Genomic DNA, 72,089 nt, shown 5'->3' on the forward strand with positions numbered 1-72,089 from the left:
TGTCAGCAAAATAATATTCAATAGATTTTGGTCATTTATGTTGGCATTTTGTTTTGCTATCTTTCCCTTTGGAATAAAGAAAGGGAATGAAGCTTAATTGGAGCTGGAGGAATAGGGCTTTGAGATAAAGACTTGTATGATGGCTAATATTTAAAGGACTGTAAGAATTACAATTAAGTTTTACTTCCCCTTCGCCTTAGTTGAAAGAGAGTGGGGAGAGAAACAGAGATAATGTGGAGAGGAAGAAAGGTAAGGGAAGAGGAAAAGACATAAAGGAAAGAGTAGTGGCCTTTATCCCTTCTCTGCTGCTGGGGGATATGGGTGAGCAGGGAATTGATTCTGGCTGGGAGAGGAAAGGGGAGAAGCCTTGGCATAGCTTCTGTGAACAGTGAATGAGACAGAATGAAGACAGGAGATGACATATTGCCCAATTGCCTAGAAGAGTCAAACATAAAGTGACCTTCGCTGAAATTTGGTTTTATGTGTCCTATAAAACTTTAGCAATTCTAATGTAAAGCAATATTTGACTAATCAATTTAAATAGGAATGACTTTTTTCTCCTTGTGATTCTTCAAGGAAAGATCACTTAATGATAATCATGCTATATAGAGTTAATAAATAGGAAACCAGCCTATTTTAATTGTTAAAAGTGATTCTCTTAAATATTTACTTCAGTAAGCACTTACTATGTGCCAGGTACTATGCTAAGTGCTAAGAAAAAGAAAACCCCTGCCTTCAAGAAGCTTATACTTCAATAGGAGAAGACAATTCACTAAACAATAGCTGAAAAGGACATGAGGGTTGGAAGAACACCCAGATTAGGGACATATTTCACAGAGTTGCAACCACCCTGAGATGCAAATAGAAAATGGAGAGCTCCCTGGAAAATTCTGAAAGTTCAGAGTCCTATACAAGGGAAGGTCTGGGGAGGAATTTATGGTTTCCCCATCCTGCCCTCTAATCAAAGAATACAGACAAGTAAGGGAGTTTAAAAGATGTTGAGTACCAAAAATTGAGTCAATCTTCATGATCATATTTCAAGTGAGCATTCCTCACAGAGGAAGGATATTTATTACATGAAGTACAAACCAAGTAGAGCTACTTTGAAAGTGGGGAAAAATGTTTTGTTTTTAAATGCAATGTTCATCAGTCTTTGTCTGAAAAGAAATTATTTAATTAGCATAGATAATAGGAGTAGTAACTTTAGAAAATTGTATATTCTAATATGAAATGAGAAAACCTGTGATTTTTTTTTGTATAAAATGAGCATTTCTTCTCACAACCATAAGCCTTGAAGAAATAACAGTTCATAATATTTTTGAGTTATATATATATATAAATATTTTATCACTCTTCCACATGGCAATCCTTCAAATATTTAAAGGTAACTCTTATATTATATGTAAATTATTCTTATTTACGCCAAAGTACTTAGACTATTTTTAGCATTAATCTGCTTGATGTGAAAGGAAATACCATAAATTAACTTCATCCATGCATGCTATAGTAAAAAGCTCTCCCTTAGCAAGAATGATCATTTCATCCCCACATATCAAAATCATAGAATTTCAGAGTCATCAGAACCTCAGTGGCTATGTATTGCAACCTAAAATAATAGTTGTGAAATAGCCCCCGAAATGGCCCTTAAAATAGTCAATCAAAGAACACCAGTTAGAAAGAACCCATTCCATCTTTAGGAAAACATTCCACATTCTAGTAATTCTCATTATTAGGAATTTGGATATTATTAACAATCAAATATCAAGAATAATCTTTAAGGAATTGATTCTCCTAAATCCAAAGAAAACTTCAAAAGCTCCATACAAAATAAATGATATAATGAATATATCATGATATGTGACACGTATGAGCCCATATGTTGAATTGGATACATATTACGTCTAAATTAGCCTCTTTGAAACTCACCTGGTGTCCCTAATCCTTCCAGTTCCTAAAGATGCAAAAGAGCTAGATGCTGTTATTTTCTTCTTATTAATCTACTACATTAACTCTATTAGCAATTTTTGTTGCCATTGCTATTACAAAAGTTGCTCTCCTTGTCAGAAAGGACAGAAGTAAAGTAAGAAGGGAGCAGATATGCATAATAGTATCTCTCTCATCAGTTAAGATTTCCCTCATCAACAGCAGATACACAGATGAGTAGATAGGAAATAACAAATTGATTAATAGGAAAGGTCTTGTGTGAGAGTGGGGTGTTCATCGAAACCATGAAAGATTTGAGCTAAGCACTACCAAAACAAAATTTTAAAATACAGGTTATTTTGCATGTTCTATTTGATTAATAGCAAAGAATAAATCCCATGTTTACTTAGTTTACATGTGTGAAGGAAGATTCACTGGTGTACCATTGATAGATTATGAAGGGTACCACCATCTTCAAAACCACTTAGGTTTAATTTAATTGCCATCAATAACCTTTCCCACCCCTCCTCACTCATCCAATCAGCAGCTGAGTCTTTCTGGTTTTACTTTGGTTCTACTTTCACAACAGATTTCATATTTGTCCTCTGCTTTCTACTCACAAAGATACCACACAGGTTCAAGTTCTTATTATCTTAGTTAGACCTAGACAACTGCCAAAACCTTAATAGTGCCCCTGAATCCAGTCTCTCCTTTTTTCAATCAACCTGCCGAATAGCTAGCAAACTCAAGTTCTTATCAAGTAAAGCTATTACTCAAGAAGCCTCAATGACTCCTTATTAACACTAAGATAAAGTACAACCTCCATTTTTGGCTTTTTGTGATAATTTTTATTTTATATAATGTTTTATTAATGTATTTGTTTTTATTTTTCAACAATCACTTTCACAAGATTTTGAGTTCCAAATTTTCTCTCCATTACTCTCCTCCCCTACCCCAAGATGGCATGCATTCTGACTATCCCTTCCCTTAATCTGCTCTCCCTTCTGTCACTACTTGCCTTCTCTTATCCTCTTCCCCCTACATTTTCCTGTAGGGCAAAAAAGATTTCTATGTACCATTGCCTGTATATCTTATTTTCCAGTCATATGTAAAAACATTTTTTAACATTAGTTTTTAAATTTTTGAGTTCCAAATTCTTTTCCTTCCTCACTCTCTACATACCCTCAGTGAGAAGGCAAGCAATTCTATATAGGTTATACATGTGCAGTCAAGCAAAACGCTTCCCTAATAGTCATGTCATGAAAGAGTCCTCTACAAGGGAAGGTCTGGGGAGGACCTCCATCCTCTCCCATATCCAATTTATTCTATTCTCTCCTTTGATCCTGCCCCTCCTCAAAAGTGTTTGCTTCTGATTACCCCCTCCCCCAATCTGCCTCCTTTCTATCATTCCCCCTCTCTTGTCCCCTTCCCCTCCTACATTCCTATAGGGTAAGATAGATTTCCATACCCAGTTGAGTATGTATGTTATTCCATTCTTAAGCCAAATCCAATAATAGTAAGGTTTACTCATTCCCTCTCACATCCTTCTTCTTTCTCCCACTGTAAAAGTTTTTTTTTTTACCTCTTTTATGTAAGATAATTTATCCTTTTCTACATCTCCCTTTCTTCTTTTCCCAGTACATTCCTCTTTCACCTCTTAAACTTATTTTTAGATATCATCCTATTTTCAACTCCTCTCCCTCTCTATAGATGGATAGATATACATATATAGATATCTGTATATCTGCATTCCTCTCTCTCTCTCTCTCTCGCTCTCTCTCTCTTTCTCTCTCTCTCTCTCTGTATATATATATATGTATAAGTACATTTCCATATCCATGTACATGTATATTCTCTCTCTATATATGTACATTTCAGTTTCTATTTTGCCATTTAATTATAGAATATCAGGGTAGTCTTTCTTGATAATTTCTATAAAGATAATAGAAATGTCTAGGCTCTTTTTTTGATCATGGTTTTCAGGTAGTTCAGTAATTTTTAAATTATCTCTCCTTGATCTGTTTTCTAGGTCAGCTGTTTTACCAATGAGTTATTTCATATTGTCTTCTTTTTTTATTCTTTTGGTTTTGTTTTATAATTTCTTGATTTCTCATAAATTCATTAGCTTGCATTTACTCCATTCCAGGTTTTAAGGAATTATTTTCTTCTGTGAGCTTTTGGATCTCCTTTTCATTTGGTCAGTTTTGCTTTTTAAAATATTCTTCTCCTCATTGCCTTTTGTCATTTAGGTTAGTCTTTTTTTAAGGTGTTATTTTCTTCACTATTTTTGGGAGGGTCTCATTTAGCAATGTGCTGACTTTGTTTTTTTTCATGATTTTCTTGCATCACTCTCATTTCTCTTCCCTATTTTTCCTCTATTTCTCTTGTTTGATTTTCACAATTCTTTTTGAGCTCTTCCATTGCCTGAAATCAGTTGATATTTTTCTTGGCAACTTTGGACCTAAGAGCTTTGATTTTGTTGCCTTCTTATGGTTGGATGTTTTGGTATTTTTTATCACCAAAGTAAGATTCTATGGTCTGCAGTTTTGGGGCTTTGTTTTCCACTGTTTGCTCATTTCCCCAGTCAATTATTTGACTTTTAACTCTTTGTTAAAGTAAGACTCTGCTTCCCATGTGGAGGGTGTACTGTCCCAAGTTTCAGGGGTTTTGTGCAGTTGTCTTCTAAGATACTTCCAGGGACCTGAAAAATTTCGGTTTTTGCAGTGTGAGGTGTTTATTCTTCTCCTGGCCTGTGATCTGCGAGTGGCCACAGTATCTTTTCTGCCTTGGAATAGTGAGGATTCCCTCTCTATTGCACTTGCAAGCTCCACCACACCAGTGCTATCTTCACCCCAAGACTGCCACTCAGTACTGTGACCCAGATGTAAGTACATACAAAACAAGAGAATTCTGCCTCAGCACTAGCAAAGAGTGCTGCAACTTCCCTCTGATCAGTCATTTGATCCCACCACCATCTACGGATCAAAAGCTAAGGGAGCAGCCACCACTGTGATGGTAGCTGCTTCTACCACTGCAGTAGCCACTGCCCTAGTACTGCAGATAGACCACACTCCTCTCTTACCTAGGTCTGACAGACCTTTCCTACTGACCTTCTAAGTTACCTTTGGCATTTGTGGGTTGAGAAGTCTGGAAACCACCATAGCTGCCAGTGATTCAGTCCCCTGATGCCGACTCTAGATTTGCTGGCATCAGTCTGTGCTGGCTCATTTTGCACTGGACTCTGTGCTCCTCTCCTAATCTGATGCAATAGACCTTTCCTGTCAATATTCCAGGTTGTCTTCGATGGGAAATTTGTTTCACTTTCTCATCTTGTGGGTTCTTCTGCCCTAGAATTTATTTAGAGTCATTTTTACAGGTATTTGAAGGGCTTTCTGGAGAGCTCAAGCAAGTCCTTGCTTTTACTCTGCCATCTTGGCTTCATTCCCATAAGTTCTTCTGTAAGTAATTTCTATTGTTTCATAATCTGACTCCAATCTATCTTTCCTGTTTGATTGGTTCCACATTTTCTCCTCACTCATTCCGGGACACAATCAAATTGGCCTATTTAATGTTGCCCTTACATGTCATTCCATCTGCCACTTCCATGACTTTGGGACAGGCTATCTCCTTCCCTCTGCCTCTTAGATTGCATAGATCATTTTAAAGCAAGCTCAGATGCTTCCCCCTATACAAAGACTTCCCTCATTTTCCCAGCTGCTAGGCTCCACTTCTATCTCTGTGACAAAATTGCTTTATATTTATTTCACATCTATTGTGTATTTTCTTATTCGTGTGCTTTTTGCCAACTCTGAGCTAGCAAATCCATTTAAGTTTTTGAGAATTGGAGTACATGTTGTTGGTTCACCAGTAGAGTAAAAATTCTTCTAGAGAAATATGTGAACTTGAGATCCCCGAGAACCTTTTTGGAGTTTTCAGTGTCAAAACAAATTTTATATGAATGTTGAAGTTTAAATTTCTAATACAATAAATATTAGTAGGGATAATATGCAAAAATAAAATCTCCATGTTAAGGAGTCATTTTTAATATTGTAAAGATGTGCTGAGAGGAGGAAATGTCTGAGAATCTCTGCCTAAGTAGATTATTTGGTTTCTAAATTTGTATCCTTCAAGCATCTAGTACCTATTAAACAGTTTAAAAGCACTCATTAAATTGAATGTGACAAAAGAAAAAATAGTCATGGTCAGCAGCAGTATCTTGTGGTGATGTTTTTATACTTGAATTCATTTTTCAAGATTTTACAAAAAATTGATGTTCCTTAAATTGTGTTGTCCTATGGTTAATTTCTGATTACTACATTAGAAAGGTCAGTGCTAACAACAGTTTTCCATTATTCCTTGGAACTAGAAATAAATTCCTTTTCTTTCTTGTTACATTTTTACATTGAAATCTACAGGGAATATATATTTCTTTTGAAGGACTAATCAATATTGGTCTTGAACTGCTATCAGACATAAATTATTTAAAGTCATCCTTGACAGAAAAGAAAAAAGAAGGAATAACTATAATAAAGACAAAAGAAGCTTCCCCAAATACTCAGTGGTTTAAGTATCACAAATTCTCTGCATTCCCCATTCTTGACTATTCTATTTTCAAGTCACACCTTGGCGGTCTTAGTGAAGTCTGAGTGGTGGTTTGGAAGAACGTGGAAGAATTGAGCCCTTTCTTTGTCCATTTGCTTTTAATAGCAGGACTAATTTTCTCAGGTGGGCATTGAGTAGGGTTGATTATCAGGTATTGTGCCAAGGAAATGCTTCTTAAATACTAATAGCAAAGGACAGAGGGAAAGCAACAGCGGCACAGTGTGCCTTCAAACCTTTATATTTACTAAATGGTAATACATTCCAATAAGGCATAGCATGAATGGTATTTTTTGGTATTACTCCTGTTTATTTGTGTTTTTTTTAACAACTCAATGGGCTTAGGCCAGAAGAGTTCATAAGAAAATGAAACCTGTGACCATGAAGATGATAGCTATTCTCATTAAAGCATTGCATTTGAAATACGTATATTCTGTTTTCAGATTAGAACTCATCCAGAAAAAGAAATTAGAGTCAGAAAATCACTAGATAGAAAACTGACCAATGGATTGTTTCAGAGAAACATTCAGATAGAGATGTCTTTCTTTTCAATTAAATTTTAGTCAGGGATTCATAAAAACTTCACCTCCACAAGAAGTGGAAAACTAAAAGACAAATTTTTATACTATGCAGGCACCTTAGAAGCTAAAACACCTGGAGTCTACTGACTCAATCAGACCTCAAGGACATCCTTTTTTAAGAAAAATAACTTGCCCAGCTCACATGACAGGAAATATTAGGAGATATTTTTCCTCTCATGGTGTAGTTGAGCTGAGCTCAAAGAAAACTAGGGATTGTAAAAGACTTACAAAAGATTTGCTAGTCTAAATTTGAAGAAGGAATTTTCTTACTGGGAGTTCCCTACATGAACAAAATTATGGTTTTACATCCTGATTCTAACACTAACTTGCTAGTTGTATAACCTTGAACAAGTCTATTCATCTCCTCACTTTCTGCATCTATAAAATTAGAGACCTGGAATCAATGCCATTCAAGTTTCTTCATAGCTCTAAGTCTATTACCCTACATGCTGTCTACAGAATCAAACATGAGATATGCTGCATTGAAGTTCTTGAGCTTTGTCCAGTTGTAGACCCCTTTGGCAGTCTTATGACATCTATGGGACTCTTCTCAGAATGTTTTTAAGCACAGGACTAGAAAGAAAACAAATTATATTGAAATAAAATTATTTTCCTCCTCCTCCACCTTCCAAGCTGATAGACCTTTTGAAATCTATCTACGGACCCTGAACTTATACAGAAATTTCTTGTCAAGACATAACAGAGAGAACATAGCCTTGTGAGAATCTTTCCAGTTCAGATTTTTTTTCCATATGTCAGCATCTTACACATGTAAAATACTTAATAGTCTGACTCCAATTTTCCACTCCGGATTGCTTATTGCTCCCATTCAGGTACTGTTTCATCTCAATTTACCTATTTCTTATTCCCCATACATGATATTCTGTCTGCTTCCGCTAAACCTCTCCTCCCTCCTCTCTGCCTCTTGGGCAGCCTCAGCTCCATGCAAGGTTCAAAATAAGTGGTACCTCCTAGTCCTTCTAGTTGTCAGCACTCAACTCTACCACAAATTTACTTTACACATATTTTTCTTTACTCAATATATTCAGTCCCTTTGACTGAATCCAAACTTCACAGAACAAATCCTAGGACTGCACTTGAGGACCTAGAGGGTTATATGTGGCCTCGAGACCACAGGTTTCCCAGCCCTGCACTAAACCATGGACAAGTAAGTGCCCTCTGAACTCCAAATTCTGTAGAGATAAGAAGTTTCTAACACATACGGTTATTGGGAGACTCCAGTGAAATAGTGGATGGAAAGTATTTGCAAATTTTTGAATGCTCTTTAAATGTGTTATTATTGATAAGTGTTTGCTTTGCTCATCATACCTACACGGATGAAATTCAGTAATTCCTGAAACACTGAAATCTGTTTCTAAGTAATGTATGTAGACAATAGAATCTGACCTACTTCTACCCCATGATGGGAGGCTGGCACATACTTTCTTTCTAATTCTTCCCTAACCCTTTTCCTTTACTTTCTCTTCTTCATGCTGCCTCTTGGTAGTGTTAGTATGTCTAAAGTCTAAAGCCTATCTAAAATTTCCTGCATTTCCCCCAATGCCTCATGTTCTGACTCTTCAAAGAACTTTCTAGAATATCTTCCATTTAAACTCCATTCCATGAATCTGAGTTCTTTTGGATATTATTAACTAGCTAGATGTCACTGAATCTCACTGTCCTTGTCTACTGATGGGGTGGATATCTGAATCTATCTCACTTTGAGAATGTGATTTTTAAGATTCTTTTTAGAACTATCAGACAAAAGCAAATATTGCAAAGATGCCTGTAACTGATGAAGTCGATCACTTGGGTATTCCACATGTCACTTCCCTGCCCTGGACCTTAGTTAACTGAATAATTTGAACTAGAAGTTCTTCAGATTCCCTTCTGGCATTGACATACAAATTATTTGTAAAGATATGGAAGAAATTTCTTTGAGTACTGAGTGCTTCAGGTGAACCATTACTACTGAAAAGTCTCCTACCTAAATTAATTAGAAAAGAAGATCAATGGAACTGTCATTGTTTTATAATATAGGGATAGCTTTGCCCCATCTCCTTCTCCCATTCCGTGGGACTCTGACAAAAGCAGTCTGAGGATATAGTATGGATACAATGGAAATAAAAAGTAACAGTATCAAATTCAGCTTTACATTGATGCATAATTCAGTATGGTGGATAGAATGGTAAACTTGGAGTTAAGAGCACTTGAGTTCAGATCCTGCCTCTGATACCTAATTGCCAACTCTAAAATAAAAGTTTGGACTACCTAAGTTCTGGGATCCCATCTAACTCCAAATCTATGATTTTATGAATGTATAGGTTCATTTCTTTTAAATGTATCAACAATCCTATAAGGTAATAACATTTCTGCTGACCTCCAGTCCCACACATCCATTTACCTTTTTGATATCTCAAACTTAAACTCAGCATGTCCAAAACTGAATTCATTACCCTTCCCCTTAAACCAACCCCTCTCCAATCTTCCCCTTTAGTGTTGATGGCATGACTATTTTCCCAGACCCCCAGGCTATCAAACCAGGTGTCAAGAGACTCCTCACTATCTTTCACTATGGCATAACCAATATGTAGCCAAATTTTGCTGATATCTCCTTTACAACATCTTTTGAATATAAACCCTAGAGAAAAGATTTCAGATACTGTTATCACTTTAGTGCAGGCCTCCATCACCACACTTCTGGACTAATGTAATAGCCTGCCAATGGATCTGCCTACCGTTCTACACTACAATCCATCTTCCATTCCATCACCAAATTGATTTTCTTAAAGTACTCATACTCAAAAATTCCACTGGCTCCTTATCACCTACAGGATCAAAAATCTTGTTTGGCGTGCAAACCCAAACCTTCATAACCTACACAACCATTTCCTACCCCCATCCCTACCCCCTTTTACCAGTATTACTCCTTGCCATATATTCTTTGATCCAGAGACTCTTGGCCTCCTCTCTGCTCCAAAAATGTCATTCCATTTCCGGTTATCTCCTATGCCTGGAATTTTCTTTCTCTTCATCTCTGCCTATTGGCTTCCATGACAAAAGTCTTTACTCTTAGCTAAAATTGACTTTCTATAGGCAGCTTTTTTCATCTCTTCTAAATTCCATTACCTTTTCACTGTTAAGTAATTGCTTTACATTTTGTATATAGCTTCTTTGTTCATATTTATTTGCTTGTTCTCTTCCCTATCAGATTATAAATTCTTGAGAACAGGAACTGTCTTTTGCCTCTTTTAATATATTCAATGCTTAGCACAATGTCTAGTACAGGTGTGATGGTAATTTAAAATGGGAAGAACTTTCATATTCATTAACAGGCCCATGTGACTTGCATGGGTCATGTGGAAGCCTGAGTCTGGGGCACCTGGAGCTTGTGGTGGGAGGAGTTTGCTGACTGGGTGGAATAAGAAGAGGTGGAGTTACAGCAGAGCTGAGAGGAAATTAGTGAGAGAGCAATCAGAGTTAAGAAGGACGCAGACTAGCAAGCAGCTAGCTAGTGTGAGTGAAAGAACTTGTCTGTGATTTTTTTTAAGAGAACCTGCTTGTGATTTGTTTAATATAGCTGATTTGTGGGAAGCTTAGCAGGGGGAAGGCTTGGGGATGGTGTTGTTCTTTGCACTGCTATTGTGTATAGATTTTTGTTACAATGATGGATTTGGCTTTCTGGTGTCTGAATAAATGTTTTGGTTCTGTCTTCCATGTGGAGAGTTTCTTGTATTTTGCAAATCAGAATTGCTTCAGGATATCCATCACTGCTGTAGGTGCTGTGAATATCTCATTGCTGCTACAACAGGGCAAGTATTTAACAAATATTTTGACTCACTGTCTAGCTAGTATTACTATTCTCATTTGATAAATGAGAATGCTGAGGTTCAGAAAGTTTTGAATTGTCCAAACTCATTTAACTAATATCTTTCTAAAACAGAATTGAAATCAAGGTCTTTCTCTCTTCAAATTCAGCCCTATAACCATTATATATGCTGCCTTTCACAAATAACCACACATAGTGAGTTAATAAACACTTTAAGGCTATGGTTCTCCAAGTATGGTCCAATGACCCCTGTGAGTCTTTGATGCTCTTTCTAAGACTCCTCAAAGTCAAAATATTTTTCCTAACAATATTAAGAAGTTTTAAATTCTAATACACTAAATATTAATAGATATATGAATGAATGCTTTTGGGGAGAGGGAGAATTCTCAATAATTTGTAAGTGTGTAAAACTGTCCTGAGATAAAAAAAAAGTTTGAGAAGAGTTACTCTAAGAAAAGCTATGAAAATCAGAGGTAAGAAAGAAGAATGAAAATAACTCATATTTCTATACTACTTCCCAATTTACCAAATGCTTCGCTCATAATATGGTGACATAATTTGTTAGGCCAAAAACTTTTACTGTGATTTAATTGATATTCAGAATTCCCAAAGAAGTAAACTCTTTCTAACAGTAAAAGTAGTGCATGTTTTCTGCAATGTATAGTCTCAGAGAGTTGACCAAAATATTGAGGGGTGGGTTAAGCAAACTTCCCAGGGTCACAAAACTGCTATGTGCAAGAGTTAACACCAGAAACTATGTCTTATGGCCTCTAAGACAAGATCTCTCTCTTCATACCACACAATGCCTGAAAAGTCATTTTTCAGTTGGGTCCAATTATTCATAACTACATTTGAGGCTTTCTTGGGAAAGACACTGGAATGGTTGCCATTTCCTTCTCCAACTCTTTTTACAGATAAGGAAATTGAGGTAAATAAAGTTAAGTAACTTGCTTAGGGACATATAGTTAGTAAGTGTCTGAGGCAAGATTTGAACTTAGGAGGAAGATTTTTCCTGACTCTAGGGTCTTAATGCTATCTATGGCACCACAGGGCTGTCCTTCAAATAGTTTCTACAAATATGCTTATCTCCATTTAGCAAGTGATAAAACTAAGTTTGAATGACAATTTTGCTTTTGTTTTCAGATCTCCTGAGTCCAATGTCCTGCAAATGAAGGACAAAAGAGATTTCTGCTGAATTGAATTCGGTTAAATCTAGTCCAAAACCCTAATTTTACAGATGAACAAACTAAATTGAAGTTTTGTAAAGTGAATTGTTTAGGGTCACGGATCTAATCATTTGTTCAATAAGTATTTATTAAGTCACTACTATATACCAGGCACTGTGCTAAGTTATGAAGATAAAAAAAGGGTCAAAACACAGTGAAGGCAAGGACTTGACATGCTCACACTATCACTTTGGGAAAATTCCTTTAGTAGCAAGCAGAATCCGAGATGGTTTGGAATGGGGAGAGATTTGAGACAGGGAAATCCACCAGCTTTTGTCAAAATCAAGATGTAAAGTCATGCATGCCTTCACTAGAATAGTGACCATATCAGAGCAGAGAACAGGGCATATTAGAAAGATGTTGCAAAGGGAAAATTGGAAGACCTTGGAAATAGATGGAATACTTTAAGTCAAATGGAAAACTCCTTAAGAAAGTAAGGGGCATGACCCATGGCAGCCTACAGAAAATGCTACTAGAATTTTATTGGGTGGCATATATGAATATTCATGAAATTCAAAAGAAGAGAAACTACTGATCAATGGAGGAAGGGGAGAACCTGGTAGTAGCAATGGGGAGCAAGTTGTATTCCAACTCCCCTGCATCAACCAGTGAATTGAGGAAACTAATGAACATATAAGCAGTACTGGAAGAGGGTGGAATGGAGCAGGGAGGCTGTGTCATCAGAGGGAAGCCAGTTTTCAATAAGGGCTGATAGATAGAAAGAATTGGAGAGAAATAGATTTATGATGAAGGAAAGTATATAGTTTCCAGGTCTTTATGATCTCAATCCAATATTATTTCATTTATCACACCATATCTACTCTAGGTTCATTGCTAGGAATTGTGGAGATTTTAAATTCAAGGCTATGGGATGGATTAGATGATTATAGTAAATGAGAATTGCTAAAGGTTTCTGAAAAATGGAACAGCATCACATAGCATATTATGAACTTTTATAGGGGCACACAAAGTTTTTATTTTACTGTAATTTGCATCATCATCCCTCTTTTGACACTTAGGAGTTTGGTGATCTTCGTCATGCTTCTTTCTGAACCTTTCTGAAACTTAGTGAACTGTGTAAGATGTTTTGTGGAAAGAGTGCTGACTTGGAAGTAAGAGGAGCTGGATTCAAAACAACTTCCTGGTCAAAACATTTCATTTCCTGAGTCTCAGTTTCCTTATCTATAAAATGAAAGAATTGGTTTAGCTAAATCATCTTGATTCTAAATCTTCAGTCTTATGACCATAACATTTAAAAGTTCTATGATCTGCTAGAGAAAATTCCTATAACTAGGGAAATACAGATGTTTGACTTTGCTAAAACTTGCCTAAGTCAGGGGTGGGGAACTTGTGGTCTCAAGGCCACATGTCCCTTTCTAGGTCCTTGGGTGTGCCTTTCTGACTGGGTCCAAGGTTTGCAGAATAAATTGTTTTGAGTCCAAGCTTTACAGAACAAATCCTCTTATTTAGGGTATTTATTCTATGAATTTTGCATTCAGTCAAAGGGCTACATTTGGGGACCTAGAGGGTTATGTATGGCCTTGAGGCCACAGGTTCCCCACTCTTGACTAAAGGACTTCACAAATGACAGTTTTGCCTCCTGCTATAATAAAAGGTCCTTAGTTGTAGTTGAAATAAGAAAATCTAATGTGTTTTATAACATGATTTTAGTCCTTATTTTTTCCTCTGTCCCTAAAAACATATCATGCATTAATAAAAGTATTTTCCCTATTGAGTTGAATACTCAGTGCTCATATTATTTATACGTTATACTTTTAAGCTTGAATTCTGCTGACATTGTACTAAAAAAATTGAATTCCAAGCTTCTCTTCTAAAAAAGAAAGTAAATGGTCCCCAACATGCACATTTTGAAAAGTGTAACAGAAGTTACACTTTATATTAAGTAAGTGATTTCAGTATACCTACCATAGAAATAGAGTTTTAAACCTATAATTTGGTAGCCTGTTAAAGTTAGAAAAAAAAGTCTATGTCAACTTAATGAGCTCTTATTCTGCTAAAACACAGGACAAAAGAAGTTTCAGATTACAAGTTTCTACCTTTTGGTTTCAGATTTTTTGTTTTTAACCATCCAGAGAAGTCCTTTTAGACAAATAGATAGATAAAGTACATTAAATACTTCAACATGCAAGATACTGTGTTAAGTACTAGAGATACAAACATAAGCAATCAATAGAGTTCCTGACTTCAAGGAGCTTATGTTCTAAAGGGAGAAAAAACTAACAAGGGATACTCTAAAGAATTAGGGAGAGGGGCATTCCTATGTAGTGATGGGGAGGGGGAAAATGTCTGTACTTATATTGGTTGGGTGAGTGAGACAACTATGCTACTTGTAAATCTGGAGAATGCATGATCCTTTCCATTCAGTCTTTAAAAGGTTGGATCAATCACTGATTCCTTTCATCACAATCCCAGAGTACTTGTTCAGAAGTCTCTTGTGGTATGAGAAAAAGACAAGTAATAGTGAGTATCAATAAAAAAAATTTCTCTTTCTGTGTGGAGGGAGAGAAAATGAATGTCTCCTAATTTTTAAATAGCAATTAAAAATAGAGCCATTGAGATGTCACAGATATGGAATGTTGTTTCAGGTGCAGGTATTGCATTGTTAGTTTTTTGTTTTTGTTTTACTTTTTGGGACTTCTCACAAAATGAAATGATATGTAAATGTAATGTAAAACATATCAATGAAACGACGACAAAAATGGGTATGCAATGAGGCACCCAAGGGCAATAGTTTCTCTCTTTAAGATAATTACTTCCAATCTGCCTCTTCCTCATAAAGACTTTCCTTAAGGTCCTAAGGCTTGTTTCTTATGCATTCATCAAAAGGCATATGTAAAGTAGTCTCTCAGTTCTTGGGAGAGGTCTGAAATGATGACTATATTGATGCAGACAAAGTGAAATAAGGAACTGGAAGAACAAACCGAACAATCATGATTCTGTTGAATAAAAAGGTTTTAGGCTCAAAATGTTCACAATATGTTAATAAACAGATCAGCTTGGAAGATGGTAGGGGCATGGCCTAATGAGTCCCTAACCAGAGTTCTAGAAAGCAGGGAGGCACTCTGATTCTGTAAAAGAGAAGAGTTGTAAGCCTTGGATAGACATTGAAAGAATATAGACTTATTTCTGAAAGGAAAAGTTGTCTAATAATTAGAGTTGTCCCAAACTAAAATGGATTATCTTGTGAAAAGCCTTCAATAATCAACTGGATAACTGGACACTTGTATTGGGGGTATTTTAGAGGGGGCCCTTGCTGAGTAAGAGGTTGTATTAGATCAACTCTGAGCTTCCAATGTAGCTCTGAGACTGTGAAAGAACTCTCCTACAAACCAGCAAGATATGGCTCAACAATGAACATCATATCCAATAACAAACATTTTTTATCAAAACACTTGGGATGCTTTCCGACCAAAAGGAAGGGCAAAGTGAATAACAATAAGGCAAAAAAAAAAAAAAAGAGGGACAAGTTCCTTACTTCTGAATCAGTATACATAATAGCTCAACTCTCCCAGCCTGGAAATGCAAGAAGACTGGATGGTGGGAAGACACACAGGGAGCTGTTATTCAATGAGCTGAAAGGGAAATAGATTCAATACTCAGACGTTTACTTTCAAGTTCTGGAGGCTGTACACATATCCTTATAGGTCTATTTTTTTGTTGTATATCTGCAGCTCCTGTAGTACTACCATCTCTAAAACACTGAATTTGAAACTGATCCAAAGCATAATGGAGAAGTGAATGTTGAAGCAATGAGGGGAACACTAGGCTGAAACATTGAAAACAAGCAATTACCTAGAGGAAATATCATAAGAGATCCCATCAAAGAAATATATTATCTGAGAAAAATGAGTTTCATTTATATTTCACTCACTAACTCTGTCATATTTCACATGCTTATGATCAAAGCCTTGTTGTTCTCCATTGGCCTTTCCATTCAAAGTAGTGATCAGGCAAATGTTGTTTGCAAAAATTGAAACACCACAAGAGCATCTTTGCCAAGATCCAGTGTTTAAATTTAATGCTTAAGCTTCCTCTTCATTTTATCTACTTAAAGACAGCCTAACCATACTTGAGAAGACTTGGAATAAAGAGAGAGAGATAAAGAGAGATATAGAAAATAGATGCATAAAAGAATGAATGAATGATAGTTGATGAGAGATAATACACTGAGTGTAGATATACACACGTATATATTTATGGATATATGTATTATGCGAGTATGTGTGTGTATACACACACAAATATGTATACACATCTGAGTATTTAGTGTAAAATCATTTTAAAAGCTTTCATTTACAAAGAGAAAGAAAAAAATTAGGAGAAAAAAAGAGTGCGCCCTAACAACTGAGAAAGTACAGGAAGGCTTCATAGAGGAGGTGGCACATGCTGAGCCTTGGAGAAACACAAGGGTTCTCAAATCTGAAGATAAGGAGTAAACACATTTCACTTAAGGAGGCTGGCTCTAGTGAAACATGGAGACAAGAGAAAGAGGCTTGATTTAGAGAAAAGCTGTTAGTCTAGCTTGGATGGGGCATAGAGATCATAAAGGGAAGCAACATGAAATAAGTCTGGAATGTCATAGAAAATTTGGAAATATACCCTAGTGGTAGCTAAACTATACATATCCTTTAAATCACCAATACTGCTATTGGGCATAGATGCCAAGGAGGTAAAAAAAGAGGGAGAGGAGCCATGTGTACCATGATATGTATAGCAACACATTTTGAGTTAGTAAGGAAATGGAAAGAAAAGAGGCATTCATCAATTTCATAATATCTGAACAAATTACAGTATGTGAATATAATAAAATATTATTATGGCATAAAACTGCAAATATCATCGATTCAGAGGAAATGGAAAGACTTCTATAACCGATTCAGAATGAAATGAGTAGAACCAGAAAGACAAATTTACACAATGACTGAAAAAGTAATGTGAGGGTAAATGACTATGAAAGGCCAGTGCAGTACTTGGCACATAGAAAGTGCTTAATAAATGTTTACTGACTGACCCCTTAAAGCTATAACCAAAGGAATATGCCTTCCAAGCGTGGCAATGGATTTACCTCCTACCTCTTGGCAGCATGAGAATGCATTAAAGCTAAAGAGTAAAAGATGTATTCTAAGACACAGAAAATATGTTGATTTGTTTTTCTTGACTATACATATGTTTACAAGGGAAGACCTCCTGGGTAAGAGAGTTGATTAGTGTGGGTAGTCCAACATAAGGGAAAAAAGAAAAGCATACACAAGAACACAAATGGATTATTTTTTAACTGTTTTGTATTTATGAATACATTTAGGTATATATTTCCTTTAAAACTAGATATATATAACAGGTTCACAATTTTTTATTGTAAAAAAAATGTCTTTCCTGTTCTTCATATATTGAAATGTTTGTGCTTATTAATGATCAAGAATAAAAAATCAATTAAAAATTACCTTTAAAAATTGAAAAGAATGTCGCAGGATCATAGATTTAGATCTGGAAGCAGTCTCAGGTGTTATCTATTCAAACAATATCATATTACAGATGAGTAAAACAAAGTCAAGGTAAATTAAGTGACTTGTCCAAGGTCACACAGGTAATAAATCTCAAAGGTGGAATTCAAAAATTGATTAGAGAGTCAGCATTTGCATTACTATACTACACTGAGGAGAGATAGATTTTAGAGGATGCCAAGTATTATTAGTCGGATTTTGGATTTTATTCCTGAATGGGGAGTCACTGAAGATTTTTGAATAGAAAAGTGACATGGACATATCTTGTCTCAGGAAGATTATTTTGGGAGCTTTGCGTAGGCTATATTGAAGATGAAAAAGTTTCCTTCTTTATTAACTAATATAAGCCAAAAATGTTTCAAGCATTAAACTCTTTCTCTCAAAATGATTAGCTACAGTTCACTTTCGTGCAACTGGCTTTTAAAAACTGACTTACATTTTAGATTCCACGTTCATTGTTGAAATAGCTTAATGCCCAGAGGTGAAACAAAGAAATTGGTCATTATTTCACAAATAACTATCATCTAAATTTATATCAACTTAGGCCACACTGCACACTTCTCCTATAATTATGTTTACTCTGAATAGGGAAAAGGAGACTGAAGAGGGCAGAGGGCAGAAACACAAATAGCTCTCAAGCTCAAACAGGATGGCAGATGCCTTGATGAGAATTTGTAATATCTTCTTATTTTTCATAGACAATTTTGTTGTCAGCATACTTAAGTTTAAAGGTGAATTAAACAAAAATTGATTTCTTTTAGAATAAAAGTTATTCATACTCATTGGTTTAGCGAATATCGGATTACCTTCCAATGCTCACTGTTTATTTTACCTGCCTCCTACACGATGCATATAATTTTGGGAAAGATGACTAGGGTAAGAAGGCAGATAGGTGGCCTAGGTGGTAGAGACCTGGGTCTGATGTCAGGATATACTTTAATTCAAATCTTGCCTCAGGTACTAAATATCTGAGCTGAAGTTCTCTAAGATTCAGTTTCCTTATCTTACCACCTACTTTGCAGGATCAAATGATAATATATATATATATATACATATATATATATATATACATATATATGTATGTGAGTGTATGTATACATATATATGTATGTAAATGTAGGTATAGACATTATATTGGCACATGTATGTATGCATGCATGTATGTGTGTGTGTGTAGTACTTTGCAAGTCTATAAATGCTATATAAAAGCTAGATTATCAAGTTCATTTCATTTCATTTAATCAGTAGTCATTTAATGTTGATTATACACAAAGGATTATTCTACATGTTGGTTAGGGCTACAAACATGAAAATATGACATGATATTGCCCTCGGGGGACTTTCAATCAATAAGAAAATGAAGAAGATTGAATGTTCATGAACAAAGTCTAATGTTAAAATTCAATACATTTTCACAAAGCTAATCTGAGGCATAATGGTATCTATAATAGATATCATGCTGCATTGGTTGTTAGTCATAAAATGAGACTGAAACTCAAATTTATACTCTTGATATCTGACCCTTTGTTCCCAGTCATAAGAACTCCATAGAGGTCATCTACCTGCCACTCTGTGTTTTTGCTGATCTTCTCTCTTAAGCTTTAAGCTCCCCCACTATCTCTATCTCTTGGGATCCCTAGCTCCATTCAAAGCTTGTCTCAAAAGTGGCTTCTTTCAAGAGTCCTTTCCTCATGTCTTTAGTTTGCAAGTACTCTCTATCCCCACCTCAATCATAATTACTTTTTTTTCCATATATGTGTATATTTGTATTTATTAGTTTTCAAGTTATTTCCTCCCTTACTAGATTATAAGCCTATAGAGGGCAAAAAACTAATTCACTTCTTTTTGCACTCCAAACTCATGGCATAGTGATTGTTACACAAATAAATATTGGTGGAATTTAATTGAATTAGATCTAGTCCTACATTAAATATTCCCTGAACAAAAGAGGTAGTGGCTTATGTAATATTCCATGGGCAACTTCAAGCATCAAGTGGGTCTTAAGTTTGAGACCCCTGAGGTAAAGAGTACAAGATGTTATATAATCACTATAATTAATAATATTTTACACAAGACAAATGATTTTTTATGATTTTTCTCTTCTCTGTTAGCTTCACAGTTTCTATAATCAATATTGATATTAACAGCTTTTCTGATGCCATCTACAATGTAGTTCTCTTCTCAATAAATATCCTTATTCAATTTACACATATTGAAAGACAAAGTACATGTGATAGCTACCCAAAGAGCAACTTTCCATTTACCCCTTCTTTCCATCCACAACCTAACATTACCTAACTTTCTACTCCTCCCCACCAATCTTCTTCTCCAAGGCTAACTACCTCATCCACCGCCACCCTTCCCGCACACCTTTGGCCAAAGTTTTAATGCCTCTAATCTTTTCACATTTTATTCATAACTCTAATATCTTGTTTTCCATTCCCCCTCTCCAAGGGAATCCATTAGACAACATGTTTTAGCTTACCATGAGCTGAGTGTCTTACTATACAGGGACTTCTTATCATACTTCTCTAACTTAGAAATTGGGCTTGAATACAAACTGAGATCTGTTTAAAAGACCTTATATTTTCAATAGAAAATAGCATGTTTAAATTTTTTTAAATGTCTTTAAGAAAATTGAAGGAAATGCGATGAATCAATTAATTAATGAAAGATATCCCAAAAAAGGTTATTTGTAGATAAATTAAGTTGGGATAATTTTCATTACTACTTGGTTTTCATGTTTGTGTGATCAAGCTCTAAAACAAAACAAATCTGTGTGCGTCTTTCCTTTTCTCTCTCTCCCTCTCTTTCTTCACATTTTAACCCAACCCCAAATGCTTGGAATGATTTTCCTCTATATGCATTTACATAAACACAATAAAAACAAGGACTAGACCTGTGATTTCATTGGTAGGAAGAATTCCCAGATGCAAATTGGAACTTTTCCCCAAGAACTTAGAGTCTTATGTGAGTTTAAGTGACTTGCCAAGCATCATATAGCTAGTCAGATGACCCTAAGTTCTTCTGGCTCTAAGACTAGCTCTCTGTCTACTGCTCCATACGACCTCTCTGATCCTTCTGACAATTGGGGTTTTAAGTAGAATGTATAAAATACATGTAGATATCAGTGACCAATTGTTGTTATTTCTACCACCACATTTAACTTATCTCAACCCAGAACAGCCACCTTAGTTCATCTTATCTTCATCTCTCATGTTGATTGCAGCAACAGCATAATTTGTGTTCCTGCCTCAAATATCTCCTCATTCCATTCTCCACAATGCTACTAAAGTGGTTTTCCTTAAGCACAGATCTAGACCAGCTCTCTTGCTCAAAGAACTCCAGAGTCTTCCTATTTGCCAATAAGATTAAAAAAAACCATATCAACAACCAACTCCTTTGTTTAGCTCTCAAAGTCCTTCCTAACATGGCTACAACCTAAGTTTTACTTCTTCCTTCCCTGTTCTCTGCCATCCAAACAGACTGGTCTTCTCTGTTCCCCACCCATGACACTTGATCTCTTCTCTCCAATCTTTGCCTCTGTCCATTTTCATGATTGGTAGACAATCCATCATTTCTACCTCACATAATTTCTCTCTTTCTCCAAATAGTAGCTCAAGTATCGTATTCCACATAAAGCTTTTCCTGATCTCCCTAATTCTCAGTTCCTTTCTTCCCAAAATGCATTGTTTGACTACTTTGTATTAACTTAGGTTGATTCTCTTTATTTTTATTCTTCATATATCTATGTATGCTAACACATTTACTTGTCTCTCCAATTAGAAAGTAAGCTTCTTTTAAGCAAATTGTTTGATTCATCATAATTGTTTCCCCATTGCCTATTATGGTGCCTGACATACAGGAGATGATATATATGAAGTTTGATAGAAGATAGGTAGGTAGACAGACAGAGATTAGATGGATAGAAAGATAGATATAATAGTTTGAGATCATTTAGAAAACACTTAAGTTTCTCTTTTACAACTTCACATCAATGAAATCTTTTCATCAAGAAATGTTCTACAGTAATAGACAATATCTGTTATTGTGTTGGGTTCTTTCATTCCTGACTGAAGCTCCTACATTTCCAAAGCCAAACACCATTCCACTTATATAAACATAGGCATCCATAGAAAACCTCATTTGGCATTTGCTGGTCAAATTGTTGAATTCAGGGAATAGCAAAATGGAGACATTTCCATTGCATTGTTATAAAGAATGGGACATGAGGAAAAAAGAAAAGGAATTTTAAAAAAATCTTATCTGAAAGGGAGTTCACTGTAGCCGTAATGATGAGTGTTTGTGCCTGAATGAAAGTGCATAGTTCTTCTCAGCTTTAGTGACACTGGATGACTTCTTTAAGAGTTCAAATGTCAGAGATTGTACTCCTGAAGATAGATGTGACCAAATTCTCTTTTCTTACTGAGTCATAAGAGTCACACCCCCAAATAGCCACTATTGTTGTTTACCTTAAGTTGGTGACAAATGAGTCCATTTCAAGAATATGTAGACCTGCCCCTCACCACCATGCTTCTTCTAAGGAAAAAAGAAATGACAGGGAATTGGGGAAAGTACTCATTGTTTAGTTTACCTTTGACTAATTTTGGTTAAAACTTTTCTTCTGTCACAATGATACATAGGTAATATTCCCGGACTCAACTAGGGTATCAGTCTTCTGGAGTGAAGGATTATTTAAGGTGTCTCAAAATACAATAAAATTTTGAGACCTCATCTATACAAAAATTATTTTAATTCCCATTCTCACAATTGCTAGTGCCTAAGTTCTGGATATTTGCTTTGTATTCACTTTGAGTATATATTTATTCACCTAACACTGTGCATATAATGGAAGCTACTCAAGTGGGAGTATTGTTTCAGTTTTCAATCTCTAAAGTCTACAAAGGGCTTGACACAAAATCAATGTGTGCTGAATGAATTAATTAATGTGGGGAAAAAAGAGTTTGAATAAGGACATATATTCAAAAAAGATCCACCAAAATGGAACTAGCCATTACAGGATCCCTTTTACCATATTGTACATGGCTATACATATCTATGCCTATAATGTGTAGGTGTATATGCATATACGTGTGAATATGCATGCAGGTAAATATTATACATGCCTGTATATATGGAACTGGAGGAGGAAAGAACATAAATATTATAGATATATAATAAATACTAACGTAGTATATCATCACATAGTATATAATAGAATGTGTACTATTTTATATCATATATTACATATGTATGTATATATGTATATAGATATATATGTATATAGATATATAACATATCTATATATGTTGTATTTATAATACTGATGACATGTTATATCATCAGCAATATATTATATTATATTGTATAATACTGGTGTCATTTTCTCCTCTAGTACTACGATTTTCCAACAAGGTAGATTATAGCCCATGAGGATGAATTCCTACTCATCTTGTATAGCTCTTATCCAGACACTCACATAAATTACATAACCAAAACATCTCAAGTCCTGAGACTCAGGAAACATCTTAGGAATCAACTAGTTAAGGCCATAATTGAATAACAATCTCCTTTATAAACTTGTAGACTTTATTTCTGATCAAATAAACCAGAGTTCATTAGGTCCTGAGGTATTCTTATATTTTTGAACATTTTTGAACAGTTGCCAGAAAGATCTTTTTGGAAATACTCTCCTGGCCTTTGTTTAGCTCCTTGCTAAATCTCAGGCCCACTGCTTTTGCATCACTAAAGCTCCTAATGGCTACAGAGAAGGTCTAAGTGAATTCATTCACATTTTGAACCAGCTCTCTCATCTCTCTCTCTTCAACAAAATGGTGCTGAAACCCGGGAGTCTAAATATTAATTGGACTCTGATGATCTTCTCCTAGCCACTGGGATAAAAGGTAAGTGCCCTTTTCTTTGTCCCCTTTCCCAGACCTTTCTGCTCCCACCGTCTCCCTAGCAGCGAGACCTCTGGAGTGCCCAAATACTGCCAGTGGCGTCTGTAGCTCCACTGACTTCTGGGCCGTCAGTCGGACTGTGGACTCTCGTATAAGGGGACGCCCTTGCACTGGGTTGGTCACATTTTTCTTTTCTCCTCTATTCCTGGGAAGCTGGGAAAAGTGGCAAGAGGCTGCTTAGAGACTGCTGGGAGGGGAATTCAGGGAAAAGATCTTAAGGAAAAACCACTGGTGTTCCATTGTAATACAGCCTGACCTCAATGTAATCTAGAAAAGTAATTTGTGAAAGGGGTTTCTAAAGAAAACAAGCTTAGTAGGAAATTTGGTCTCTCAGACTCAAAGAAAAGGCACCTTGCTCTGCCTGAGCAGATTTTTTATCCTGTATTGTTCCCCCAGCACCTTTGTTTGCCCTGTGTTGTTCCTTCTCCTCCTCCATGAGACCTAGAAGGAGGTGAGTTGGTGAGCCTTAGAGCCTGGTTTTCTTTGGGGGTCCCTGCACCCCATTTTAGGGTCTCTGAGTCCTCTGGGCATCTGTTCCTGGTTTACTGCCTAGATGTAAGCCTTCTCTCTGTCCCTAACCTTTTCTTCCCCTCCCTGAGAGACATGCATTTTCTAGTCTGCGAAGTCCCAAAAGTAAAAGAGACAACCAACCATAGCTCCTCTCCAGCCAAAACTGGAAGGCTCTGGGTCCAGCGGTTGGAGGCCAGGGACCTGGACACACCTTCAAAAGTCCTGTCTGGAAGAATAAGTTCAATTCCCTCATTTCTCTAATTGTTAGGGAACTGGGTATACTGGAGGTGCTCCCTTCCCTCTGCACCCCAATACTCCCTGTCCCCTACCTAGTGGTTGAGTGGGGAATGATGTGGATAGAAACAATACCCTGAGAGTTAAAACATTGATTGACTTTGTAAAGCCCTTGATGCCCCAAAGTCTCCCCTTACACCTTACAACTTTCCCTTATCCTGGACCATAAGATTCCCTGTCCCCACCCTTCATCCTGCGGGGAACATAAAGTTTCCTGTTCCCATCCCTCATTCTGGAGAATGGGATTTCCTTATCATGTAACGTACATAGTCCTCACCCTGTGCCTTTATCTTGCAAGAAGTCTTTATCTTGCAAGACTTATCCTAGATCTCCAATCCCCACTAGGATACCCTAAAATCATCTGATATAAATCTGGTACTTTTCCTATAACATTGCCTTTGTTTAGCTCCTTGCTAAACCTCTGGCCCTCTGGTTTTGCATTAATAAAGCCCCCCGATGGCTACAAAAAAAAAAAATACTACCTTTAATTTGCCTCTTTGCAGCTTCCAGTCATCTCTCTTAGTTTTGTTCTCTGAAACCTTTCAGGAAACTCTTATCCCAATTCCATATGATAGTTTTCCAAATACTTGAAGACAGCTATATTAGGGCTTCTGATTACCAAGTTAAAAGTCTCCATTTCCTTCATTGATCTCTAAATGGCCCAAACTCATGCATTGACTGTCCTGTCAATGCTCCCTTACTTATAAATGTGTTTCCGAAAATATGGCATCCAGAACTGAAAAAAGAACCATAGTACCACAGTATTGGAAGGGATTCCATTAATCTAACCCAAAACACATCTTCCAAAATATTCTCCTCCATAACTTATCTGGCAGGTGATCATCCAGCCTCTACTTGATGACTAAAATTAAATGGAACCCCATATATACATTTTAAGAGGCAACCCATATTCTTTTATTTAATTCCATTCTTTGGGAATTCTTGTCTTTATACAAAGCACAAATTTGTCCCAGTGAATCTACACAACAGGATGGACAACAAATCTACTTAATCAGATACAAGCTGCAAGGAAGATGGGATTTGGTTCTTTGCCCAATGAAAAAAAATTTGAGTGGAAATACCTAGGCATATATGCTATAAATAGCAAAAATCAAAATCTATTTTTCTTTATAGAAGAGATAGGTTTAGAAAGTTCATCTTTATTGTTGAATGCAGTTCTTGGTTTCATTTATGGTTGTAAGACAAGCAGTGTTGACTAGAGGGAGAGTACTATGGCAGTTTTTGAAGATATTTAAATATTTTTCCAGCCAAAAGTACAGTTCATTCCAATTAGCTAAAAACTTAAGATTTGTAGGATTACAGTTACAAATTCCTAGGTCATGAATAAAAGTGGTAATCTATTCACTTTATATGAAATTTGTGTTTTCTTAATAATTGTTCTTGTGAATTAGATAATTGACTCCTCAGGAAAGGAACTATTAATTACCAAAAAACAAACAAACAAAAATTCTGGATTTATGTTTATTTATTTAACTTTTAGTAGAATCTGCCATTTTATGATGGGCTGCTGTATAAGGATACTGATCTTTCTGGACATACAAAAACTTTTAAAGAGTTGTCCTTAAGATTTTAAATGTATCATTAGGTAGTTAAAGGAAGTAAACTGGTTTTAGAAGCCTGGTAGTATCTTCTAGCTAAGGAAAAATTTCTCAAAATACATAGTGCTGTCTTCATGAAACAAATGTATAGCTGGGGTTTAGTTCAAAATGATAGATGAAAGTTAGAATTCTGCAAATAAATATCCAAAACTCAGGATTTACAACAGCCAGTTAATCTCACAGTCCCCTCCTAAATGAGCATAATGGCAATTATGAGTTAAAGATCTTCCCCAGTTATTAATGGGTCTGCCAGTTAGGGGACATTTGATTATAGGAGATTTGTTCTGTAGGAAGGCCCACACCTGTTGCTAATTTCTAATGAAGTACTTGTTCTCAATGGTTGTAATGCCCTCTGGCTCTGAAAAAGTGTATAAATACTCTGAAGTGAGGTTTTACTTTGGGGCTTACTCATTGGAAGTGTTTGTTTGGTCAGATAAGACTCTGGGTAGATGCTAAGGGCCCCCTCCTATCACTTTGAAAACTCAGTTGTTCGTAATTCTCTCCCTGGTACTTATGTATATATGGTAAGATAATTGGATCTGTTTGTTGATCTGCTTATGATCAGAGAGTTGGAAGCCCTGTTTGTTGATCTTTGTTTCTCTGTTTGTACTTTCGCTGAAGTTCAGGGTGCTGACTTTTTTCCCCTGAACTGAGTGAATGATATATGTGCTGGATTAAAGTGATGGTTGACCCCTTAAAAGTTACTTTCCTTTTTAGAAAAACATATCTAAGAACCTGTACAGCAAGCCCTCCTGTGTATATTGAGGTCCTTGATGTTATAATGGGTCATTCTACAATGGGGAAAAAGGACCCAGTTGTCTTCATACCAACTTGGCAAGAAATTTAGAATCTGACATTGTGCTGAGGGAGAGCAAGCCAGCAAAAATCTTATAATTTTCCACTGGTTCTATTTGTAAGAAGATAGTTTAATGAGCTTTCCTCTTTTCTTCTTCGTAAATGTGTGAAAGGCCTTGGAATTGAAGGAGAGAGGGAGGAATGCTAAATAAATAAATAAGTGAATGAATAAATAAATGAATGAATAAATGAATAAACAAGTAATTAAATAAATGAACAAGTAGATGAATGAATGAATGAGTGAATAAATGTATGAAGAAAGGAGGGAAAGAATGAATAAATAAATAAATAAATGAACAAATGAATGAATGAATGAATGAATGAATAAATAAAAAGTTAGAATTCTTGGAAATCACTAAATCAAAAAAGACAATGGAAGGAGAAAAAGGGAATGACTTCTGTCCTTTTATAAATGTCCATATTCTTGAGAGTAGAGAATACCCTTTAGCACTGATTTATTAAGGTTATGACAAATACCTCATAGATGATGTTTGAGAACATTCTTAGATAAAGGCAGTCCATAAAGATAAAGACATCAGACAGTTCAAATCCAGATTTTTATTGTCCCTTACCTCACTGGAACATTTGTGATGCTAAGGTCCAAGTGTAGAAAGAAGGCAAAGGAGTAGGACGTCCTTGTTTTTGCTTTCATAGGACTAAATTCCTCACAGGACTATCCAAATCAACACTATTCATCATAGATTTTTAAAGAACTCCAACAGGCTGTACTATATTCTGGAAACTAAGAAAACAATTCATCTGTCTCTGCCTTTGAGAAGTTTATATTCTGCTTAAAATGGGGAAGTAAGGAAGTAGAAGAAGAGGCTTATGGGAGGTTTAGATCAGTTGCACAGATTAAGTAAAATACAAATAAAATATGATCAAGAGTATTGAGAGATCTACATAAGCCACTTTTGGAGATATTGAAAAGGTAAGAATATTTTCATATGGTGTGTGTTCATCCTTCATTCCTGAAGAAGACCATACCATCAGAGAAACGACATGACTTGCATTTGACTTTCTTTTTTTTGAGTGAGGGAGCGCTGTACAGGTCACCAGCCTCACTTCTCCTTCAGAGCCATGCCAGGATGAGGCAATTGGGGTTATGTGACTTGCCCAAGGTCACACAGCTAATGAGTGTCAAGTGTCTGAGGTGCTCTCTCCACGGCACCACCTAGCTGCCCTTTTTGTATGGTAGTGAGTTGTTGGGCAAGAGGAATCAGAGGGGCACCAAAATGAATATTTGGAGAAAGCTAAAGATTCTGAAAAGTGGCAATGATAAGGAAGTGGAAGCAAGGAGTAGGTTATGGCCTTTATAAATGTTCAGCGAAGGGAATGGCATAAGGAATTTCACAAGGATCAGTAGTTTAGTTTGGCTGGAATCTCAAGTAAATAAAAATGCAAGGACAAGGACAAAGTTTTAGAATGCTTTGAGTATACATCAAGCAGCCAAGTCTCGAATGTAACAGTTTTGTTTTTTTTTTGCCAATGGTGTTTTCTCAATTGTAACGCTGTCCTTTACTATCACTCCATTTTTCTCAGAATGATGGAAAGATATAACTAATTGAAGTCCTAAATCTCCCCAAATCTCCCCAAAGGGACGGTGGTCAGACCCAGCAGGTTCTAAAGCAGCCAAGTGCCTAGATAGGAATCTGACTACTAAAAATCAGGGCTTCTGAGTTCTACAAGGAGCCACATAGCTTTTTACATGTTATTTTTCTCTTTCTTCACTGAAGTTTCAGAAAGCCTCTATGATAGAGCTACCAATATTATTATTTCCATTTGGGGAATGAGAAAAATGAGAGAATTGAATTGATTTGCTTATGGTCAGTGGCTGGCATCAGAACCAAGATTTAATCATAGGCCTTTTTGTCTTTAAGTCCATCACTCTATGCCATGCTGAGTCACCTTTTCTGACCCATAGTTTCTTTACCTGTAACAGGAGCAGTTTGATGTAGAAGAATTTAAGTATCTTTCCTTCCTTAAAAAAAATGAAAAAAGCTATGATTTTAAGATTTAAACAGAATTCATGCCTATACAATATTTTAAAAATGGTCAGTCATTTTAGCATAATCTTATCCATTGTAAATGAATGCATGAGTTTTAGCTTTTTAAGCTTGTTAGATTGGCTTACCTTACAAAATAATAACTACCTTTTGTAGTGATTTCAATATACAGAACCATTTACATACATTATGATACCAATCTTTTGAAACTGATGCTACTTTTCTCCTCATTTTGCAGATGAAGAAACAGAGGTGCAGAGAGGTTATGACTTCCTTAGGGTCACTCACTGCATGTAAGAGGAATCTAGGTTTCCTTGATTCCATGTCCAATTCTATCCACTAAAACACACTGACTTGCTCTTGTGTGGTAACACTATAGAGCTAAGTACTATCGACATCTATCCATGACTATGTTTACTTTGATGATTTACAAGTGCACTCTTCTTTAAACTCTAGGTTTTCTTTTTGATCTCGTTTTACTTCCTAGCCCCATCCTGTCCTTCTCTAAAAGGTTCAAAGACAGCAGCCTCTTTAACTTTCTTGTTTTATAATAGAACGTTTCCTGTTCAAATCAATTACTGTGGCTTTAAAATAAGAAGAGGCTCGTTGTATCCTTACAGGTTCTGATAGCAAGATACTTATTTCTTTTTGTCTCATGTTCTATTAGGTAGGTCTTGTTCAAGTCCAACAGGTATTTGTCATATGATAACATAAAAAGTGCTTTGAGTAAGGACATTTCAGTTTGATTTTAAAAGCTTTATTTCTCTTAAAGAGCTTCAGAGAAGGAAATTCCCCAAATATTCTCATTAATTAAGTTCATCTGTTTTAGCCTTCATTGTCAGAAGCTTTTTCTATATTCCTTAAATGACCATATTGCAAATTTCAGTTCATTTCCTTTCCTCTGATCCTTAAGAGTTACCAAGAGGAATCTGGTTGCTTATTAAACTTTATCCAGGGGTTTTCTCTCTAGCTCAGCCTAATCTGGATGAGGGAAATAGCAGATATGAGCTGGTGACAACATCAATTTTCCCTGCCTATTTGCTAAGATGGGGTGAGATTTGGAGACTGGTGTCCCTTCACCTTCAGTAGGGATGCTCACAAGTGCAGGAGCCAGATAGGAAGACACTGCTGAGATACTTTCAACAGTTCAGTCAGGCTATTTCCTCAGAGTATGTTCCATTTACAAGCTAAGAGGCCTTGGAGCTAAATATATGTGGGAGCTAAATAATGTTCATCTAAAGGCACATAAAACCTGCAAAAAAATCCACCTAATTTCGATCAGGCATATAACAAAGGAGTAAGTAGGTATAGAATTTGCTTTACTTTACAGAAATGGTCTTACTGTAAATTTTACAAATTTTCTTACTTTTATGTCTTGCAGAATTAATATTTTGGTAATGTTCACATTTTTCCCTTTATGCTGTAGACTATTTGTAGGATCATACATTTAGAGCTGGAAAGAAACTCAAGGACATCTAATCCAACCACTTCATTTCTAAAAAAAATGTGAAAATTATGTTCCAAAAAGGTATGATGATTTTTTCCCCAAAGTCAGAAAGGAAGTATGTGGCTGTTCTGGGATTCAAACCCAGGTTTTCTTGTCCCAAATCCATTATGTCACGCTGTGCTGTCACTTGGTTTTCGAATACATTTAGTGTAGACATTTCATCTACATTTGCTTTTTTAAAAATTTGTATTATATGTGTATATATATATATATATATGACATTTAACTCCTAAATATACACAAATTAAAGATATGAGATTTCCAATCTACAAAGTATCCTAAGGAGCCTCCAGCCCCCTTTTGGCTTCTTGACTCCTTCCCCCAGCACCAGTTACACCTTCTTAATTGACTGTACCTATACCTCAATTGTCCTTGACTGTAAAAGAAGAATTTTGGTGGACATTGCTTTTTCCCATTCTACGTCATATGTTTGGACACTGTAATATAACTCTTAGAAAAATAAGAATTTTTTGTGGTTGTTTTCAGGTTTAGAAAACAAAATTTGTTGAAATCTTCAAAATTTGAAAGCAAATATAACAAAAAATATGAACACATTAGGGTTAAGGTGACATGAAGCATAATTTTAATTTTATTTAGTTCCTTTTGATATATAAATATATTTGCATTGCTGTAAATGCAGACTGTAAAAAGTTTTTCATGAAATTGTAATAGCCCACAGGGATATGCATGAACTGTTACATACAGGATATAATGAAGACTCAAAATGGCTAGCATAAGTAAGTTTGTATATGTTATTCCAACTTTATTATTAGGTATATCACTATTTGACTCCATTAATATTCAGTAACAATGAAGGCTATGACTTATGCTTTTGTCCATATGTGCACTTCAATCAAATGGAATAGGGTTAGAAGCAAGTACTCACATAGATGGGCATTTGGTCATAGTATTCAGTAAATATATATTCTACATTAGGGAGCAGCTAGGTGGTGCAGTCGATAGAGCACCAGTGCAGGAGTCAGGAGGACCTGAGTTCAAATCTCACGTCAGACACTTGACACTCACTAGCTGTGTGATCTTGGAAAAGTCACTTAACCCTAATTGCCTCATTCTGGGTCATCTCCAGTCATCTTAATGAATGCCTGATCACTGGATTCAGATGGCTCTGGAGGAAAAGTGAGGCTGTTGACCTGCACAGCCCTCCCTCCACAAACAAAATCAAATGCAAGTCATGTTATTGTTTCTCCCGTGGCATGGCCTTCTTCGGCAAAGAAGGATGAACACACACATTCTACATTAGGAACACAATCATAGTTTGCTGTTGGCAAAACATGAGGAGAAGAAGATGAAGGAGAAAAATTTAATGGAGATTAAAAAGAAATTTGGCATGCATAGGACTTAAAAAACAGTAGACAAATCTTTTTCATATCTACTTCACATCTTTTCTTCCAATCCAATCATATCTTACTTAATCAAAAACTTTTGCTTCTTAAAAATAAAATGGGCTGATACTATTGCATTATACCAAAATTTTTCAACCATTGTATTTCATCCCTTAACTACACTCTTTCAAAAGTGGACCAAGCCACCTTGGGAGCCAATGGATCACCTTTCATTGTAGGTCCTCCAATAGAAGCTATCTTCACAAAGTGTTTTACCCCCGTTTAGGTATTTCTGGAGAGTAAGTTGGAGAACAACCCTGAGATTCTTCTGTTCTGTATTTTGCACAGTCTCTAAGTGGGATTGTTCTTCACCTGTGGCTTTGAAATCAGAATTGTTTTTGTGGTTGTTTGTTTGTTTTGGTTTCTGCAAAGGAAAATCTGGCCACTTCAGTTAATCTATGGCTAATCTGTAAACTTTAATCTTAAACAATTTTCTGGGACTTCAAGAAGTTAACTGACTTCCCCAATGTCACTTAACCAGTAGGTGCCAAGGCTTTAACCCAGGTTTTCCTGTCTCCAAAGCTGGTTGTCTAATCACTTCATCAAAAAGCCTCTCCTCATGAATTTCCACATCACAAATGATCTCTATTAGGTTGCAGCATTTTAGAAGTGTTGATTAAGTACTCATGCAATGTTAGACTGTTAAAGAATATAAACAAGGGTAGAGTCAAGATGGTGGATTAGGGGCAGCTACCCAGGTGAATACTCCCCAAATTCCCTTCTAACAATTTTACAATGATACCTCACATCAATTCTTAAAGCAACAGAGTCAACAAAAATTCAAGATAAGAAATTTTCCATCCTAAGCACACTTAAAGAGGTCAGCAGGAGAAGTCTGTGATGATAGGGTAGAGGTCTGTCCAGTGCCTATATAAGGTCAGCAGCTGAAACAATTTCAGAAACTCTCATGCCAGACATCAGACATTTAGTTAGACAGAAGTCAGAGGGGACCCTTTGTTGGTACCAGGTACAAGTGGTGCTAATCATCGATTCTATTGCCCATACACAGTTCTGGGTTACAGCTCCACAGAGGAGCTCTTGTGGTTGGTCATAAGGGAGCAGGGGCCCTGGTCACATTTCCAAAGCAAAGAGGAATACTAGCATCAAAAAATTGGATATTCCCAGAAGTAAATCTGAAAAGAGAAGCACATAATAGCCTAAAGCTTAGCACAATGTCTCTCTAGCTGTGAGTGATCAGAGCCCAACTTTAACACAAAGTTCAAGGTCAAGAAATTGGATGAAAAATGAGCAAACAACATTGAAAGAACTGGACATAAAAACTGCTATAATAGAAGAGAAGATTAAGGCACAAGCCCAGAAGAAGATAATAATGAGAAAACACGTACAAAATAAATCCTCAAGGAAAAAAAATGTTAATTAGATACAAGCCCAACAAGATTTCCTGCAAAGTTAAAGAAAGAGATAAGAGGGGCAGATAAAAATTTGGAAAAAGAAATGAGTGATGGAAGAGAATTGTGAAAAGAGAATTAACAGTTTAGTAAAAGAAGCACTAAATATACTGAAAAAAATAATGTTTTAAAAAAACAAAATTTGAAGCAAAAAAAAAGCACAAAAAATGAACTGAAGAAAATAATTACTAAAAAAGCATAATTGGTCAAATGGAAAAAGAGATACAAAAGCTCATTGAATAAAATATTTTTAAAATAAAATTAGAATTAAGCAAGTAGATGATAGAGTCCCTGAGACATTAAAAAATAATAAAAAGTCAAAAGAATGAAAAAAATAAAAGAAAATGTGAAATACCTCAATGGACAAACCAACCAGGAAAATAGATTGTGAAGGGACAACCTACAAATTATTGTACTACTTGAAAGCCAAGGTTAAAAAAAAGGAGTTAAAACATCATTTTTCAAGAAATTATCAAGAGAAATAACCTGAATCTTGGATGTAAAGGGTCAAATAGAAATTGAAAGAATCCACTGATCATCTCCTGAAAGATATCCCAAATGAAAACTCCTAGGAATATTAAAGTCAAATTCCAGGCTTCCCAGGTCCAAGAGAAAATTCTACAAACAGCCAGGAAAAAAAAAAAAACACATGTAAAATACCATGGAACCACAGTCAAGGTCTCAAAAGACTTTATTAGTTTTCACCTTAAAGAAATGAATGTCTGGGAATATGATATTCCACAAGGTGAGGTAACCAGGATTATAATCAAGAACCCAGAAAAGCTGCATGTAATCATAAGGGAGTGTAAAGAATAGATATTTAATTTAATAGTGTGTTTTGGAAACATTCCTCAAGAAAATAACACCTGTCAATAGAAAATTTATACTCAAACAGAAGATTCAAGAGAAGTATAAAAAGGTGAACATGAAAAAATAATCATGAAGAACTCAATTAAATTGAACTGTTTACATTCTAATAATAGGAAGATGAGGCATGTGATTCTTAAGAACTTTAATATTTTGTTGTTGTTATTGTTCAGTCATTCAGTTGTGTCCAACTCTTCATAACCCCACAGATCATAGTATACCTGGCCCGTCTATCCTCCACTATCTCTTCAAATTTGTCCAAATTAATTTTATTATTTCCATGATCCTATTCATCCACCTCAATTGCTGCCACCCCCTTTTCCTTTTCCCTTTAATCTTTCCCAATATCAGGGTTTTTTCTTTCAATGACTTCCATCTTCTCATTATGTAAGCAAAGTATTTAAGCTTCTGCCTCAATGTTTGACTTTCCAATGCATAGTCTGAATTAATTTCTTTAAGTATTGACTGATTTGATGTCTTTTTTATCCAAGGGAACTCTCAGAAGTATTCTCCAGCACCACAGTTTGAAAGCATTGATTCTGCCATTTTCAGTTTTCCTTATAGTTCAAATCTCACAGGCCTACATTGCTACTGGAAAAAATCATAGCTTTGACTATATATATGGCCCTTTGTCAGCAAGGTGGCATCTCTGCTTTGTAGTATGCTATGCAGATTTGTAGTTTACAGAGACAAAGTGCATGGGTATAAGTCAATTATGTTGGAATGGTCTCAAAAATTTAGGGGTGAAAAAGAGAAATGTATTGGGAGAATGGACAAGAGATAGAATGGGTAAATTTCTCACAAAAATGAGATACACAAGGAAGAGCTTTTGCAAGAGAGGGGAAAATGGGGAGGTGAGGTGGTAGGCAATGCTTGATCCTCATTCCCAATTAAATTGTTTCAAAGAGGGAAGAATACACACACACACACACATACACACACACACATACATATACACACACTCACAGTTGTGTTTAGAAAAGTAACTTACCTTATAGGAAAATAGGTGAGGAATGGAATAAAAGAAAGTATGGGGGAAGGAAAATTATAAAATGGAAGGCAGATTAAGGGAGACAAACTCTTGAAGAGGGACAGGAGAAAGACAGACAGACAGAGACAGAAAGAGATGGAACAAGAGGGTCAGAGAAATAGAGAGACAGAGAGAGACAGAGAGAGAGAGAGAGAGAGAGAGAGAGAGAGAGAGAGAGAGAGAGAGAGACAGATAGAGAGAGAGAGAGAGAGACAGAGACAGAGACAGAGACAGAGAATGAGACAGAGAGAGACAGAGGCAGAGAGACAGAAAGATAAAATGTGATTCCAGGAAATATACAGGAATCATAATTGTTAATGTGAATGGAATGAGGTTATCCATAAAAGGAAGCAGCAGAATGAATTAGAAAGCTGGATCCAACAATATGTTGTTTAGAAGAGACACACTTGAAACTGAAAGTCACACAGAGTTAAAATAAAGGGCTGGAGCAGAATCTAATATGCTTCAGCAGAAGTAAAAAAGACAAGTATCATGATCTCTGACAAAGTAAAAGCAAAAATGAATCTAATTAAAAGAGATAATCAAAACTGCATTATGATAAGAGTGTCATAGACAATGAAGTAATATTTTTTACAAGTTTCTCTGATAAATGCTTGTTTTCTCAGATATGTACTGAATATAGAACTGATTCAAATTTATCAAAAAATAAAAAATAAAAGCCATTCCCCAACTGATAAATGGTGAAAGAATACAAGCAGGGAGTTTTCAGAAGAAATCAAAGCTGAACATTAAAACAGCTCTGAGGTACCAACTCACACCTATGAGAAATGACAAATGCTAGATGAGATAAGGGGAAAATAGGTACATTAATATATTGCTAGTGGTGGAGTAGAGAAGTGGTCTAGCCATTCTAAAGAACAATTTGGAACCATGCCAAAAAAGCTATAAAACTGTGTGTACCTTTTGACTCATGTATCACTACTGGTCTTTATCCCAAAGAGATCAAAGAAAAAGAGAAAGGGATTATATGTACAAAAATATGTACTGCAGCTCTTTTTTTGTGGGGACAAAGAATTGAAAATCCAAAGGATGCTCATCTCTTGGGGAATGACTTAACAAATTGTGGCAAATGATTTTGGTGGAGAGCTATTAGAAGTGACGAGGGGGTAGGTTTCAGAAAAATATGACAACAATTACATGAAGTGATGCAAAGTGAAATGAGAAGAAATGAGAGACCATTGTACATAGTAAGAACAATTCTATGATGAAGATCAACTGTGAAAGACTTGTCTACTTTCACAAAGACAGTAATCCAAGACCATTACAAATGACTCATAATGAAAAATGCTATCCACTTCCATAGAGAGAACTGATGAACTCTGAGCGCAAGCTGAAGTATAATTTTCTCACTTTATTTTTCTTGCTTTTATTTTTTTTAAATGGTATCATTTGCATGATTCTACATGTAAAATATTGATATATTGCTTGCCTTCTCAGTGGTTGTGAGGGGGGTTGGAGGGGTGGAGATAATTTGGAACTCAATTTTTTAAAAGTATGTTAAAATAAATTTAAATATTAAAAGAAAAGAAAAGGAAAGGAAAATCACAGGGCTTAAAAACAAAATGGAAGAATTAACAGAGCATAAGTTAAATGCATATATTAAAGACTAATTTTGTTTAAAACCATGAAAAGGAAAGAGGAGACAATTAGGAAAATGACATCCAATGACCAAAAACATGTATGTAGTTGAAATAAATGAAGATCATTCAAGACCAATCATTAAGAGTAAAATTGAAGAACAAGCTAGAGATATAGTAATACTCCAAAGGTAACTATTGAACTTGTAAAACAGAGCAACACATTCAAATACAAAGCAAGACAGTGACCTTTCTTAAATAATATTTTGCATTTAGTTCTGGAATTAAAAGTAATTTCTCAAAGTGGACAAGATCAAGCAACAACTTAAAGAGAATTTTGAAAACCTCAAAGGGAAGAAATCCTTAGTACTATTTGCCAAGACACATGTTCTCAAAATACAGAATTACAGATACAAAGAAAATAAAATATCAACCATCAAAAAGAAAGGAAAGGCTTGCAAAAAACACCAATTAGAGCAACATCAATCTTTTCAAAAACAACAAATGCAAAGATTGAAATTGAACAAGAATATAGAAAATTATAAACAAATAACATTGCACCACAAAATAATATATCTGTAAGTATTGTCTCAAAATAGAGTATTTCAAAAATTAAACCTACAAAGATTTACCAACAAAATCTGCAATCAAAGTAGTTTTTACAAATACTGCAAGGTATATTCAAAATTAAAGGATAATTTTAATAATTGTAATAATATATTTAAGCTTGTAATGACTTAGATGAAGAATGAGACATTATGATTTCTGATTATGGATAGAAACAATCAAATAGTAGATCTAAACTTACTAATAATTTATGATTAATGAAGAAAACTAACTAGGAGAAGCAAGCAATACACATTTCTTTTTAAGTAAACATAGAATGCTCACAAAATTTGGTTATATATTAGTTCCTCCTCTATATTCTACCAATCTTCTCATCTTAGAAGATGCCTCTTTCTGTGTGACGTTCTTACTCTTGAAGATGTCGCTACACTTGTCCTCCAATTGATGATTTTGTCCCTGAACTTCCATTTTAAGGAAGTGCCCAGGCCAGTTTCATACCCACTTCTTCACCATTTTTCAAGCTCTTCATCTAACTTTTTGGATTTCTTCATGTCCCTAAATAGGTACCTTCCCACCCACCTCTCAAGACATTTTAATTAATTTTAATGTGTTATTTTCACCATTAGAAGTTAAATTCCTTGAAGGCAGGAATATTGTCACACACACGCACACACACATGCACACCTGTGCTCCCTTCTTTTTACACACATTTGTATTTTCGTTTCTTAAAACAATGCCTGGAACATGGTAAGAAATCAATAAATGCTTGTTCACTTGAAGAAGAAAAAAAGTATAAAGAGCCCAGGTTTGGATAAATTGGCTTATTTTTATCCATTCCTAGTTGGTAGCAAAGAAACCAATACCTTTAAAAGTAAGTGAGCCCAAGCATACACACACACACACACACACACCATGAATAGTTTGAGAACATCACCCTTGAATGAAATAAGAAAAAATTGATGGTAAATATTCAATAGAAAGAAACCAAAAATGGGTGAGCTGAGAGGCGTGAAAGTGGGAGAAACAAAACTCCTCATGCCATCTTTGTCACAAAGTTTGTCAAAAACAAAAGAGGGAAGCTTAGGAGACTTCAGTGAGTACAAGGCATTGATCAAAAGGAAGAGGAGATGGGATTAAAGGGAGCAGATTGAAGTGGTGATGCTGGGTAAAAGAATTTTGTCCTCAGAATTGATGAGAGGTTTCCACAGGATGGAGAGGAAAAGCTTTGATTAGTGCACCTTGTTTGAACTGCGGAGGCATCAAAGTGGCAAATGTGCCTGGATCAAATGGGGCAGAATGCAATGGGTAATGGAGCACTCGGCACTCACTCGAATTTAAGCAGAGCTGTTGATGATGTGGTAGCGAGTGATGCACACATATCCATCTGGCAGCTGGGAGCAGAAAAGAAAAACAATTAGACAGAATTTTAATCACTTGAGAGCCAGCTGATTGTGGCATTACCAAGGTTAAAATAACATCACAAATTTTTGCATGGCACGGCCAAAGGATGACTCTTAAATCATAAAGCAGGCTACCAGGCTCTTTCCTATTTATAACATTCTCTTTATGTCCTCTCGTTTCAGATTTTTGTAATTTTTGTCACTTTAGTGGGTAAGCTTTAATCTTTCGAATGCAGACTACTACTAAATGTTGGTACTTGTTCTTATTTACTATTTTGTGCTGTTATCATAACTGAATGAACTTTAGGGAGTCTCTGAACAAAAGGTACTCTTTCTACCCTTAAGTTGCAATTCAGTAAGGCTGGCTCAGCAGGGATTTGGTTGTCTCTGAGACTCATCAGAGCGCCACAGTTGAGTTCGAAGGCATCTGTCTGTCTCATCTCATTCAATCCACTCCCACCCATAATTTTATTTTAAAAAATGTTATATGATTCTGTGCTTTTAAGTGCCAAGAGTTATATTATTATAGTATTGAAAACATATACATTGAAATATGTCCTATAGTATCCAGTGCTGAGTGATTCAGTAATGGATTTTTTTAAACAAGAAAATAAGAAGATGTACTTTAAGCACGATAATGCTATTGTACAATTAAGCATCATTTAATTTCAAAATTCATATTTCTGTCACTAGCATTCTTTTTCAATTAGTTTTCCTGATATTCTTTCCTAGCGTGCATTTTCTTCAAATTTTAAATGATTTGGTTCAACCAAGTTGTTTTGTGCCCACAAATATAAAACTATTTTGAAAAAAAAAATCATGTCACTTTTCCCCTTCAGTTCTATAGTGGTATACTTTAAAGGCAAAATATTTTTAAATGTAATAATTTTAATAGTTAATACATATTTAATATGCAATTACTTTAAATGAAGAACGTTCACTATGTTCTGCAATACATTTAAAGAAATGCAAAATCAGAAAAAAGATGGGCCTATTAAACCCTAAAAGTAAGGGCTACACAATGTAAAGAACTATAAGAAACTACTAGAATATAAAAAAGACCCTCTGTAATATCTTTAATAGACGTCACAGAGATGAGCTACAAAGGATGGAAAAACTCAAATGGGTGGTAAGTTGCACACTTGGAGAGTATGCTCACATCAAGGAAAGCACAAATCTATCCAAGTAAATATAAAATGGCCAGCATGAAAGCCTACATAACAAAGAACAAGTCATGATAAGTACTTTTCATAATTCTTTAACCTCTATTATGTGTATTTTAGTGTAACATTTTTAAATCAATGCATTCTTAATCTATTTCTCTCCTAAAAGTATTCCCATTTGATCCATTTGCTAAAAGATTGTGCAAAAATAGGGTTAATTAGAAGAAGGAATTCTCTAGGCAAAGCAGCCATATATGGCCGGGTAGTTATAATTGAAGGCATGTTTGTGATACCTTAATTCTGAGTTAATAAAGGAAAATAAAAATAGAACTTAGCATGAGGTAAAGTTCAGATGTCATCTATTGGTGTTTCTAGTGCTTACATTGACCTTTGAATAGATGCAATGGGTTGATGGTATTGAGTCGTTTGGGTGAAAAGAATGATTATTCTTACTTTTTCAAATAACGTACCATCAAAAGTATTGTAAGGAGTATTCAGATTCAATATATTTCAATTCAACAAACATATTCATTCTTTCTCTTCTCTCATGTCTAAACTCTCCAGACTCCTCTTCCTACTGACCTGATGAATTGCCAACCTAGAGAAAGTTCAATACTGGGGCCTTGCTATAGTATTTAGTAACTGGTTCCCCAAGACCTCAATTTTAGGAACAACACTAGACATGCTTCACCTTGCTCAGGCCTGGAGTCTCTCTCCTCCTCACCTGCTACAGTACTCCATTTTCCAGCTCTCATTTATATATTATCTCCCTAGATTGAAATGTAAGCTCCTTGAAGGTAGGAAATGTCTTACTTATTACATTTGTGTTTCTAGCTCTGAGCACAATACCTGGTGCATAGTAAGTCCTTAAAAATTACTTTATAAAGGATGTCCCAAAAGTCTTTTATATCTTTTATATTAGACTATCTTATTGAGCACCTACTATGCATAAACACTACACTGCAACAAAACTAAATAAAAAAAAAAAGAAAAATAAACCCTTTCTTGAAGAAACTTACAATTTATAAGGGAATGCAAATAAACAAAAAGATATCTTGGTGCTTTGAAAAATATTGTAGATTTGGAATTTGATAACCTGGATTCAAATGCAGAGGGTAACACTTAATAATTTTAATAATAAATTTAATAATAATAAATTTAATAATAAATCATTTTACATCTCAGGACCTCAAGTTCTTTATCCAGAAAATGAGGGATTGACTGTAACAGTGATGTCAAACTCAAATAGAGATGAGGCCCACTAAACCATACCTCAGGATCCCTGCACTACGGTCTATTGTATATTTTATGAGGAATAAACTCTGGTATTTGATACCTTTTGATTAGATGACCTCTGAAGTACTTTGCTTTAAGTAAATACTAGATAATTTGAGGAAGGAGAAAGGTCTAGCTAGTAGAGTGAGTAAAAGCTTCCACTAGGAGATGATAAGTGAGATGATCCTTGCAGAAACATAGGATCCTAAGAGGCAGAGATGGGAAGGAAGAACTTCCAGGAGAGAGCATGTAGTTCCTTCCTATACCTTAGTAGAGCTACAGATGTAAGAGATGGAAGTGCACATTAAGTGAATAAAGAGAAATAATGTGAAATGATTCTGGAAAGGTTAGCTGAACTCAGAGCATAAAGGACTTTAAATGCCAAACTGAACAGGTACCTTTTTTTATGGAGAGACAATATTAAGCAGCAAAAGATTCTTAAGCATGGAAAGGATGTGGTCAGGCCTATATTTTATGAGGATTATTTTGGCAGCCATATGGAGGATGGATTGGAGAGGACAGCATTTAGAAAGTAGTTGTTCATTTAAGAACTCTTGTAATTGTTTAGACATGAGATGTCGTGAACTAGATTGCTGACCATATAAGGAGAAGAGCAATAAGAGAGAGTATATCACAGACATCCACTGAAATATTAAAATACATGATAAAGATTATGAATTGTATACAAATGTTAAAAACTGAGCAGTAGTGTGGTTTAGGGAATATAGAATCAATCTTAGAATCAAGAATAACTTAGTTCCAGTCCTAGATCTGACATATCCTGGCTATTTAATCCCGAATAAGTCACTTAAACTCTGAGAGCCCAGGAAATAATCTAGGACAATGAGATACAGAGCAGGTACAGATCTGTACTTGTAGAAGGATTTCCTTGTTGGGCAATCCCTATACTAAATAAATCACAATTCAAAGCCAAGTTTTTATTTTTTTTTTTGTTGTTTCTTGGTTTAATTAACTTTGGAGTTAAGTTACACATAAATTTGGAGGCAAGTAACACATAAATAATCCCTATGACAGTTATTTTACAAAAAGGAAGCCATATGCCCAAAATAGGTACCTTTTCCCTAGTGGGAAACAATTTGCAGGACTTAGATGCCTAGGTGTTGGTACTATACTTGCAATTACACGCAGGCTGATGGAGAATCAGGCTTAATGTTTTAATAGGCACCTAGCTGGCATACTGGATTTGGAATCAGGAATGCTTGAGCTCAGAAGCTACCTCAGTTTGTTCATCTGTAAAATGGGGATGGAAATATCTTCTGCCTCACAAGGATTTTGTGAGGATATAAAGAAATAAAATATGAAAAGCACTTTATCAACCTTAAAATGCTACATAAATGCTTATTATCATTTTTTATTTATTATACACATTTTTGTCCTCTCAGTAGAACTCTTGGAATTGTTACTCACTCCAGTGGTATTCTTATCTCCTACATTGTATTTCTACTCTCATAATTCTCCCTCAAGGCCTCTGCATGGGTTACCAACTAGCAAAACCTCTGTTGGAAACATTGGTGATTTGCTCTCCTCAGAGCGGCAGGGGGCAGAGAAACCTAGAGTCTTTACCTCATGAGCATTGCTACCCACAGAGCAACCCTAATTGCACATCTGTTCTCACAGGTCATTGGGTAATGTGTGTGTTTGTTTTATGTTACATTTGGCTTTTCAGCAAATTGTATCCTGGGGATCAGCCTCGTGTTCTCTCACAAAGGTGGGAGCAAAGAAGGTGAGGTTTAATGAACACCTTCTTTGGTTATTTACATTTTCGTTCTGATGTCCATATGAATCAGTCCTAGAAAGTGGAATGAACTGGGATGTTTTGTATTTTAAAATACGATGCTAAAACCATGTCTGGAAGGGGGGTACAATTCTTGTTAATATGCAGCTCTTAGTCTCATACAAAAGAAATATCATAATCTCCATTTTTACTACTTCAGATGTACAATGTTCATCATCAGATTGTAGGACCAGAGATTTTAGAACTGGAAGCCTTCAGGTCCAATCCCCTTTAATAAGCTTCCTTCACTATGGATTTCTGGTTATCAGTTAAGAACTTAGAGCTATGAATAAGAAAAGAGTACTTTTCCTCTTTCACTTATCTGTACAATGTCATAGGTTTATTGAGCTTTCACTAAGCCAGAAGTTCTAAGACAACATAGAATTTCAAAGATGGAAGTGAACTAAGCAGACTGAGGGCTAGAACAACTATAGGGTAGGCCTAATTGACTTACTCAACTCCCCCCCACACCAATTCAAACAAATGTTGAGACATCTAATCAATCAATTCACTCTTAGACTAAGTGTGAAAATGAGTTGAAAACCATTTGAGGTAGTGAAATGACACTGGGCAAGAAGTTTCTTCCAACTGACAGGGATTTTGTCAAACTCCCTTAGGGTCATATTTAAAAGCATCAAGTTAGCTGGAGTAAAGTAATTCCAGAAATTGGAGCAATTGTGTCTATTTCCAGTATAACCCCACCACCCAGGACTGACCCAGGGCGTCCAAGGATTGGGAGGGAAAGGTAGAAGCCTAAGCTTTAGGCCCCCTCCACACCCTTTCTTTTTTCCTACAGATAATTTTTATTATTCAAAGGTCTCAGAGGAGTTTGGATTTCTGTCTCTCAGGACTGCAGTGAGGTTTCAGGTCTTCCTTCCCTCACCCACCTCAACCTTGATCAGAAAAGAACTTCCCAAGTTTTAAAGGGGCCCAAGGATTTTGAACTTCTGGTCATCTCATGAATATCCTGCCATTCTAGCAGGAGGGCAGTAGCTGGTGTCAGTTTCCATATCTTGTGCTAAAGACAGACTTGACAGATTCTCCATTCCTCCAAGGAAATTCTTGAGCACCTCACAAATGGGAAGAAAGGATTTCTGTCACAAGACTCTGCAAGTAACCATTCGGAATCATGCAGTCTCTTAACTTCAACCCACTTTCCTTTCAAGTCCATACAGTTTGGGAAAAGTGTGTCCCAGACTACTGGGGGAGAGGGGAGTTTACTAACTTTTCTCACTCTAGTAAATACTCCTATTTAAAAGCTACTTCAGACTGGTGGACTCACTTTCAACTTATAATCAAGGGTGAGGGAGAGGAATAGAGTGAAAGTTAAAGCCAATGAAATTAGAGAAGCATTTCTGACTTCACAGGGGGTAATCCCACACATCTCAAACCAATACCCAGGATCCTCAGGGGCATGTAGTTTTGCTCTGAGACCTAATAATCTTCTACTAGAGTTGTAAACCAGATCCTTAGAGCTTATGAGGCCACAAGAAGCAACATATAAAAAAGAAGGTCGCAATGTACTTTAAAGCATAGCAAAACTGAGACAGAAAGACCTTTAGAACAAAAATGGGGGGGGGAGGAGTGTTGGAGCCAAGATGATAGAGTAGAAAGATGCACGTACTCTAGCTCTTCTCCCATAAATTACCTATAAAGAAAGACGCCCAACAAATTCTAGAGCAACAGAAGCTACAGAACAACAGAGTGGAGGAGATTTCCAGCCCAGGGTGACCTAGAAAGCCAATGGGAAAGATCTGCTGCACTCGACATGGAGCAGAACACAGCCCAGTCTTGGCCACACAGAGCCTGGAGGAGCAGGGCTGGAGTGGGCCTGGGGGGCAGAATCCTCGGCAACTGCAGCGGAGCTTCCCAGATTCCTCAACCCACAGGCAACAAAGACATTTCAAAGCTCAGTGAGAGAGCTTCTTCACCTCCATGAAAAGGGAGCAGTGTCCTCCCCTATCCCCAGGCCTAGGCAGCAGTGCAGACCAACCCAAAGGCAAAAGAGTTTCAAAAAGACAATTAGGAGAAGAATGCTTTAAAAAGTAGAATCAGCCAAATGGAAAAGAAGGTTCAAAAGCTCACTGAAGAAAATAGTTCCTTAAAAATTAGAATGGAGCAGAGGGAAGCTAATGACTTTATGAGAAACCAAGAAATTAAAAACAAAACCAAAAGAATGAAAAAATGGAAAATAATGTAAAATATCTCACTGGAAAAACAACTAATCTGGAAAATAGATCCAGGAGAGACAATTTTAAAACTATTTGACCACCTGAAAGGCATGATCACAAAAAGAGCCTAGACATCATCTTTCATGAAATTATTACAGAAAACTGCCATGATATTCTAGAACCAGAGGGCAAAATAAATATTGAAAGAATCCAGGGATCACCTCCTGAAAGAGATCTAAAAAGAGAAACTCCTAGGAATATTGTAGCCAAATTCCAGAGTTCCCAGGTAAAGGAGAAAATATTGCAAGCAGCTAGAAAGAAACAATCCAAGTACTGTGGAAATACAATCAGGATAACACAAGATCTAGCAGCTTCTACATTAAGGGATCAAAGGGCGTGGAATAGGATATTCCAGAAGTCAAAGGAACTAGAACTAATACCAAGAATGACCTACCCAGGAAAACTGAGCATAATACTTCAGGGGAAAAATGGTCATTCAATGAAATAGAGTACTTTCAAACATTCTTGATGAAAAGACCAGAGCTGAAAAGAAAATTTGACTTGCAAATACAAGAATCAAGAGAAACATGAAAAGGTAGACAGGAAAGAGTAATCATAAAAGACTTTCTAAAGCTGAACTGTTTACATAACTACATGGAAAGATAATATTTCTAAATCTTGAAACTTTTCGCAGTATCTGGGTAGTTGGAGAGATTACACACACACAGACAGAGAGACGGAGAGAGAGAGACAGAGAGAGAGAGCACAGGGTGAGTTGAATAGGAAGGAATCATTTCTAAAAAATAAAATTAAAGGGTGAGAGAGGAAAATATTGGGAGGAGAAGGGAAAAAATGGATTGGGGCAAACTATCTCTCATAGAAGAAGCAAGAAAATGCTTTCCAATGGAGGGGGAAAAGGGCAAGGTGAGAGGGAAAAGGTGAAGCTTACTCTCATCATTTGGCTCAAGGAAGAAATAACACGCACACTCAATTTAGTATGAAAATCTATCTTATACTACAGGAAAGTATGGGGAAAGGGGATAAGCAGGATGAGGGAGATGATGGAAGGGAGAGCAAATGGGAGGAGGGAGCAATTAGAAGCAAACACTCTTGGGGAGGGACAAGGTCAAAAAAGAGAATAGAAGAAATGGGGGGCAGGATAGGATGGAGGGAAATATAGGTAGTCTTACACAAAATAACTATTATGGAAGTCATTTGCAAAACTACACATGTATAGCCGATATTGAGTTTCTTGCTTTCTCAGTGGGGATGGGTGAGGAGGGAGGAAGGAAAAGAAGTTGGAACTCAAAGTTTTAGGAACAAATGTTGAGAATTATTTTTGCATACAAGTAGCAAATAAGAAATACAGGTAATGAGGTATAGAAATTTATCTTGTCCTACAGGATAAGAGAGAAGATGGGGATAAGGGAAGGGAGGAGTGTTAGAAGGGAGGGCACATTAGTGGAAGGGGCAATCACAGTGCATGGCATTTTGGTGGGGGAGAGATGGGGAGAAAATTTAGAACTCAAAATTTTTTGGAAATGAATGTTGAAAACTTAAAATAAATAAATTTTTAAAAATAAATATAAAAAAGGACAAAAATTATCAGAGTAGGCAGGGACCTTAGAATATTATGTCAAAGATGAATGACCATTCATAAGGTATCATGGCTTGAAGGAACCTTAGAGATTATTGCAATTAATCTTTTTCATTTTGCAAATGACAAACTGGTTTCAAGGGAGGTAGTGACTTCATTCCAAAAATATTCAGTGTTATTTCACTCATTCAACAAATATACTATATCTACCACTATAAATATATGTCTACTATGTATATATAGAGAACAGTAAATGCTGGGAAAGATCCAAATTTTAGGTAAGACCTGCTTCTTCTAATCATGGAGCTTGCATCACTAGTTTGGGATAAAACACTAAAACAAAGAACTGCAATAGTAAACATTACATAGTTACGTAAATTGTGGTTCGTGTTCAGTTGCTCAGTCACATCAGACTCTTCGTGATCCCATGAATCACAGCCCACCAGGCTCTTCTATCCTCCACCGTCTTTCAAAGTCTGTCCAAGTTCATGTTCAGTGTTTCCATGATACTACTCCCTATCCATCTCATCCTCTGCCATCCTCTTCTCCTTTTGCCTTCATTCTTCCCCAAATCAGGGTCTTTTCCAATAAATCCTGACTTCTCATTACATTGCCAAAGTATTTAAGCTTAAGTTTCTGTATTTGACCTTCCATTGAATAGCCTAAATTATTTTTTGAATATTGACTGATTTTTCTCCCTGTCTAAGGGATTCTTGAAAGTCTTCTCCAGCATCAAAATTTAAAAGTGTCAATTCTATGGTGCTCAGCTTTCCTTATAGTCCAGTTCTCATAGCCCTACATTGCTACTAGGAAAAAAAAAAAAACATAGCTTTGATTATATGGACCTTTGTCAGCAAGGTGATGTCTTGGCTTTTTAGTACGCTGTCCAGATTTGCCATAGCTTTCTTTTCAAAGAGTGAGCGCCTTTTAATTTCATGGCTATAGTTACCATCTGCAGTGATCTTTGATCCCAAGAGTATAAAATCTGACACTGTTTCCATTTCTTCTCCCTCTGTTTCTCAGTAAGATATGGTGCCAGTTGCTAAGATCTTCGTTGTGTTTTTTTTTTTAATTTCAAGCTTCAAACCAGCTTTTACACTATCCTCTTTTACCCCCATCAAGAGGTTTCTTAACTCCTTTTCACTTTCTTCTCTCATAGTAATATTATCTGCATATCTGAGACTCTTGATATTTCTCTGGCAAACTTAATTCCAGTTTTTGATTCATTCAATCTGGCATTTCATTTGATGTGTTTCCTATATAAGTTAAATAAAAAAACAATACGCACTACAATGTCAATATATAACTTTGTTGTGCTGTTTTTCCAATCTCACAGCAGTTTTTTTTTTTCCATTTTTGAGTTTAAGTGGCTTCTTGACTTGCATACAGGTTTATCAGGAGGCAAATAAGATGTTCTGGTACTCCCATCAATTTGATGACTTACCCCATAGTGAAAGGATTTCATGTAGCAAATGAAGCAGAAATGATGGTTTTGTTTTGTTTTGTTTTTCCTGGCACTCTCTTGCTTTATTCATAATCCAACAGTTATTGGTGATTTTGTCTTTAGTTCCTCTACCTCTTCAAAAACTGATAATTTTTTTCTGATAATTCTTGGTTCGTATATTGCTGAAAGCTAGCTTGCAGAATCTTAAGCTTAATCTTGCTGGCTTGTGAAATGAGTGAAATTATTTGGTAATTTGAACATTCCTTAGCATTGCCCTACTTTAGGACTGGGACATAAATTGATCTTTTTCCAATCCAGTGGCTGTTGAGTTTGCCAAATTTCCTGGCATATTGAGTGTCATACTTTAACAGCATCATCTTTTAGGATTTTTAATAGCTCAACTACAATTCCATCAACTCCATTAGACTGGTTATTAGCTATACTTTCTAAGACCCACTTGATTTCATTCTCCAAGATGTCTGGTTCTAGATCAATAACCATACCATCATGCTTATTGGTGATATTAAGATCTTTCTTATATAATTCTTTTGTATACTCCTACCACTTCTTCCTCTCTTCTGCTTCTATTAAATCCCTGCCATTTTTGTCATTTATCATACCTGTTTTTGCATGAAACATTTCTTTGATATCTCTAATTTTCCTAAAGAGATCTCTTGTCTTTCCTCTTCTGTTGTTTCCTTCTATTTTTTCACTATTCACTTAAGAAAACTGTGTTATGCCTCCTTGCTATTCTCTGGATTTCTACATTCAATTGGCTATATTTTTCCTTTTCTCCTGTGTCTTTTGCTTTTCTTCTTTCTTCAGCTATTTGTAAAGCATCACCATATAGTCATTTTTCTTTCTTGCTTTTCTTTGTAATGTTTTTGTTTGTTTCTGCCCCTATACAGTTTTGCAATCCTCTTCCCATAGTTCTTCTATCTACCACATCTAATCCCTTAAATCTATTTATCAAATATACTACATATTTATAAGATTTCAACCCTAGTTTTCTGACAAAAATTCATTACTTTCCACTGTAGCTCATTTCCTCTAGCCATTATACATAGTGGAACAAAATATGGTCAACATCTATATTATTACTCATTGACTACCAATGGTCGGGATATAAGATTAATCTTTGCTATGAGTGTTGGAAGTTATTCGAGACCATTCATTTCTGATTGCTTAAAGATTAATGCATGATATCAAATGCATTAGTCAGTTAAAGTTTTTGCCATGGCAGGGTGACCTTGAAACTTTGAAGGGATTGCCAGTAGAGAAGAAGAACCAGTAATTTCTACTGAGCTGGACAAACTTCAATTTCAAATCTGCAGACAGATTGCTTTTCTGAATTTGTAGAGTTTCATCACCAATATACTAGCTATTAGGAGAAGAATTTTTTTGGCCAAAAGAATTCATGAAATGTAGCTACCTGAAGTGAAGGGGAGGGTGTCATCTGCATAAGTGAAGGAAGTACCCGCTTTTGAGAATCCATTTTCATCCCCAGCCACAATAAAATGGTACAAGATTAAATAAACTGTCCTGCTTCCATTAAGTTATTGTCTTTTGTGAGTAAAAATGAGTTTGAATTTCCACTGAAATATTTGAATTTCACATCCTGCATTTTACGTTATTACTCAGATAATGAATTGTATAGGTACATTCAGTTCTTGTTCATTCATTTCTCAGTAACATCTAACTCTTCTCAACCCCTTTTGGGGTTTTCTGGGCAGATACTGGAGTGGTTTACCATTTCCTTCTCTAGATCATTTTTACAGATAAAGAAACTGAGACAAATAGAGTTAAGTGATGACTTGACCAGGGCCAAACATCTAGTAAGTGTCTGGGACCAGATTTAAACTCAGGAGGATGAGTCTTCTTGATTCTAATTGAGATCAGTGTTCTATCTACTGTGCCACCTAGTTGCCTATATAAGTAAGCATAGAGTCTAATCAAAATTAACCCATGACTCTTTATGATAGAAGTATAAAACAACCCCTGATTCATGACTATGGACACATTTCATGGCAGGAGGAAGCCTCTCTTTGATATTCAGCTATTTCATCCCATCCTCCTCAGGAAGTACATTGGTTTCAAAAATGCAAAAGGCATTACAGAGGTCTTGGTGGAGTCAAGGAGATATCAACATATTGACATGGATTTCTTGCAAACAAGAAATAATACGAGAGGTCATCAAGGACAGTTACAACTAAAAGAGATCTTCCAGCAAGGGGGCACAATATGAGTTGGAGTGCCCTGATACTGCGCAGGTATGCACAAGATAAATTTGAAAACTCAGAGGAAGGCCTCCAATGCATTAAGAGATGGGTAAATGAAGAACTTACAGAAAGACATAGACTACAAGTGCATAGGATAAGAAGGTATAGAAGGTCCATGATCTACATCACAACGACTAGTATATCTGTATCACTTCAAAGTCTTTTACAAATACAATCCCATATGATTTCCACAAACCTGGAAGATAGATGTTATTACTCATTTTCATTTTAAAGATGATGAGGCTGAAACCCAGAAAAGTTGTGCCTTGCCCAGGGTCACAAAGATGAGTAACTGTTTGAAGGTGAATTTGGACTTAGGTCTTCCTGACTCCAGGTCCAACTTTCTGTTCACTGCACTATCTTGTTTTATGATCATTCATAGGGAATGTCTACACTGATGAAATGAAGGATATTACAGGATCATAGTATCATACATGTATATAGGTCTTGAAGGAAATTTATATCACACTTAATCTAACCCTCTCATTGTACTTTTTGTGAAACTGAGGCCCAGAAAGTTTAGAAGTGTATTATCTCCATGATTCCAATTTGCCAATTTAAGAAATTGAGTTATTGATGTTCATGATTAATTTGATGCCTTAGAGACATAGCCTTTTATTTTGTGAGTCCGTATTTATAATGATGAAGTTATTCCTAGTTATAGCTATTTAGTTATCTACTTATTGCGGTATTACTCAGGATTTCCTTAAAAACATGTGAGAGGGCTTTCCAGGTGTTTGAAATCTATGAAAAGGGCATAGTATAGTAGAATAATTACTGGATTTTTTTAGTTACAGGTCATGGGTTTTAATTCTATGTCTTATGCTTACTATCTATATGACCTTGAATAAACAATTTAATTTATTTTAAATTCAGTTTCTTCATCTATAAATTGAAGAAGTTGGACAGACGACCTCTAATATTCCTCCCGACTCTCAATCTATGTTCATATTCATTTCTTTCGGAAGATGAATGTTCTTTTTCTATAATCATTTGAATCTATCAGATTTCTGTGTGTAAAGGTGATAGAACTTGTTTATTTAAAAGTATAAGCAGAGGAATCATATCCCTGAAATGGTATGACTATTGTTCTTTGACAAGCAAGTAACCTCCTGAGTTTGTGAGCTTCTTGAGGGCACGGTCCCGCCTTTTGCCTTTCTTTGTATACCTGGCTCTTATTACAGTACTTGACACATACTAGGAACTTAATAAATGTTTACTAACTTATTCCAAATCTCCATTACTTCTTAAACATGTATACACACATAGACACATAAATACATGTATATACATATATATGTGTATGTAAATATATATTTATATATGTACAGTTGTATATACATACATACATATATTTATAAGCCTGTTATACATACACATATATATTTGTGTTTTTGTTTAATTTCAGCTTTATGAATTCCTTTTATTTTTATATTACAATCATCTTATTTATATAGTGTCTTTTCCTACCACTATTGTCAGTCTTCCCTTGAAGTAAATAGTTTAAATAGTTAGGTGAAACCAACAGACCCAGCAACTATGTCTGCAGTAAAAGCTAAATTGCACACACATACCCAGTCCACCATCTCTTATTTCCACTCCAGATCCAAAATTGGGCACTAGAATTATATCAGATTCAGATGCCTGCTTCTATTTTCCATTTGTTTTTCTATACCATATTACTTTTCTGATATACACAAATTCCTTATAAATTTTCCATCCTAACAAAGAAAATCAGTTGAGTAAAAAACTGCCTACAAAATGAACTTATCTTACCACATCCACAGCATTCAATCCTCATAATCTCCTATATCTATTCAAAGAAGAGAGTATATAATGTATTTCATCATTTACTCCTCAGAATCTCAGTTAGTCTTAGTTTAGCTGCATTTTGGTTTTGTTTTCATTTCCATTTTTTTAGTTATTGCATATATTGTTTCCCTGGTTCTGTTGTTTGTTCTATATCACTTCCTACTAATCTCTCATGTTTCTGGAGCCCAGCTATGAATCATTTCTTATGTATGCCACCAATTTTATTGATAGGCTAGTAGGATGTAGAGGTGGTAGAGCCCTTACAGATTGTCTAGTCTAATTAATATAGTCATTTTATGGACAAAGAATCAGCAGCCTAGAGAAGTTAAATAATTTGCCTAAGTTCAACCAGATTTCCTTTCATTAATTCATTCAAGAAATAATTACTCAGTGCCTAGTGTGCAAATATAGATATAGATATATAGATACACACAGAGACATATATATATATATACATTATATATTCTCTCCACTCTGCTATGACAAGCTGCTAATCTAATGCTGGAGAATAATAGCTAACATGTATATAGAACTTTAAGATTTATGAAGCATTTCACATGTGTTCACTTACTTTGAAGAAAATATCTTAGTTTTAGTTGCCTAGTTTTGTACCTTGGCTATAATTTAGAGTTTCAGTTAGTAGGCTTATTGACTTGGGCTACTCATATGAAATAGAAATCAAGGAAGAAAGAATATGACATGAAAGTGCTTGCCTTTCTTAGGCATTTCCCAAAATCCTGGCTCACACTGTTCAAATGATTGATTTCAATCACCACTATATATGCTCAGGGACTATGGGTATCTATATGTCTTGATCTCTGTTGTCTTAGAACCTGACAAACCCTGGGCCCCTAGGTGGGGACTACCAGAAATTGTCCCCTAAAAAAGGCAGATGCTTCATTCTTTCTGATGATTTATACTAATGCAATTATATCCTACAGCCATCTGCCAAACATGTGTCCCTGAAATTACCTTGTCCTGCATGTCTTTGTGATGATATATATCTACCAATAGCAAAGACACTAAAAGCAGGAAAATCAAATCTATTTCTCATCTTTCCAGGATTCTAAAATAGAATCATGTAGACTGAGGTGCCTTCTTTCTTTACTAATGTTTCATCACTACCTTAAATCTTGCCTATTAAATTAGATATTATTGGTCACCAATTTTATTTCTTCAACTAATCATTCAAATGTTTTGGGCCTACAATGGTTTGGTCACTTCTCTAAAAGTAGATATTCTGTTTTAGGTCTGCTCAGTGAATTCTCATCATTGTAAAGTCCTAAGATATATATGGAATATAAGAAATATTCAAACAAATGCTGACTTGTTGCTTCCCATAGAATCACAGATTCTGAGTCATAGGGGAACTTAAAGGTCTCTAAGTATTATCTCCTTATTTTGTAGAAGGAGAAACTGCGGTTATACAAGTAACAAGTGGCAGGAATGAGATTCAAAAACTTAGGTCTTTTTACTACAGTTCCTGAGTACAGTACCATATTGTTTTGGGGGGGCAGTGTTGGAGGATTTTAGAAAAATTGTCCTGCTAGCTACTCCCTACATGTCACATTCTATCTCCTGTTTCCATATACGTGCACAAATTATCCCCCTTGTGTAGAACACCCTATCCCGTCCTCTCTGGAATCCCTAGATTCCTCCAAGGCACAGCCCAGGTGCCACCTGAAGCTCTGGCCCTTTCCTGATCTCCCTGGTTATTATCATTTCATCTTATGTGAAGTTATTTGGGTGACTTATGTACATACTGTAGCTGCCTAGTAAATGGGAAGATCGTTGAGGCTAGAGATTGTTACATTTTTTTCTTTGCCTTCCCAGAGCCTAGTATAGAGCCTGGCTCATAATAGGAGCTTATTAGATCTTTGTTAAACTGAGTTGAGTTGAATTGAACTGAATTAGCAATCATTTCTGAATGTTCCCGCAAATCAGGAAATGAACTGAAGTAGCAGTCTAGAGTGAAAATAATTTGAAGCAAAGAAGGTAACTGATTAAGGTAACTTATTTAGCAATATGGAAAATATCCAGACAAAAAGTTTAAAAAGGACTTTTACTCCCCTTTTGTGCCTCAGGCAGAACTGCTAGGAGCTTGGATTGGGCTTTTTCCTTGTGGCCTGTCTGCTTTCTTCAGCAATCTTTAGTTTAATAAGCAGAACAGGAAGAACTGGATTCTATTGTGTGAAACAGCAGGTCAGCATTTGCTCTGGGTCTGATTCAGACCATTTTCAAAAAAAAATCAGGTTTTCTCTCACACACAACAGTTTTAAGCTTTTTCCTGCTCTTAAGTGTGTTAGTCAGTGTTTTACAGGGCTGCGGAAAAAGTAACAAGATTAGAATTTTCACTTTTTCCTATGCGCTGTCCTCGATTTTTTTTCACATATTCTTTATGAGTGCAAGAAGAAGGTAAAAATAACACCACCCTCCCTCCTCTACAACTGCATGAACTGAAATGACTTTCAGGCCTTTCCAGTTCATCCCACTAATAATTTCCAATAATTTAGGGGGATGGACATTTTTTTTTTATTTTAAGATATTAATTGGGTGGCCAAATCACCTAGGGAGACAAGGAAGAAGCTAATATGAGGTTTGCCTCAGCCTGGTATAGTGGCTATGGTGCTGACCATAAATCAGAAAGACCCGGCATCGAGCTCTGCCTCTGAAACGTACTAACTAGGACATCAATGGCAAGTGAATTAGCCTCCCAGTGTCTCTTGACAGTTCTCTAAGTTTTTAAAAACTGATGATGTATTAGAGGAAAAAATTCCACACAAGAGAGTTTTCTACACTGATGAAACTGGAGAAAAAAAATGAATTCTTTTTTATAGGTTACATAATGAACATATACAAGATAGTCCCCATTCTATAAGAATGTGGATTCAAATCAAGAATAAAGAGTAAAATATAAATTGGTCTTCTTTATCCATCACTCTTTTCTTTTCTGGAACTTAAAAACATATTAAAATACTTGAATGAGCAATGTGACTACCTAGGTATTCAAATAACTCGTAAAAAGTTGAGGCAATTATTAAGGTAATTCATGATAAGAAATAAGTGACTAAGGAAAAGCTGTGTTTGTGTTTGTGTGTGTGTGTATGTGTGTGTGTAAAACCTTTTTTGGATAAGTGCCTGCCTCTCTACATCGCTTTATTTATAGGGAGAGAGAAAAATATTTATAGACAGAACAAAAAATGCATTGCAATGAAAAAGAGCCTTGGAAAGCATACACAGCTCAAATTTCATTGCAACAAATATTTTTAGTAGAATGAGACTGGATGTGGTGTGAAGGTACTTGTGCTGGCTCTGTTCTCTCTTAGCTGTGTGGCCTACAGCTAGTAATGTCTCCCCTCTGAATTCAGTCTCTTTCTATGTAAAATGAGAGTATGGGGCTAGCTGATCTTTAAGATGTTTTCGAGATCTACATCTAGAGTCTTAGATTTCCAAGCTCCAGCCTTCTCATTTCAAGCAATATTTAATTGTTTACTTTTCAAGTGTTCTAACCTTTCCTTTTAAGGTATAACTGGCCATCAGTGGGTTTGGGGAAAACAAGAATTCCTAGAATCTTCCTAAGTTCCCCATTCAAATGTGAGTCTACAAATGTCTGAGTCCGATTAGATTAGGTCATGCATTTACCATACTCTGTGTACATTACGTGTTGTCTTTATCATGAGCCCACAATTTGGATCACACTTGTTGAGCTGGAAGGTACTTTAGAGGCCATCAGATTCAACCCCCTCAATTTACAGAAGTGGAAACTGAGACTAGGAGAGATAAAATCATTTTCCCAGGGTCATATAATTAGTAAGTATGTGAGACAGCAATTGATTTAAGATACACTTGATTGTAAGCCCTATACACCTCTAGAATATACTGTCCCAGTTGTCTCTTGTTTTTGTTTCTTAATCTAGGGATAATGGAGCCCAGTCTACTCTTTCATAGAAGTTATTTAGGAGAACTAACTCTTTCAGACTACTAATGACCCATGTAATGAATTGTTCTACCTTCTTTACTAATATTTATAGGAATAATATTTCTTCTATGAATGAATTCATTTATTCATCAAAAGATTAAGTATTGCCATTTCTTGACTATGCTGATATGTTTCTCCAAAGAAGTTGTTAGGAATATATTATGGAAACACAGTTATTCTCAATCTTTTGGATGTGAATGAATATTTTCTGGAATTATAAACATGATGGTGTATTCCACGCTTTTATTTCAAGGATATTTTTATCTGGCATCAAAGTGTGTGCTTTTAATGACTAATCAATGAATGAAAGGGATGGGTGATAAAAATCTAATGAGTCTATTTCTAACCCTAATTTCCTAATTTCTGCAATAGAACTCTCCAAGTTCCTAATGCTTTTCACAGCATAAATGCACTTTTGATGCTCTAATCAGATCTGTCTCTGTATGGGTCAGAAAGCTCCTGCCCCGAGTGAGATCCCTTAATTCATTAAGATTTTAATCATTTTAAGGGCATTTTGCCTTTTAACCATGAAAGAAAAATCTCCTCAGTAGTTTTACTCAGCATGGTTTTAGCATTAAAGTGGTCCTGATGAGATACTGGATAATACTTCACATTCCCAGTAATGCCTAAGCTGGTAAATAGGTACAGGTCTGGGCATAGCATTAAATAAAATTTCACTAATTTTGTTTTGTTATTTTTTTGTGAGGCTACATTATGAGATTTCATCAAGAAAACATTTCAAGTATTGTTCATCATATATTTCCCTTGAGAAAAATTCCCTCAAACTATTTTGTAAAAGAAAAGTTTTCCTCAAAGTCCTGTACTGATGATTTAGCATTGCTTGAAGCTGACTTTATATTCTCTATGCTGGCAGAGTACAAATTCTGGCAAGTCCCACTAAGTTAAAATGGCTCCGATGAGAGGTTCAGAGTGGAGGGTCAATCTGTCATATATATTCAACAATACAGCTAAACCTGGAGAAACACAACACAAGGCTAGTCATAGGTTTCTACTGTTCTCTAAAACCAAAAATGTTTTGTTGACAAAGGGAGTATCAGAGATCATTGAAATACAGAAATATTGAAGCAGGACTAAACTATTCTTCAATTTAGAAATGTAGAAGAATCTAAGTAATGAAGATAGAGTGAAATGAAATCTCTTTAGAAGAAAAAACATTTTTTTCATTTTTGTCCTTCTGTGCCAAGCACCCTAAAATAGCACCTTTCACACAAAAGTTGCTTAATGAATGCTAATTGGATTGGTTTCCATTGGATTAAATTGGATTTCATTGGATAAGATTAGAAAATACATTATTTCTGGTAGGAGAAAATAAAATGTTTCCTAATGTCCAGTATTTGTACATTTTATTCATTTTAGGGATACCATTTGCTGTTTTTCTTGACTCTTGTATAAGTCAGAGAAAACCGTTAATTTTAATGATGTTTTACAAATTATTTTCAGTACAAGAATATTCTTCAGAAATAATACCATAGCATTAACCAAAAGTAGTAAGTAACCATTGACATTATTATGGAATGTAGTGTTTTGTATAGTAGTGCTAACAGGACTTCTGAAAAAGCAGGAACGTGAATTCATTAAGTAAAGAATTGTTCTGAAGTACAGTGAAAGAGGAGAGAAAATCCCATTACATTCATGGATTCCTGAACATGTTATGACATAAGATAATTGAATTTCTTTAGACTAAGTCACTTCATTTCTATCCATTACCCATAAAACCGAAGTCCATTAATTCTTAGCATTTTGGCATGTACTTAACTTATAGAGTTGCCCTTGAAATGGCAAAAAATATCCTCAATGCCAGTTAGTTAAAGTAAATGACATGTTTGGATTTTTTGAAAATGCAATCTGGGATTTGAATGTCACTTCCACCTTATTCTCATTGTCATTATTGTTACCTTAGAGAATATTGAAAAAGGAATATGGATTATAATAATCTGCCTTAGACCCAAAGAAACCCTGAGAATATTCACCTCATTTCCTACTTTAGATTGGTGAAGACCTGTGAGTGTCAAATGTTTCATATGCTGTCAGATTTGATCATTTCATCATATCTGACACACTGACACACATACATATATGTACACACACAGATACACATATACGTATATCAATCATATATAAATACACAAGGAAATAGATGCACTATATAATACAATAACATAAAATATGTATACAAGAAATATCCAACATGTACCTACATGCACACATCAAGAAAACACTCACTAGACAAGGGAAGAGAGGAATGCATGAACATAATTATGATCTAAAAACAAAAGGCATAAATAATGCATTATTTTGAAATGGATCAGTTCCTAAAACATTTCCAAAGGAGTCTTGATGCCAAATGCCATCCAAATCCAGAGAAAGAAGTATAAAGTTGGAATACAGAACAAAGCAGAGATTTTCTCTTTTGTTATGTTTTGATTTGGTTTGGTTTTTTTTTTCCTCATGGATGCTCCCATTTGTTTTATTTCTTTTATGCAATATGATTAATGTGAAAATGTGTTTAATAAGAATGTATGTATAGGACCCATATAGAATTACATACAATCTTAGGGAGGGATGGAGGAATGGAGGAGAAAATTTAAAATGTATGATTATGGAAAACTGAAAACAAATGATAAAAACCAAAAGATAGGTCTATCATTAAAAATCAGTTTAAAAAATTATTGGCATAATTAAACAAAGATTTATATAGGAAAGGTTTTCTTGGTGAAATCAATATATAAATTATCCCAATAGACCAAATGCAAATTCCTCACATGTGTATAACTTCTTTGAGAATCCCAGAATTATAAACATTAAACAAAGCAATTGGCTGACAGCATCACACAAGTGCCCCTTACTGTCTTCCTGTAAAATAAAAGGAATTGCTATTATGATAACAGAATTAATGATTACCTCTGTACCAATCAAACAAATTATAGACAGACTGATATTCCCATTCTCTTAGAGAGAGAGAGAGAGAGGTTCATTGTCTTATTCAGGGTCACATCACCAGTATGTATCAGAGGCAAGGCTTGAATCCAAATCGCAAATAAACTCAATTCTTTTTTCATCAGATCAGGCTGCCTCACGTTGGATATGAAAGGATAGAACAAGGAAAATGCATGGATTTAGAAGGAATGATGGTAGAGAAATGAATTGGAAGCACACTTGAAAGTTGGCAATCACACCTAAGATATTTTTACTATGTGATATTGTGCAGAACAGTCGAACTTTCTAAATCTCACTTTCCTTGGCTTAATAAGTACTTATCGATAGATTAATTAACATTCAGCTCAAACATCACCCTTCCTGATTTTGACAGCTGCTCTAATTGCCTCCTCGACTTTCTATCTCTTTTGTCAATGCTTATTTATGTACAAGTTGGTTGCCTCCCAAAACAATGCAAAAGGCTAGTGATATTTTATTATGAAGGTTTGATATAATGCCTGGCATTTTGTAAGTACTTAATAGTTACCATTTGATTGACTGTAAAATGAGCATAATTGTAACACTTATCTCATATAGCTGTGATGATCAAAGGAGATAAATATCTATGCATATCAGTTATTATGACAAGCATCATTAAAATTATTCTTAGCTTATTCATTTCTTCTTTCTGCCCTCCAGTTGATATAAAACATCCCCCCAAAAAAGTTTGCACCATATTCTACCACAATTACACACAAAATCCAGGGGAAAGTGGCCTCGAACTTTAGAGAAGATGTATGACAAAAGTGTGACTCAAAGCTCTCTATTGTTAAAAATCTTTTAATCCCATTTGTGGGAAATGTAAGAATTCATTTTAGGCATTGTAAATCAGTGTCCAGCCACTATTTTCCTGGAGGTTTATCCCTATGGTGCTGAAAACATATGAAATCTAACATTGTCTGGCCCCTTTGAAACTTACAATGTCTGGCCAGAGTATATATAAGGAGTGAGAAGCTAGACATGTTTGTCTGTGTATGCTTATAAGACTATTTAATATATAATAATTAGAGATGAGAATGTATCTGACTCATTGACTTATTATCTTTAGATGGAACCCAATCTTTGGTTTACTATCCTTTAACAAGACAAATCCACTGGTTTATTATCTTTCCACAGAATATTTTAATATACCATGTCCACTCATTCCAGAAGGTACATTTGTCCTAAAATCGATTCTCTTCATAAACCCAAGTGTCCATGCCACTAAAGGATAAGCAGAAGAAATGGGAACAGAGTACACTGAAATGTGTGTGGGGGGAGGGTGTAAGAGAAGATCTCTGTTCAGGTACTTAAAGGGATGTTGTTTCAAAAGGTGATTAGTCTTCTGCTTGGTCACTGAAGGCAGAAGTAGGAGCAATGGGCAGAAGTTTGAGGAGGCTAATATTGGCTTGATCTCAAGAAAAACTTCCTATCAATTATTCTCCTAAAATTTATTGGAAGCTTCATGAGATAGTGGCTTCTCCTCATTAGAGGTCTTCAAGCAAAGTCCAATGAGCAATTCTCAGATATGTTGTATAGATAATTTATATTCAGATGAAGGCTGGACAAGACAACCTCTGAGATCCATTGCAACTCCGGAAATCTGTGATTCTGATTCTATGACTCTATTTCCCTGACTCCATGGCTAGTCTCTATACATTATACCATTATACCATCATCCTCAAATTGAAGCCAGAATATTACTGACTTTACATGACCATTTTGTGACTCCTGATGCTCTAGAATTTTTCCAGAGTCATTTCTGAGAGGTATTTTGAGGGGTTTGGGTGGAGAGCTCAGGTAAGTCCCTGCGTCTACTCTGCCACCTTGTATGGGAGCTATTATGATGGATAGAAATTGGGAAGCAGTCTAGCAACAACCATTTTCTCCATCTAATAAATTCCGATTGATTTAGTCCACCTGCAAGAATAACAAATGCTATATAGATAATAGAGTTCTTTTCATTGTACAAGGGCAGCTAGTCATATAGAGATAACAGTTTTCTTTTAATTAAAGTGATTTATGGGGAAACTGAACTTTTAAACTTAAATCAGAGAGGAAAACTAAATTTGTGAACTCATGAACTTCTGAACTTAATTCAAAGAAACTTGACTTAGGCAGCTATCTAAAATGGTAGTAATTATAAAAGATAGGATCAATTATAAAATAGAATTTAATTTTCTCAGTTCTATCTTAACTATCCATTTTGGCCATCATTTTTGTGCCAATCCATTATACTCTTTATTGGATTGTCCTTATTTTGGTTAGGAAATCTTGGCAGTCTGACTTGCTTTTATCAAATACCTGAAACCCAGGTGGACAGCTAGGTGGTGCAATGGATAGAGCACCAGTGCAGGAGTCAGGAGGACCTGAGTTCAAATCTCACCTCAGACATTTGACATTCACTAGGGCAAGTCACTGAACCCCAATTGCCTCATCCTAGCTCATCTCCAATCATCCTGATGAACATCTGGTCACTGGATTGAGATGGCTCTGGAGGACAAGTGAGGCTGGTAACCTGCACAGCCCTCCCTCACTCAAAATAAAGTCAAGTGCAAGTCATGTCATCATTTCTCTGATGGTGTGGTCTTCTTCAGCAGCAAAGGACGAACACACAAACCCAGGTAGTGGCACAGCACCACTGATGGGACTTCCAGGAGTTTTCTTTAATGGCTTTGACTTATTAAAAACAGCTGAAACTGCAACAAGACTGCAATGGGAGCACATCTATTACTACCATTGCTAAGTTCTACTTAAATCCATCACTAATTCTCCCTTGTGCATGATGGCAGCAGAGTACAGTTTGGCTCTTGATTTTTCCTTGCCATGGCACTGAGTCAGCTCACGGTGCTCAACATTACAATGCCAATGATTATTTTAAGGAAACCCTTGTCTCATCAAAGTAAACAATAATAATAAAATAATATCTTTTTGTTGAAATAGAAAATGTATTCATTTATTCATTTAGGTAATAAAAATAGTACCTCTAAGCTAGTGAATTTTGAGAATATAGGCTGGAAGGAATTTCAGGCAGTGGTTAACATAATCTCTCCTGAAATAATGGTAATTGCCCATTAGCGCTCAGATGATTTTTCTCCTATTATTGAGGGGATGAAAGTGAATGATGATAGTGGGAGGTCCATGTCTAGTTTGCAAAATAAATTTATAATTTGCACATGTATTAAGTAAATCTAAAGTTTTTCATTTAGGAAAAACCACAGGAGCCTGTAACAAATAATGATAGGATTTAGATTCATAGCAAGTCAAAATCTGAACACAGTGTGCAAATAGCACTGTTTACACACATTCTTTATTCAAAAGGAAGATAATTCTGAATATCATTTTCCATGGATACATTATCTATGTAAGTGCATGTATACATTATATTAAGCAAATGTGACTTTTCCCCTGTTTGAAATTCATGTAAAATAGTATTTATTATTCATAGCTCTGTAAATATTGAAATAGAAAAATCAGTATAAAATTATATATTTTAGTAGACTAAAATGATATTTTTAATCAGTTTGGCTCTTCTGGCTTTTAGAATTTAATTTTAATCTAGAAATACTTGAAGAGAGACTGGATGGCATTGAGTAAAGGATCCTAGAGTAGCTAGAAGTCCAAGGCTTTAATCTCAGTTCTTCCATGAACTAGCTATATGATCTTAGAGAATTCTTTCCCTTTTCTTGATCCTAATTCCTTCATCTGTAAAATGAACAGATTATATAAAGAATTGAATCAAATATGTAAGAATGACGGGCATTCCCCAATAGATAAATGGTCAAAACACAAGCAGTTCTCAGAGAAAGAAATCACAACTATCAGTAGTTATATGAAAAATATTCCAAATCACTAAGAATTAGATAAAAGCAAATTAAAACAATTCTAAGGTAGCATCTCATATCCTCTAATATTGGTATAAATGATAAAAAAACAAAATAATTGCTGAAAAGCTTAGGGAAGATGGGAATGTAGTACACTCTTGGTCAAGATGTGACTTTGTCTAGCCATTATGGAAAGCTAAATCACAAATTTCTCCATACTCTTTGCCTTAGTGTATACTGCAAGACTAATACCCCTATGAGAACAAAGGAGGAGGTAAAAAGACAAACATACAAAAATATTTGTAAAAAACTATTCTTGTCACAAACAACTGGAAATAAAGAGGATGGTAATCAGTTGGGAAATGACTGAACAATTATGATAATGGATTTAATTATTATTACAAAAAGATAATTTTGGAGAAAGTTGAAGAGCCTCATATGAACTGATGCAGTGTGAAGCAAGCAGAATAAGAATAATTTATGACATAACAATATTCTGAAGAAGCATAATTTTGAGAGACTTAAAAACTGATTTATGTGAGAACAAATAGTGACTCCATGGCACTGTTATGGAAGTATTCTTTATACCTCCTGATAGAGTAAAGATGGATTCAAGATACAAAAAGAGACATAGTTTCACACATGCCAAATTTGTTTTGCTTTTCTGTGCTTGTGACAAGGACTGTGTTTTTATGTATATATGTATGTATGTATGTATATATGTATGTATGTATTGAGAGGAAGGAGGGAGAGGGGAACTAGCAGTAATATTGTCCCATAAAATGACAACTAATGCATTTTTAAATACAGGTAAGCAGAAGAAAACAATATGGTGATAAGAAAGAAATACAAATTTCTTATATACACCCTTCAAAAAACAGCACAATATTTTTTATATGTACTCATTGTGGGCAGCATGTTTGACATCTCTACTGTACCTATTAAAGATTTGAGTTCATGTATCATCTTTTCCTGGTTTTTTTTGTATATGGCAATGTTTTTGGTATTAATAAATTTTGATATTCATAAATTCAGAATAAGGCAAAATTTTAAAATGAGGGGATTGAATTATTCAGTTGTATTTTACAAATATTTATTAAGTTATTATTATATTCAAAAGATTTTGATAGACTCTGAATTAAGTAATATATCAATTTGATTTCTCTTCTACTAGAACATGTGATGATTTTGTAATTTTTCAAAATACTAATATAACCTAGCTATACTTCCATGAAATTATATTCAAGTCAGGAAAGCTATTCAGAAAGTCAGAGGATATTCTGTTTAGCAATATTTGATAAAATTGATTACTGAGTCATAAATTAAAAGGAAGATAATTTTAGAAGAAGAGAAAAGGGATATCAATAACTATTTGAAGTATACACTAAAAGCAATACTATCATGAATCCCATTTTATGTGCTATATTATTGATTGGGTTATTATAATCTTAGGGTCCTTAACAGATCCATCCAATGTATGGCACAGAGGAGAAGGTTCATTAACACTAAAATGGAATTTGTGAATACCTTGAAGGACTGTACTGTGTCAATTGACAGAGTACACTTTTTTCATCAATAAGGCAAAGAAAATAGGATGAATATTTTTATTTCAAAGTCATAACATTTTAGATCAATCAAAAACTTTGTAATGTTAACAGCATTTCCTATAGTCATTAAAGAAGAATATTTAATTCTTGATTATGAGTATAGTAAATTTTAACATATGTTCTTTTAGGCAGTATTGTGGGGGGGGCAAAAGAATTGAATTTCATGTCAGGGGGTTTGGATTTAAATTTTGGCCACCTGTCTAATCTTGATAAAGTTATTTAACTTGTCTGGTCCTCACTTTCCTTTATTATTCCTCTAGAAGGAAGTACTCAGTTAATTGATCTCTATAATTACTAAAATAATCACTCCATATGATCTTGTGCATTTCAATTATTCTAAACAAAATATTTCTTTTTCATGATTTTTAGCCTGCTACACAGGAAATTGGAGGTCTTATAGAATTAATGCAGTACTATATTAATGGTTGAAAATAATAATAGGAAATATTTATGCCATATAATATTATCTCATTTAATTCTCACAACAACATTTTGAGCTGGTACTCAAATTATTATCTTCATTTTACAGAAGAGGAATCTAAGTGGTTAAGTGATTTTCCAATGATCCTATGATTCCAATTAGTGGTGAAGGGAGGACTTGAATCCAGATCACAGATCTAGTCATGGCACAAGGGATAAATGAACACACCATCACAAGAATGCTGGCTTAGGTAATGTCCATCCGTATCAAGTAAACAATATTCCTCTGCCTTTCAATATATCTTGAATATCTTTTTTATAAAGCCCTACAAAAGTAGGTAATGTCTTAGAGAGTTATTTGTATAATTGTGAACGATGATCCAAATCAAGCTTTCAGTTATATGTGGCTCATTTCATACCAATGGATGTAGCTATAGTATCAGAGAACAACCCAGACACTGGAAAGACACTGGCTCAGACACTCAACATTTCCTGTTTCTAATTGTAATACATTATCATTAACTTTTTATTCTTCTGTTAGTAGCATTTATTGGGGATCGAATTATGGCTAAAGTTTGAGGCCTGGCTGTTTGCCTACTAATAGTCAGCACAATTAATAAAACATTTGTAAATGCTTTATCTTTCCCTTATATTCTGGCATTTTTTCTTGCAAGAATATTTGACACCTGGGGGAATTATTTGTCTATTTTAGACATTTGCTGAAAGTTCAGTTTTTGCTAATACTATATCTACCTGATGCCCAAATGTCCCTGTGAAACATATAAGAATTCACTAATATGGTGAGTCTACCTAAAATGGAACTGTGCTGGGAGAACTTAAATGCCAAAGAGGTGCTAAAAATGCTGAGGAGTACTTGGATTAGGCCCTAAGTAGGGTCAAGGTAGAAAGTTAAAAAAAATGGACCAAAAGTTGAATTAAGAAGCAATAAATGACAAGGAAATTTTATTTACAAAGATGTGTAAACTAAGCCAGGTGTTTGTTTTTTCACATCTTGCTTCAACTCATATTTTAATAGATGTAAATAGAAATGTAAATAATTATTATCTCCTCAAAATCATTCCTTAGGATTTATCATGGTGTGAACATAAAATTTGGACTGCAAAAGCTATAACAATGGGAATCTGGTCAACGATCTCACGAGGCTGAAAACAGCACAGGTTACAGTATTGGTTAAAGATTACTTGTTATATGAATTTATTGTATCTTAGAAAAAATGACAAGTTTCTAATGTGATTGTCTTTTGTTAGAATCATGTGTCTACTTTCAGCTAGCTCAAAAGTGAAAACTGATATCAAATTAGAGAAAAAGATAGATGTGAGAACGTACAATGTACAAATGTGATAACATTCAAACCACTTCAACTGGAGATAGTAGACGTGGGCTGAAATTTGTTATACTAATTCTATGCTGTATGACCTTGTACATCTCAGTTAATCAGTTATCCTGCCCCTCCACAATTGTAAAATGGCATATTTGGACTAGATGTTCCCTAAACTCCTTAAAAGCTTAACTGATATAACTGTCCACCTTGGACAAAAAATATCTGCTATCTCTTTCAATAAGAGAAACATGGAAGCCAGGGGCAACAACATAGAATACAAACTCGCTTACAAATCATTGTGAAGGACTATTGCAGAAGATTATAGGTAGTTCAATAAAACATATTAAAAGTTGAGGAAGAGGGAGAGAAATACTCAGTATACAGTTGAACAAGGAAGAGTAATGGCATTCCCAGAGCACTTAGAAATGAAGCTGAAAGACAATGAAGAGAAAATGGAATATAACTGAGAGGTTTTCGGTTGTGATTTATTCACTTTATTTGACATTGAAGTCACTATATTTGGGTTCTAACACCTCAATACTCATTCTGTCACCTGAAGAAATAAATGTCAGAAGAAGAAATTTGGAAGATTCTGTAGATCCAACTTTTCATATTAAAAAAAAAATAGGTGCTTAAATCAACATAGCTTTGAAATCACTGAGAAATCAGTTCTGAAGTAATCTGAAAAAGGAGAGAAATACTAAAAATAAAATATAAAGGGAAAGAAGGATATATAACAAAAGTGTAAACCAAATGATATCAACAACTGCCAACAAAAAATCTACTGTCTCATTTCTATATACTATTTTTCCAATATTGCACATTGACAAATGAAAAGAGAAAGTTATTTCTTATAGACTATTCTCTATATAGAGTACATATTCACAGTGACATACATGCTTGGGGATTATAGAAAATATAGCAGCCATCTCTATTTATTCATGGGTTGTTTTTTAAAAAGTTTAAAATTTGTCTTTCAAAAAAAGCATCTCTTCCATTTATATGTTAGGGTAATGCAAGATTTTGTGATAGATGCAACCACACAAATAACTGATCAATGATCTTCTGACTATGAATACACATGACACTCACTGCTTATTACCATTCCAACGAGGCATACATTAACCACTGAAATTTTTGGAGTGTTCATGGAGGACTAGCATCTCTTATGAGAGTTTACTGAGCCCTCTTCAGGATTGGTCATCCATCTTTGATGTCTATCTTTCCTGCAACTCTCACCTGTGGTTCCAAGAATGTGTAGCATGCACAGAATCCAAAACCATCTCAAGAGATGGCCTAAACCAAATTGAGGGTAATGTATGGGCCTCAAACCCACGAGTTAATAGGATATGTGCACCAAGCATATGAAAGTTCCCTCTGTTGCTACAATGTCCAGAAAGGCAGATGAAACAGGAGAATTTAGAGCTTTGTCAGAAATCAAAGACAAAAAGGTCATGCACTCAATCCTGGGTCATCACCAGTTGTCCTGACTTATTTTACCACTGGACTTCAATGATTTTGTGTTGGGACTGGAAGCTCAATTCCGTGTGGACAGTCTCGGGCAGGTAAAAGTGGGACTTCTAAATCTTAGAGTCTTACGAGGCCCTCCATGAACAGCGGGGGTTCGAGAAGGTCAGACCCATCTAGCTCGGCTAGCTCGGGTATTTCCGCCTCTCCCCCGGAGATACCTGATGGGTGGAGTCTCCCTGCCCTCGAGGTCGTCCCGGATTGGAGCACATCTAGTTACCTAACAGCACGGTATTGAGATGCAAACTGTGTGGCTGAAGATTAAGTAGGATTGAGGAAGCCTAAAAGCTCTCTTAGCACGTGTGGAGCCAAAGAGAAAAGTAGGGCTCCGCTTCTTTTCTTTTCTCTCTCCCCTCCCCCTCTCTCCCCGCTTGTACTTCTACTTCCAATCCCTTAAGCTTAGCCTCCTTAGGAAATCTCCCCCTCTTCCTCCTAAGAAAGAAGATCTCCCTGCACTTGTAACCGAAACCCTGTAATAAAGCTCAACCCCTGTTTGACTCTGGAACGTCCTTTCTCTCATACGTGCATCCGGCGTGGCCAGCCGAAGACCTCGGGAGGTGAGGTAAGAAAGACTCGGGTAGCCCAATACAGGCCTCTAGGCTTGGCAATTTTGGAAGAGAAAGTGAGGCCAATGATTTTGTGCAACTCTGTCTCACCTAAATCCAATTCACATGTAAGTCAAGACATCACCCCATGATGTCATTAGTCCCCTTTGAAATGAAAGACAAAATATTAGTCATTGATTGTTGACATTCAACAGGCTATAGGTAGATTGTGCCCACGGAAGTTTTTTTTTTCATTATTATGTAGGATAACTTTTAGGATACAGACTATGATGATGCCCTTCAAATATCCATATGTATAGATGAAATTGTGCTGATTTCATTAAGTCCAAAAATAATATAGATCCCTCTAAACACCCTAGTCACTCAAGAATGATTGGTCTAGTAATCTATACAGAAAAAAAGAAAAAATGCCTGATTTCCAGATTAAAGTATGCCATTGGATGAGCCATTCATTTCATTATTCCATAAGTACATATATCTTGGACAAGCACTGAAGATGGACAATAATCTAATTTTAGAATGGAAAAATAAGAAAATGTCAAATGGATTGCATAGAGAACCCATCCAGGGCTTTTTAATAGTTCAAGGTGGTTTTTTGAAACAAAATCCCTTCTTTCAACAAAATCACTCTAGTGATTCACTAAAGTGGTGTGTTATGTAATATCATAATCTCTGAAGAATCAAAATTATATATGACTCATAGCAGTTATCTTTGTGGTAACAAATAATTAGAAACTGAGAGGATGTCCATCAATTGAGGAATGGCTAACAAGTTGTGGTATATGGTTATCATGGAATACTAGTGTATTATAAAAATGATGGGTTGCTTGATTTTAGAAGTAAATATGGAAAGACTTGCATGAAATATTAAAGAGGGAAATTAGTAGAATCATTATCTCACTGTACAAAATAACAGCAATATTTTTCTAAGAACAACTTTGAATGACTAAGTCATTTTGAGTTTTATAAATATTCAAGTCAACTACAAAGCACCTATGAAAAAAAGATGCTATCCCCATTCAGAGAAAGAACAGATAAACAGAGAATGTATAGTATTGTTTTACAAACACACACACACACACACACACACACACACACACACACACACACACTGAATGTCTAAACATAGCCTTCTTTAGGGTAGGATGGGGAGGGAGGGAGGAAAAAAATGCCCATAGCAAAAGAAAAGAGAAGAAAACACGAAGAAGAGGTATGGCTTTGAAAGTTATGTCTAGTGTTTATTACACAGCTTTTCAAAAAAAAAGTAAATACTGTGAAATAGAAATTCATGATTATACTGAATCTTCTTTTTATGTTGTCCTGTGTAAGTAAGACAGTTCTTTTTTTCTTTTTGTATTTAATGAATAAATTGAATAAATAAATATATGAAATAAATACAAAACAATAAAGATAGTACCTTTTAAAAAGGGAAGAAAAAGGTCAAATGGAAGTCCAAAAAAAAAGTCAATAAAGCTCCAGTGGACATGGTCTTCCTAAGAATGCTGCAACATGTCACCAACGACTTCTGAAAGGTGTGGTATAAAAGATATCAAACAAATATATGATTAAAATACAGAGGTTAGTTCTTTCTTATAGTGAGAATGAGGACAAGCCGAAATTCATCAGTGCTGCTCAGGTAAAACAATGAAATACCAATAGGAAAACCTCTAGCTTGTTGGGTCAATGTTTTATGGAGGATTTATGGAAGGATGAGGAAAAGAATAGCACAGGATACAAAATCATGGATAGGCTGTCCTCTTATCTTTGATGAGAATAACTGTATCAATAAGAAAATAAGTAATGATAATAACTTTTATATAGAGTCAGCTATGTGCCAAGAATTCTATAATTATTATGTCATTTGATCCTCCCACCAGCCTTGGGAAATAGGTGCCATTATCTCCCCCATTTTGCAGCTGAGGAAATGAGGCAAATTGCTCAGGGTTGCCCAGATAGTAAGTGTCTGAGGCTGATGTGGAAGTCCAACCTTCCTGCCTCCAAAAGTCATGTTCTCTCTATCCACAGTGCCACCTAGCGGCTTCTGTCACAAATCCATAGAAGTATTGACATACAAGCACTTAGTTAAATGCTTCTACTGACATGTAAAATCAACACTGGTCTTGGAATCAGGAAAAATAGAACTCAAATCCAGCCTCAGACACTTAATAGCTATGTGTGCTTAGACAAGTTGATTAGCCTCTCTCTGCCTTAGTTTTCTTATTTGCAAAACAGGGATAGCAATAGAACCTATCTCTCAGGGTGGCTGTGAAGTAGAATGAAGTAATACTTGAAAAGCTCTTTGCAAACTTTAAGGCACAATGTAAATGCTAGCTATGATTATTTTCTGGGTCTCAGTATCTTCACCTATAGAATAAGAGAATTGGATTTGATACTCATATCTCTTGAAGTTCTAAATCCTAGAATTCTAAGTTTAAGATTAACATTTAATTTCTAATACATCACGTATCTTCTCCAGTGAATACCAAACCTAAACTACCCTATGTGGACCTCTGCTACCTACCAAATTTAAACTCACTAAAATTGAAGACATAGCTCCTCAGAAGGAAAATGTAGTAGTCTCAAGCTGAGTCAGAGCAATCCAAACTATTTCAGTGACAGCAATGCAGATGTGTAGCTCTTCACATGTTCTCGATGCTATATGCCATACTCTTATGGAATTAGTAAAAATGCCAATATCTGATGTTTAATGTAGAGGGTACACATGGAAAAGATTTCTTTATCAATAAAACAGAACTACTGCTTCTATTCTATTATCAACTTCAAAGTCATGTATGTGGCTATTATCTATCAACTTGCTAACAGACATCAATGGCCAGCATCTCAGGAGACTGAGCTTCAATTGGTACTTCTGGTTTCAATCCAATAGTTTATTTGCTTAACCATAGACCTTCCTTAGGGTTCTTAAATGTATCCAGAATTATTCAACAAGCCTGGCAAATTGATAAAGTGCACATCTGTTTTTTTTTTCTTCTAGCTCTTTTTCTTCCTGTCTTTCACAAAAGCTAATGATTTTTTTTATTCCTTTGATCTACTAAAAGTCTGCAAGTAGGTATCTGTACCTCCCACGCTTCACTATCCCTCTCATGGACACTCATTTAGGGTGCCTGCTACAACTCAATATTCTCACAATCCTAAAGATAACCCTTGTGAAAAACTCTTCTTACTAATGATATAGGTCATGGCTTTTCACATGTATATTTCCCATTAACAAATCAGCCACTAATATTTAATTAACCTTAACAAAAATATTTATTAAAAATGGAAAACAACCATAATATTTGCAAAGTAGTCCATGCCAATGTAGAATGTTCAATTCCCGGGTTATATTCTCACATCAGCATGTAGGGTGTCAATAGTGAGAATAGAAATACATTCAAGTATTACAATAACAGGGTACATATGGAGGGAGCACATGTAGCCAGGGCAACTCACTTATAGCATATTAGACTTTGATATCATCTTGCTGTCTCAGGAATTATCCTTAAAATTTCTTTAATATGCACAGCTTCTTTATGGAAAAAAAAATACTTCTACTGCTAAGCTGAGCTAAACCATGATGTTCTTAGTAAAAGCTCACTAGATTCAA

General features: G+C 35.5%; 1 pseudogene; it reads right to left on the reverse strand.

The window, feature by feature from the left end:
* Window positions 1-23,532: 23,532 nt before the first annotated feature.
* On the reverse strand, window positions 23,533-52,230 carry LOC140512126 (uncharacterized; annotated as a pseudogene).
* Between the last annotated feature and the right edge of the window lie 19,859 nt (window positions 52,231-72,089).

Source organism: Notamacropus eugenii, chromosome 6, assembly GCF_028372415.1.
Source record: "Notamacropus eugenii isolate mMacEug1 chromosome 6, mMacEug1.pri_v2, whole genome shotgun sequence".
In the NCBI taxonomy this organism is placed as follows: Eukaryota; Metazoa; Chordata; class Mammalia; order Diprotodontia; family Macropodidae; genus Notamacropus; species Notamacropus eugenii.